Source organism: Lactuca saligna, chromosome 4 (genome assembly GCF_052625555.1).
Source record: "Lactuca saligna cultivar CGN05327 chromosome 4, ASM5262555v1, whole genome shotgun sequence".
Lineage (NCBI taxonomy): Eukaryota > Viridiplantae > Streptophyta > Magnoliopsida > Asterales > Asteraceae > Lactuca > Lactuca saligna.
Window position 1 is genome coordinate 287,713,672 of NC_136420.1, and position 72,089 is coordinate 287,785,760.

Genomic DNA, 72,089 nt, shown 5'->3' on the forward strand with positions numbered 1-72,089 from the left:
GTAACATTCTTACTTGATTAATTATGTTGATTCCGATTTCTATATGATAGATTTAGGGTTTACAAGCTTTGGATGATTATTGCATGTACAATTAAAAAAATCTAGATCCAAAGCATTATGGTTTGCATGTACACCACATGATTGTTGCTTTGCTCATAACCCAACAGCATGATCTAAAAAGTGTGTTCCGTTAGGATGTCGTAGATAAATTTCCTTAATTAATCATCTTATATCGAGTCAACTGCGTTCCTCATCGAATGAACAAATGCAAATTTCACGTTTGAAGATGATCGTTATTCATAGAGAATAGATTCTAGAAAGTCCAAACCGATGGGTTCCCGAATCTGTAAAACTTCATAAGGGGCTTGGGGGTATGTCTATGGTAAAAAAACAAAGTTTTGTAGCTAAATAACTACAGAGGAACGAATTCGATGATGCAACATCGACTAGATCCTGAGATGATATCATGAAACCCTGGTAGGATAGTGTAGGCAATATCCTAAACCGCGCTAGGAGTAAGATTTCGAGGATGAAATCTCTTTAAGAGGGGAAGAGTTGGAGCACCCTATTTTAGTATAAATGACCAGTTACATAAATTGACATCTCTGATAAACTACTATTTAGGATAAATAGTCTTTTCAAGAGTCCTAGTAATCACAAAAAAGCGAGCATGCGTACAGACAATGTCGAAACAAAAATTGTAGATCTCATCAATATCTATGTGTGGTTATAAAGAATTTCAAAAATGCAAGTCGTATGAATATCATATGAAATTTTAAAGAAATAGAACATCCTCGTGTGAATTTGGACGAGTCGAAAAGGTATACGGCGTGCACTGACACTCCACCTATTGTCCGCCGCGTCTCAAGCAGCTGCTAGAGCCACATCACCCGCCCCAACCGAATGTGTGGCACACCCCGATCAAGCGTGCAAAGCGCAAGCCAAGAATGTGATATAAATTTGATTCAAGCCGCATTCAATTTCGCACACCTTCTAGCTTTCTATCTCTATTTTCTCTCCATTTTGGTCAAAAAGCTTCTTTGGAATTAAGTTTTGGTGATTGGAGGTCCCTAGGAGCCCAACACCTATAAGTCTTGGGTCGGATTTCTACTAGTGCAATCTTCAGGTTTAATTAGAAAGTCTCTGTAAGTTAGGTTATACTTACTATGCTTTAAGTGTAGCTTATATTTATTCTCATAGTATTTTTTTTTATGAATGTATAAATAGGATTTATCAGTAATTCTAGTTATGAATGATCTACTTTTGGGAGAGGATTCTAGAATGATCACTTTCACTTGGTTGTTGGATTTAGAAAGGCTACATGCCGAAATGATCATTCCTCCCAATTGTATGGCTTGGCTGATCCTTGTTTGATATAACTCTAGATAATGGTTGTGATTAGTTATGGATCTAACTTTCATTATCATATTGTCTTAGGAACTGATAAGCTATAGTGTTCTAGATTAATATTTGTTAGATGTGTTACTCGTTACATTGGAGGGATTTTTGTCGATCGTCAAAGTAATTGTCTAGGTTAGATGGAGGTGGTTCAAGTATGCTATAAGGCAATCAGATTAGTTTAGTTAGTTACATCTTTGTGGATTGTTTATCTGTATTCTATACATATGTTGATATGTTATGTTAAGAATTGAGGTAGCGGACCGAATTTATGATGAAGGCAAAGGGGTGAGTGGATGGAAATAGCAACTTAAGCAATTGTGAGCCTGGAAAAGGGAAATAACAAATTAAGCGATTGTAAGCCTAGATACTCAAAAGGCAAGGCGTTGGCAATATCAACTTAAGCGATTGTAAGCCTAGAAAATGTCAATAGCAAGTTAAGCGAGTGTGAGCCTAGATACTCGATATATAGATGTATATATATTGTGATATATGGTATTTTGGAGAACTAAGCCTCTTGCTTACCCAGTTGTTACAAATGTTTTTCAGGCACTTCATTAGTTTGAGGGAAGGGCAAGGTTCGACTGTACATATGCGTTGCAATAATGTTTCCGCATTATTTAAATAATACTTTTTATGTAACTGAATATTGGAGAAGTAAAACTGAAAAATATCTTGGTTGAAAATTAAGACGTTACAATATAAATAACACTATTAAAAAAATCTCACACATGTGTAGCACATGCATGTAACAAAAGGGCTACTTTGGCATCTTACTTCTCATGAATATCATACATAGTTTTGAAGGAGTAACATCAATAATTCTTAAGTTTTACCAAATTTCATCCGACACATTGCAGCCCGTTATTTAATTGGAGAACTTTCATAAAGTCTTTATATTTTAGCCTCACAATCGATTAAGTTTTTTCTTTCTAGCAATTATACCCAATACATTAACAATTGCTCGCAATTAAATCCCAAAAACTAGCAACATGTTTTTTTTTACCCCAATAAACGGTAATTTTTGGATTTTTATCCCTTAACTTGTAACCAATACTTTAAGGGTTTGGAGTACCTATTATCTAATATTTTTTATTGGAGTAAGTGAATGTATGGTGTATTTTAATAACTTCAATTTTGATTAAATTTGTGAAAAAGCATTAGTATTCGGTTGATAACCGGTTACCGGGATAAAAACCTATCGGTTTAAAGAGAAAAACCTAAATTGTAAATAATTGTCAGTTTTGCGACTTAATTCTAATAGATGCTTTTTGGGACTTAATGGTAGACATCGTGTCATTTGGTCTTAATTGTAAAAAACTAAATATAAAAACTTTATTGATTATAAGGTCAACATGTATGAATTTTTTTTTTTTGAAATGTATCTTTATTTAATTTGTTTAGGAAAAAATGCATAAAAATATCACCATTTATCTACTAATATTCATAAAACCCTTACATTTTCGATTACATTTCAAATTAACCTAAATATCATTTATGACATGACATTTATCTCTTTCGTTTTTAGGTTAATATGAAAACATAGATAAATATCATTTCCTGTTGCCTAAGGGAGAAGTAAAAAAATCAGTTTCTCAATGATCATTCATTCAATAAAAAATAAATTAGTTTTCTTATATTTTCCATGACATCTAAAAACGAACAAGATAAATACCATGTAAAAAATCGACATCTTTTAAAAGAAAACGAATATTTTGTGTAACGCCTGTGTTTCCAGGCTTGCCATTTTTAGCAATGTAATGGTCTAGGTTAACCTTTGTAACCCGTTTTGAAATAATAAGATTGTATTATTTGAGTATTACGTGTTTTGTGCGTAATTGCTTAATTATGTGGTTTGATTAATTAAGAATAAAAATAAGCGTCAAAATTTAAGTGTAAAATAAACTTGATATCTTTAGATAATGTTGTAGTAGTTGAAACAAGGTTTCCGAAGATATAAAGAATGCCGAAATCCGAGTTATAACGAGGAAGTTACGACCTGTCGAAGTTTCGCGACAGAACCGGCAACGCTGAATAACGTAAAAAGTGAAATTTATGTTAAAGCGATATTTAGCCTTAGTGATCTAAACGAGAATCGAAGATCTCGTTGTTAGTATCAAAGCGATAAAAAGTTAGGCTAGAATGGACGTCAAACGAAGAAGTTATGAATTTATAACGAAATTTTCTGTCCCGGCCTATTAAAAATAAATTCAAAATTAGCCGACGGAGTCTAAACGAAAGTTGTAGACCGTAGTCTCACCCTTCCGTGGATATAAAGAACGTCGAAAACGGAGTTCGTATGAAGAAGATATGAATTTCCGAAGTTTGATAAATAATTTGTATTTATTTTTAAATCAAAAATCCGGCATTATCCGAAGGGGGAGTCACAGATCTGATCCGAGGTACACGCCGCGTACTCGAGTACGCCCCGCGTACAGCCAAAGTGTCGACAATTCGGATGACGCATGCGATGACGCATTTCGGAAGCAGTACGCACTGCGTACTGCTGTACGCCCCGCATAACTCGGGCTTCCAGCCTCCTATAAATAGGATGTGAGGGGTCCGGGTTTAATTGCTAATTTCCTCTCGTTTTTGTGCCGAAGCTCTGCTTTTTACCCCCGAAGCCATCCCGAAGCCCCGGTAATATTCCCGAGTCCCGAAGCGAGTCCCGAGATCCCGAAGATCCCGAGAAGTGCGATTTCCGAGCCGAAGCTCTGCCCGCGAGAAGTTCGATTTTCATAGAGATCTTCCAGATCTGCTGAGGATTACTACTTTTGCAAGCCGTAGTGCTGTCCGATCATCTTCTGATCAAGTGAGTGTATACTATCTTTCATAAACGCAATAATAATACAAGTATGGTTTGAGTGTATTAAGTTTATCGTCGTTTATACGTGCGAAGGCGTTGTTACTTTCTCCTAACGTATAACTATAAAGTATTTTATACGAGATACGTGTTATGTGTATATTTTGTTATTATGTGTGTGAATGTATATTCACCTTCTTCTATCTTACAAATATGATTATTTCTATATGAAATACGTGTTATGTGTGTGTGCCTCATCTGTTATATGGAAAATGTATTGATCAAGCATGCTATACAGGTTTTGAAAATATGTATAAAAATGTATGTTTTTATCTACTAATATGTTGGGTAGAACATGGGTAGATAGTTGGTGTGTAATAAACAGATGAGAGGCCTCGTTGTTGTTTGATCCAGTCATCTAGCGAAATTTAGATGACGCCCACGGACTTTTCTAGACAGTTCAGTGGAACGCTAGCAGGCTCATAACCTGTAGGTGTTAATGAACTTGGGTGTTCATTCGCTGTATTCCATCCCCCTCATGGTTGCCTTATTTGACTTATATTGCTGAGGAACCCCCGCAGCATGTGTTGTCACCCCGATGAAAATATTCTTAGATTAGGTCCCTTGTGTTAGTTATTTTAGGGACGTAAAGTGAGAATAACGGGAATGGGTAACTGGGTTATTGTTGGTTGATAATAATTAATTTAATTATTTATTGTGGGTTGAAAACCCTATATGCTCACCAGGCTCCCAAGCCTGACCCACTCAGTTTTATTTGTATTACAGGAAGTGGCGCAAGGGCGTAAGATGGATGAACCATCAAGTTGTTTTGTTTACAAGTCTGTATATGTAAATATTTGTTGAATGACTTGTAATGTTATCGTTTATGCTTATTGCTCTATATCAGAACATGACACCCCGAGTTTTGATTATATAATGAAAAATATATTTCTTTTATGAAATGCTTTGGTAAACATTGTTTTATCATGTTTTGTTTTTGGGAACAAATTCCGCAACTCTTTCAAATCAAAAGGATTTACTCTGAAAATATTTAAAAGCATAAATGAAAATCGGTCTTTTCTGGCCGAGATTTTGGGGATGTCACAGTTGGTATCAGAGCATTAGTTTAAGCGAACTAGGAATTTTTAGGATTTCTAGACTTAAACTTAGAATGCTAAGTGGAATTTGGAGATGTGTGTCTGTTATGTTTTAGACACGAGCACTAGTTTATTTTAGGAAAGTTGCCTAAAATGCTTTATGTGCTAAATGTTATATGTTGCCATATATGATATTATTGTTTCGGATCTATGGTCTGTTGCCGACCGGATCTAGAAAATTTATGTGTGTAGGATTCTAAGCGTATGTCTACGATATTAGAACTAGCATGTAAGCGTTTCGGAGTGATAAGGATGATTTGAGTATCTATCGTGAATAAGGATCTAATTTCACCTTATTCGGTGTTTAGATCAAAAATGGTAAGAACAAGAAGTGGAGTTGGAAATGCTGATGAAAACAGGAATCAACCACCAGTGATTGAACAAAGACCTGTCATAGCAGTAGCACCTGAGCCGATAACAATGGCCGGTGTACAATTGATGATTCAGACGATGTTGGATCGTCAAATGGATGAAACTAGACGGTTGCTTCAACAGAATCGTGAAGAACTGTCAATTCGTGTGGAAGAGCCTGAATTAAATGAAGGGCACTCGGAAGGTGGAAACTTTAGTGGGTCTGTTGGTGCAGCCAACCCACCGATTGTTAGGAAAGACAACCGTGATGGAAGGAATGATGGAATGGGATGCAAGTACAAGGACTTTTTGACTTGCAAACCATCGACCTTTAATGGAAAGGAGGATCCGATTGGGGTTATGGATTGGATCTCCGAAATGGAGCTAGCCTTCATGACGTGTGGCTGCAGAGGTAAGTTGCAAACTATCTATGCCGTGTGTCAATTCCGAGGTGGAGCCATTCATTGGTGGAACACTCTAGGGAAGACTTTGAGCCCTAATGAGCCACTGCAATTGTCATGGGCAGAGTTCTTGGTGCAGTTTAAGCGCAAGTTCTGCTCGGCTCAAAATCTGTTGGAGTTGGAGAACAAGTTCCTGACATTAACTAAGGGCAGTATGTCAGTTGATGAATACACCAATAACTTCACTGATAAAATGGAATTTGCCTTGTGTATCGTTCCAGACGAGCTGACTAAGGTGGATCGGTTGCGAAGGGACTCCCATGGGAGTATGAGGTGCCAGTACGTCAGACACTTACTCTAGAGGCAGCTATCTGGGCTGCCAAGTCTGTTGAAAACATGATAAAGGGGAGAACCACCAACAAGGTTGAGGTTGGTGAGAAGAGGAAGTTTAAGGGAACATATGGTTCCGGTAGAAAAACAAATTTTCAAAATCTGATTCGAAAAGGTTTGGTGGGGGAAAAGGAGGGGAAGCGAAGTGGTGTGAAAAGTGTAAGAAAAAGCACTTCGGGAAATGTAGCGAGGATGTAACTTGCTACAAGTGTGGAAAGGTTGGACATTTTGCCAATGAATGTTCGAACAACAAAAGGATGTGTTTTGGTTGTAATGAAGAGGGGCACATTTTGAAAGACTGTCCGAAGAAGAAAGAGGCAGCTAAGCCCAACATTCCACCAAAGCCGAAGGCGAGAGCATTCCAGATGACACTGGAAGCTGCTAAGGATGAAGCTGATGTCGCTTCAGGTACCTTTCTCGTTAACAATTTGCCTGCCCAAATTTTATTTGATTATGGAGCCAACTACTCCTTTATATCGCATGAATTTGGTAGAAAACTAGCTTTGTTTGTTGATAGACTATATAATGCTTTATTAGTCGAAGTTGCTAGTGGCAAGTTTGTACCTGTTAGCCATCGCATGAAAAACATCTTAATCGACTTGAATGGGAATAAGTTCCGCGAGGAATTATTGCCTATTGAACTTAATGGTTTTGACATCGTGTTGGGAATGGATTGGCTTAGTGCCAATGATGCCGAAATTTTATGCAAGAAAAAGATTGTTAAAGTAAACCCGCCTGGAAAAGGTTCGTTTATGGTGTATGGGGACAAACGCAGAGTGAATTCTGGAATCATTTCCCTAATGAAAGCCAGAAAGTGTTTGACCAAGGGATGTACATCATATTTAGAATTCGTGATTGATGCTAAGAAGGAAAAGAATGTGATACAGAGTATTCCTGTGGTGTGTGATTATCCGGAAGTATTTCCCGAAGATCTTCCTGGATTACCACCTGATAGACAAGTAGAGTTCAGAATAGACTTGTTACCAGGAACCACGCCAATAGCGAAAGCACCTTATCGATTAGCACCGACGGAGATGAAGGAGCTAATGATGCAACTTCAGGAGTTGTTGGACAAAGGTTTCATTAGACCTAGTTCATCACCCTGGGGAGCTCCGGTGTTATTCGTGAAGAAGAAAGATGGAAGTATGAGAATGTGCATTGATTACAGAGAGCTGAACAAGGCAACAATAAAGAATAGATATTCGTTGCCAAGGATTGATGACCTATTTGATCAATTGCAAGGTTTGAGCTATTTCTCGAAGATCGATCTAAGGTCAGGATATCATCAGCTGAAAGTAAGAGAGCAGGATATAGAGAAGACTGCGTTTAGAACTAGATATGGACATTACAAGTTCTTGGTTATGTCGTTTGGACTAACCAATGCTCCGGCAACATTCATGGATTTAATGAACAGAGTTTGTAATCCGTTTCTTGATAAATCTGTGATAGTGTTCATAGACGGCATTCTAATTTACTCAAAAAGCCAGGAGGAGCATGGCAGACACTTGCGAGAAGTGTTAGAAGTTTTGAAGAAAGAGAAGCTTTATTCAAAGTGCTTCAAATGTGATTTTTGGATTCGTGAAGTCCAATTCTTGGGTCACGTGGTCAACCAAGAAGGGATACTGGTTGATCCAGCAAAGATTGAAGTTGTGATGAAGTGGGAACAACCGAAAAGTCCCTCGGAGATCCGAAGCTTTTTGGGATTAGCCAGATATTACCGAAGGTTTATCCAAGGCTTTTCTTCGATCGCTAATCCGTTGACAGCTTTGACCCACAAAGGAGCTGCTTATGCTTGGAGTGATAAGCATAAAGAAGCATTCGAGAAGTTAAAGAGAAGCTATGCGAGGCACCGATACTTTCTTTACCCAAAGAAAAAAGGTGATAGCATATGCGTCTCGACAACTGAAGGAGCATGAAAAGAATTACCCGACTCATGATTTGGAGTTGGCAGCGGTAGTTTTCGCTCTGAAAATATGGAGGCATTACCTCTATGGCACTAAGTGCAAACTTTTCACTGATCATAAGAGTCTTCAACATCTCTTTAATCAGAAGGAATTGAATATGAGGCAACGACGCTGGCTAGAATTACTTAAGGACTACGACTGTGAGATACTTTACCATCCCGGTAAAGCTAATGTTGTTGCTGATGCTCTCAGTCGAAAAGTCAATCTTGAAAGGAAAAGGCCAAGAGCGTTGAGAATTGAATGTCTCGACCACTGTGGAAAGTATAAAGAAAGCTCAAGAGGAAGCTTCTGAGAAAAATGACCGAAAGGAGGAACGTTTGGGTAAAACGTTGGTGATTGGTACAAACGGTCATGGACTGAAGGTATTCCAAGATCGTATTTGGGTACCTAAGTCAGGAGGAATTAGAGATCTTCTGATGGAAGAAGCTCACAAGACCATGTATTCGATTCATCCCGGTAGCACTAAAATGTATAGGGACCTGAAACCCTTCTACTGGTGGCCGACGATGAAGCTTGATGTTGCAAAGTATGTGGCCGAGTGTGTGACTTGTGCGAGAGTCAAGACACAACATCAGAAACCGTATGGGAGTTTAGAACCTTTACCTGTGTCTATGGGTAAGTGGGAAGACATTGCTATGGATTTTGTCACTAAACTGCCCAGAACAAAGAATGGTCACGACATGATTTGGGTGGTCGTTGATCGATTCACTAAGAGCGCGCATTTCATAGCAGCCAGGGAGAAATGGTCTATGGAAAAGCTTGCGAATTCTTATGTGAAGGAAATTGTGAGACTTCACGGTGTTCCGCTAACAATTGTGTCGGATCGTGATAGTCGTTTCACCTCAAGGTTTTGGAAATGTCTACAAGAAGAAATGGGTACCAAGTTGTGTTTAAGTACAGCTTACCATCCGCATACTGACGATCAGAGTGAAAGAACGATACAAACACTTGAAGATATGCTGAGAGCATGTAACTTGGAATTCCTAGGTAATTGGGATGAACATTTACCTTTGGTAGAATTTTCCTATAACAATAGTTTTCACTCGAGCATTAAGATGGCACCTTACCAAGCTTTGTATGGACAAAAGTGTCGTACGCTGTCTTGTTGGCTTGAGGCTGGGGAAAAGCAGTTTATGGGACCGGAGATGGTTCATCAAACTGCTGAAAAGTTGAAAATAATTAGGGAAAGAATGTTAGCAGCTCAAGATCGTCAAAAGAGTTATGCTGACAAAAAGCGAAGACCGATGACTTTTGAAGTTGGGGATTCGGTTTTGCTTAAAGTCTCGCCTTGGAAGGGACTTATAAGATTTGGAAAAAGGGGAAAGTTGAGTCCAAGGTTTATTGGACCGTTTAAAGTTCTTCAGAGGATTGGGAACCAAGCTTACAAGCTCGAATTACCCGAAGAACTGAATGGAATTCACAACACTTTTCATGTGTGTTATTTGAGAAAGTTCACGGGAGAAGTTCCCAATATAATTCCAATTTCTGAATTGAGAATCGATGAGAAAAAAAGGTTGATTGAAGAACCAGAGGCAATTGTTGACCGAAAGACTAAGAAGTTGCGACACAAGATGGTCGAGTTAGTTCTTATCCGATGGAAACACACGAATGGGCCGAATCTCACCTGGGAGACGGACAGTGACATGAGGGGTCGCTATCCGCATTTGTTTGTTGATGTGTGATTCCGGGGACGGAATCATTCTAAGGTGGAGAGAATTGTAACGCCTGTGTTTCCAAACTTGTCATTTTTAGCAATGTAATGGTCTAGGTTAACCTTTGTAACCCGTTTTGAAATAATAAGATTGTATTATTTGAGTATTACGTGTTTTGTGTTTAATTGCTTAATTATGTGGTTTGATTAATTAAGAATAAAAATAAGCGTCAAAATTTAAGTGTAAAATAAACTTGATATCTTTAGATAATGTTGTAGTAGTTGAAACAAGGTTTCCGAAGATATACAGAATGCCGAAATCGGAGTTATAACGAGGAAGTTATGACCTGTTGAAGTTTCGCGACAGAACTGACAACGCTGAATAGCGTAAAAAGTGAAATTTACATTAAAGCGATATTTAGCCTTAGTGATCTAAACGAGAATCGAATATCTCGTTGTTAGTATCAAAGCGATAAAAAGTTAGGCGAGAAGGACGTCAAACGAAGAAGTTATGAATTTATAACGAAATTTTCTGTCCCGGCTTATTAAAAATAAATAATAAAAATAAAGTCAAAATTAGCTGACGGAGTCTAAACGAAAGTTGTAGAGCGTAGTCTCACCTTTCCGTAGATATAAAGAATGTCGAAAACGGAGTTCGTATGAAGAAGATATGAATTTCCGAAGTTTGATAAATAATTTGTATTTATTTTTAAATCAAAAATCCGGCATTATCCGAAGGGGGAGTCACAGATCTGATCCGAGGTACGCGCCGCGTACTCGAGTACCCCCCGCGTACAGCCAAAGTGTCGACACTTTGGATGACGCATGCGATGACGCATTTCGGAAGCAGTATGCGCTGCGTACTGCTGTACGCCCCGCGTAACTCGGGTTTCCAGCCTCCTATAAATAGGATGCGAGGGGTCCGGGTTTAATTGCTAATTTCCTCTCGTTTTTGTGCCGAAGCTCTGCGTTTTTACCCCCGAAGCCATCCCGAAGCCCCGGTAATATTCCCGAGTCCCGAGATCCCGAAGATCCCGAGAAGTGCGGTTTCCGAGCCGAAGCTCTGCCCGCGAGAAGTTCGATTTTCGTAGAGATCTTCCAGATTTGCTGAGGATTACTACTTTTGCAAGTCGTAGTGCTGTCCGATCATCTTCTGATCAAGTGAGTGTATACTACCTTTCATAAACGCAATAATAATACAAGTATGGTTTGAGTGTATTAAGTTTATCGTCGTTTATACGTGCGAAGGCGTTGTTACTTTCTCCTAACGTATAACTATAAAGTATTTTATACGAGATACGTGTTATGTGTATATTTTGTTATTATGTGTGTGAATGTATATTCACCTTCTTCTATCTTACAGATATGATTATTTCTATATGAAATACGTGTTATGTGTGTGTGCCTCATCTGTTATATGGAAAATGTATTGATCAAGCATGCTATACAGGTTTTGAAAATATGTATAAAAATGTATGTTTTTATCTACTAATATGTTGGGTAGAACATGGGTAGATAGTTGGTGTGTAATAAACAGATGAGAGGCCTCGTTGTTGTTTGATCCAGTCATCTAGCGGAATTTAGATGACGCCCACAGACTTTTCTAGACAGTTCAGTGGAACGCTAGCAGGCTCATAACCTGTAGGTGTTAATGAACTTGGGTGTTCATTCGCTGTATTCCATCCCCCTCATGGTTGCCTTATTTGACTTATATTGCTGAGGAACCCCCGCAGCATATGTTGTCACCCCGATGAAAATATTCTTAGATTAGGTCCTTTGTGTTAGTTATTTTAGGGACGTAAAGTGAGAATAACGGGAATGGGTAACTGGGTTATTGTTGGTTGATAATAATTAATTTAATTATTTATTGTGGGTTGAAAACCCTATATGCTCACCAGGCTCCCAAGCCTGACCCACTCAGTTTTATTTGTATTACAGGAAGTGGCGCAAGGGCGTAAGATGGATGAACCATCAAGTTGTTTTGTTTACAAGTCTGTATATGTAAATATTTGTTGAATGACTTGTAATGTTATCGTTTATGCTTATTGCTCTATATCAGAACATGACACCCCGAGTTTTGATTATATAATGAAAAATACATTTCTTTTATGAAATGCTTTGGTAAACATTGTTTTATCATGTTTTGTTTTTGGGAACAAATTCCGCAACTCTTTCAAATCAAAATGATTTACTCTAAAAATATTTAAAAGCATAAATGAAAATCGGTCTTTTCTGGTCGAGATTTTGGGGATGTCACATTTTGCTAAATCTATAAAACAATTGAAAGTATAATGTTTTTTATATACAAATAAAATATAAAAATTTAATAAATAATTATACATAATCTGATATAACTTTTTGTATTTAACTATTTGCTTAATATACCTAATTTAGCGCTTATGATAAACATTGATAGTCAACTGTCCTCACGTTGTCACCTTAGAGATACATGAATAAACACATGCATAGCTACCGAACATGTGTTTGGTATCCCACTACTTTTTCTTTATTCATTATTTAAAAAATATTTTACCAATCCGAATGTCTGATATGATTGTCGGATTCTTTATTGTCGTATTATTCATTACTTATTAGAAGGAACTTCTTAAATAAACATAATCTAAAGATAAAATTACATAAACGGTCTATACCATTACTATCTTTATTACCGTATTATTTATTAGTTATTAGAAGGGTCTTCTTAAAAACCCATAGTTTACACAAAAAGTTACATAACTGGTATTTTCTTATCGTGAAATAGATACAAAAAGTTGAACTTTACGAAAATAAACAAAGTTTGTCTTTATGTTATTTTGATTTTACATAAAAAGTTCAGGATAATGACTTGAAATGGTAACGAACTTTTGATTTTGTTCACATTTAGTCACTAAATTTTTTTCGTTATCTATTTGCCACTAAACTATTGAAAGTGTTAACATTTTACCCTTATGACCGTTTGTTACCGATCATAAAGGTAAAATGTGAGTAGTTTTAATAGTTTAGTGGCAAATATATAACGAAAAAAAAGTATAGTGACTAAATATGACCAAAATCGAAAGTTCACTTCTCTCTAAAAAAAGTTTAATGATTAAATGTGAATAAATTTCCTATTATATTATGTTTTAGCAAATTATTTATTTCTATTAAATTCTAGCAACATTTATTGATGAATAAATCTATGAAATAAAAAAAAAACAAAACCCTATAAATATATTAAAAAAACAAAAAATCGAAACCTAAATAAAAAACCAACGTTTTGGTATTTTCCAAAATAAAAAATCAAAATATCCAATCTGATTTTGGTTTTACAAAAATTCCCAATTTCCATATGTAAATCTCTTCTCATTTTTATAATCGAAAAAATGATTATAAAACCAAAAAGTGAAGGAGAAAGCGCTCAATTAAGAATTTTTCTATCCAAAACTCCTTAACACATGACATAAACATTTTGCTTTAATTCGGAAAATCCAAAAAATCTTCAATTTTTAGATTCGTTTACGGAGCGCTTTGACGGAATTTTGAAATTGACACTTTCTACCTAAATTTTTGTCAAAGGCGGTCCGTGAACGTAGCTAAAAATTGAAGATTTTTTGGATTTTCCGTATTGAAGCAAAATGTTTATTCCACATGTTAATGGGGAGTGTTGGATAGAAAATTTTTGAATTGAGCGTTTTCTCATTCCCTTTTTGGTTTTATAATCGTTTTTCGATTATAAAAAGGGGGATAAATTATGAAAATTCAAAAATTGAATTTTTCATATTATGCGGACTTGAAAACAAAAGTGACATCGAGTATTTAAAGTTTATGAAATGATTCGATTGGAAAATTTTGGAAGTGATTTCGGTTCATGATGGGTTTGGACTTATTAAAGATTTTTGGAGTGCGCATAAATGCTCAAATTTTGGGTAATTTTTTGGCGAATGAGAAACTCCTAATTTCCTTTCGATGCTCTCACATTCTAGAACCAGATTGAAAAGTCATGGAAGAATTGAAGATTTAATGTTCATCTCTACATGTGTCATGTTTGAGGCTTGATTCGTAAAGTTGCTCGATTTTGGAAGATTTGAAGCAGGTCATCCATTCCTAACTTTGAGGGGGAGAAAGTTGGGCACAAAGTTATCCATGTATAACTTTGTAAATGGTTTGATTTGTGTAGACTTACTTGCATGTGTTAAAGCAGCCTTGTGACATGATATATATATATATATATATATATATATATATATATATATATATATATATATATATATAGTGAGAGAGAGAGAGAGAGATGTAAACACCTCTATATAAGGTGGGTTCATACCACATGTAGATGTGTGCTTGAGAGATGTAACATTAAGAGTGTTAGTGTGTGGTAATTATGTAGATTTAGATCTGGATCATTTTTTGTAAACACCTTTCATTATCGAATGCATCTCTTAAACACCCAAATCATCGTGTTCTTTGTGTGTTTTTTAATTGCACATGCCAAACCAATTGTCAAAATTCACATCAGTGAGAATGGTTCATTTTTTTGTAAAACCAAAATCAGATTGGAAATTTTGATTTTTTATTTTGGAAAATACCAAATCATTGGTTTTTTATTTCGGTTTCGGTTTTTTGTTTTTTTTAATATATTTTTCGAGGTTTTGTGTTTGTTTTTGTTTTTCATCGATTTCTTCATCAACAAATGTGTCACACCCCAAAACCGGAATGACAGAAACGTCCAGGGGTAGAGGATGTTATGTTTAGTATCACAAGACATGCATCATAGTAAGCAAAGTAATGAACAACCATTTCATTAGAAAGAAAGTGTTTACAATGTGTGTGTTCACAAAACATAGAGTACATAAGCAAATAACAAAACAAGACTTGGAGATATACTGCTCCATCTTCTGAATTCCCAGCATGAGTACCAGTCTACTAGTTTCCTGAAAATACAAGTTATTTGAAAGAGTTTATCAACAATTAAGCTGGTGAGTTTATAAGATTTTAATGATGTAAGTAAGTTGTAGAAAGTTGTTGTAAAATGTAGTTGAAAATGTAGTAAGTCGTAAGTTATGTAAAGTGTAAGTTATCTTTAGAAAAGTTCGCATGTTCCTCCAGAAAATCCCCTATTTCCTACTTTGATGAAAGATAAGTAAAAATGACTCTGCAATCCTTTCTATGAGTACTAAATGGATACAAGTTATATACAACTCAGAGTAAACAAGAAATCAATTGTGTGTATCTTCCCTAAGCCCACAACCAAACAAGGAAAAGGGAATGAGGCGGATGACACACATCTCATTGGTTGTTAGATCCTTGTTGTATATAACCCTGGTGTATTCCCTTGGTACTCACAGAGTTGACTGTCATAGTTCCTTTATAATTTATGAAAAGATCCTTTAAGAAAACCCTTATTTCTTATAATAATATGGTAACCACAGTGGTTCCCTCTATAATCACTTAGTTTATACTAGATATATATAATCTAATATCGAATAGATAGTTAATTGTGTGAATCTGCCCTAAGCCCACAACAAAACAAGGAACAGGGAATGAGGCGGAAGGCACACATCCAACTACCTATTGGATATTAATTATATATAACCTTCGATGTATAAACTAAGGTATTATAGAGTTAACTACTTAAGGTCCTTTAAAATGATGGTTTAATAAAATGGATTAAACCCTTTACTGGTAAGTTTCTAGTTTTGTATAAATAAAGTTATGATTCGAAAAGTATGTTTTGTACTAGAAAATTGTGCATTGAATTAGTGTCCTATGACCTGACCCATACCTGGTACCCCTTGTGATGACTTAATGTATATGGAACATATATATAACTAATATTAAATGGATAATAGGCTGGATGAATCCGCTTTAAGCCCACAACCAAATAAGGAATAGGAAATGAAGCAGAAAGCACCCATCCTATTCCCTATCAGGTATTATTAATATATATCTCTTGATGTATACATTAAGGAATCATAAGGTTAGCATTATGGTCCCTTTCTACTAAATGTACTAGACCCGACTGTTCTTGTTTGCCACTTGTAAAAATGTATGTTTTCCCTAGTTTATAACTATCTTGACTCGAAAGTAGTTGGCATTAACTTTCAAGTGGAACTGTCACTTTATGAAAGTAATGGGGAAATATAAGTACTCAATAGTCTTATAAAATGACACACTGAACGTACTAATTACCTTAAAACATATTTGTTTTATTATGGTCATAATGTGATAAGTAATTCCCATACTATACGTTCTCCATTCAAGAGATTCTGGGAATCAAGAGTGGCTTCTGCAATGAATTGCTAGGCCGTAATATCCACATTAAAGTTATTTGATCATGTATACCCAATATAGCTATCACCTTTTGTTTAGAGCAATGCAGTAGTGATTCATTGGTATAATTAGATCATGTAGTTATCCCATGCTATAACACCTTACTATGTTTTTTCTGTATAGTTTGTTCTTTTTGTTATTGTGTATTGTATCTTCCTCCCTATTTCTCTTTATTGGGTGTTCTCTTATGTTATCTTGTATTGTATCTAGTATGAACTGACTCTCTAAAATATAACCATTATAGTTTACTAGTGTTTAACTTGAACTGTTGTTGAAAAGACTCGTTTTACTACTAAGTTATGCTTGTACTTTAAAATGGAGTTTTGTTAAACTAAAAAGTAACATAACTTTAAAAGAGCTCTTGAAATGTTTTGATTACTTATAAAAGATAGAAGTAATCCTTTAAAAGATGTTTAACAAACAATTACACAATTGTAAATTGTGTTCAACTTGTATTCCTTCGTTTAAAAGCATTTAAAACAATTTAAAAGATTCATTGCGGGGTATGAACTCATCTAATGTGGGTGAATCATGTGTAAGGATGAGAAGCTCCACGAATGATGTCCCGAGACTTAACAAGTCCTGAATGACATATATTGACATAAATATAGTGTTTAAAAGTAACCATAGGCAAGGAAACACCTCACGGGACTAGGAAACACTTGGAATGAAGTGTTTAATCACATGTGATTGACCTAAAGGGTGTGGAATGACTCTAACATGAGTTTGCTACAATGGGTTTACGGCCAAAGGGAGATTACGACCGTAAACTCATGGTCAAACATGCCTAGGTATTGGTTTGAAGGCTAGGGAAGCTTGAGGGACTTTGTTCTACACAAGGATGAGAAAGACCCACTCATTGGAGAGTGTTGAGGAGTTTAATGCCCAAGGGAGTTTACTCTTGGCCGTAAACTCTCTAATTGGTCACTTTTAGGGTCTTAAAGGTAAGGTGTCTCAAGGGTCCAACTGTTCTAAGGTTAAACAAGAGCATGGGTGTGTTTAAGGTCCACATTTTGACCATTCATGGAGTTTACGGCCAAGGGTGTTTAATCTTGGGCCGTAAACTCTCTACATGATGAGTTTGGTGATGTTTTCAAGTCAATAAGCATGAGTCCTAACTAGATATCAAGTGTAGGGTACTTACGATATAGAGGCTTGAAATGGTCGATCTTGGCTAAGAACACTAGTGTGTGTTCTTGGTGAAACATGAAGATCTAAGAAAACATGATTTTCATGGATGAAATCATGAAATGATGCTAGTTAAGAAGGATTAACAACAAACTAGAGAAATAACACTTACGATTTTTGAAGATCAAGGATGAAGATTTGGATTATAATTGAGAGGATTTGGAAGTGTTCTTGAGTTGGCAATGAAATAATGAAAGAATGTTGAAGAATATGAGGTTCTATAGGGGAGTTCATGGACAGGGTTGAGTTTACGGCATTAAACTCTATATTTACGGCCATAAAGTCCACATGTTGGAGTTTAGGGCTTTAATCTTGTACTTTGGCTTCAGCAGATAGATCCTAACAATTTTTTTAAGCGTACTAGGCTTAGAACACTCAAAAAGACTTTAAATCGTGCTAAATTGTTCTAAATGATAGCAGGAGTGAGTTTGTCCCTGAGTTAAGTTAACTGACTGAGCTTTCAAAGACAAAATTTTCAGGTTGTCACAAAATGTTGCTAGAATTTAACAAAAATAAATAATTTTCTAAAACATAATACAAGAGGAAGTTTGTTCACATTTAGTCATTGAACTTTTTTAGAAGGAAACGAACTTTCAATTTTATTCACATTTAGTCACTAAACTTTTTTATTATCTATTTGCCACTAAACTATTGAAACTGTTCACATTTTAACCTTATGACCGGTAAAACCCGGTCATAAGGGTAAAATGTTAAAAATTTTAATAGTTTAGTGGAAAATAGATAACGAAAAAAAATTTAGTGACTAAATGTAAACAAAGTCTAAAGTTCGTTACCCTTTCAAGTCATTATCCATAAAAAGTTCCCTTGTCAGACGTCGTCAATCAACGGTTGTTTAATTTCCTTCACGTGCATAGCATGTGTGCATAAATCACTAGGTTGTTTAATTTCCGTCAGATAAATAACATGCAAGCATAAATTTCTATTTTACATAGTTCGTTCAATTTTCGTCATTTATTTAAGCTAATTATAGCTTGTCATATCAGCAGTCATCCTTAATGTCTGTGTTTACCAAGAAAGCTATTTAATCCTTCTTCTTCACATTCCCCATACAAGGAGCATGATGCAAATCAGATTTTTTTGCTGTAATGGCAACTTCAAGCTTGAATATTTTGATAAGCGTCAATGTTTTGAATTGAAAAGCACCACAATTCCTTAGTCTTTCACTAGCAAGGAATTCCGGGAGAACGTTATGATGATTAAGTTAGGCATCAAGTAGAAATTAATTCTCAATATTTCGTAAGATTGTATTTGATATTACGTACATTTACCCTTGACTTTAATCAGTTTTTATACTCATTTTATCAGATATTTTTGTCTTATCGAAGCCGAGCATGTTTCAGTTAGTTGTCATTAGTACTTTGATTATCGAACGTACAAAAGGTTGTACTTAGGTAGAGTCATTTTTCACTTACGATAGAACATATGCAATGTTACAATCTTTAATGCATTTAGAGCTTATTTATTGTTGATATCTAGACTTCACTGTCTTAATCTTGTCGGTTTCGGTGTGAATTTCACACAAGGATTGGTCCAACTGTTTAGCAGACGTTCTCATGGTTCGGTCTTAACGAACCAAGTAGAGGTTAAATGGCGGATCTAACAAATTGCTTATTTATAATGATTCGAATTAATGTCATTTTTCATGTCCTTCCTAAAAATGATAAGTCTGAACTCGATATAATTGTTGACATGACCATTTTGTAAACCAATCTCTCATTTCCACCCTACACCTCATAAGTGTAAATTTGAAATTCATATTTTTTGTTCTATTAAAAAACAGTTTATGAAATAAAATACTCACTCGTTTTAGTCTGTAATTTTCTCTCTTGATGAATTTATTCTCTCCTCTAGTTTCCTCATCGTGTCTTTGTAATGGCGAAAGAGAATCAGAGTGTTTATACAATATTATCATCCCTTACCGCCAAAAATTTAGATGATATCGGTCAGCTTTACAAAATCGATCATCAATTCAAGCAACAACTTGCATCTTCATTATAGTCAATTGCCATCCTTCCTCTAGGTTTCATCGGAGTTTATCAACAGTTCTATAGGTATTGAAGGTAGTATTGGCATATACTACCTAAAGGACATGAATCACACTTAGATCAGGGAAAGTCACAAGGTTACTAAGGTAGTCGTAAATGAATTAGCTTTTTACATGTCCGTCGCTACCATCGCTTTGACAATGAGTAAGAAAATGATTGTCTATCTGTGCCTTGTGGTCATCCCAAACTATTTATGACTATAGTCAAAAGATCAAAGGAAAGGATAACATAGGCGATTGATAGAAGTATCGTTAGCATGGATAAGGATAAGAAACCATTAGCTAGAAATGCTACCTACAATTATGTTGTACCACATTAGAACATGAAGGAAGGTATCTTTTGTGCTAGAACCCAACTCAAATGGACCTAAGTCTAGCCATTTAATGATATGATGGAACATCCTTAGAGCATGACCCATCTTTCAGTTATGGTAGTCAAAGTAAAGACGTTATCTTAGGTTAAGTATATTCTAACAGGAGGAGGAATCTTTGATAAAAATCAAATTTAGAATATAAAAGCAGGTGCATGATTGAGCACTGCCAGCAATCAACATGTCTAATAGTTAGAAACCCATTTAAAAATACATAAGACTTATTGTAATTACCAAGTATGGAAAGCTAACATGCATAGTCATTATACAAGCCTAGTTTTGTTGATGACTATGGGATGTAATCATCCTGAGGGTTGAAAATTGAATGTATGCAACTTCGGCTAGACAACTAAGGTTGAATAAGTAGTAAAAATAACTTTTTGATAGAAGGTTATTATAAGTAATGTTAACCAAATTTCTAGTATATGTGGCAAGGATTTCGTATACATAAAGAACTATGAAATCTGACTTCGTGGGAGGAAGTTATGATTTTTCAATGTTTTAGCACAATAGAATGTGACACAGGAAATTAAATTAAGACCAATCAATTGTTAGCGAAAACAATCTAACCAAGAGTTTAAGATCTTATTAATACCTATATGTTGATAGAAAGACATTTGAGAATAGATATCGTATGAGAGTTTTATGACTTTTATACAGAGTTTAACAGTCTAAGCCTGTTAAAAAATATCTTAAAAAATAAATTCAAAGTTAGCCGACAGAGGCTAAATGAAAGTTGTGGACCTTGTCGATACACATGGATATAATGTACATCAAAACCAGAGCTCATATGAAAAAGATATAAATTTTTAAAGAAAATAAAGTTTTCCATGCATAAACAAGAGGCATGGAGCGTTTCTAACCCACCATATGATTTTTATACGTGTCACCAGCCAGACGACGCCACATCAGTGCCACGACAGAGTGAGTGACACGCTTTTACTTTTCAGCCCTATATATACTACATTTTTCAACCTCATTTCACATCCCTTTCATCCCGATTCTCTATGGCATTCTTTCGTATCTTTATCCCTTTACTCTCTAGTTCCCGACCACTTCGGCGAAGTCCCATGGACCCTACCTCTGATATGATCCTACCTGATTGTTCCTTAATTGATAGATCCTGATGTAGACATTGGAATTAGTGAGGACTCTAGACTATCATTAGTCGCTAGGAACATAATGATGGGTTTTATATGTCACAAAAAATATATTTTGGTGGAAAAGCATAAGCCCTAACTTCACATCCACCCTAAAGAATCTATGTTTTCACTATGATTTGCAAATTACTATTGAATATCAAGAACACTAAAAGTACATTGCTATTTTCATAATTACTAAAGGTTTATTACAAAATACATACCTTAGCTTATTACAAAGAATAAACTAGTAATCCTTCCATGTTGGTCTTCAGAAAGCAAGCACTAGAAGTCTCGTGCCTCTAATGGCTCACACCCAAACCCCAGAAAATTGGTGACTAAATAGGAAAGAGGAAGAGGAAGGGTGAAATTCCATTTGGAATGAGGTGAATTTGGAAAATCATAACCCAAGGGGGTTTATATAGGTGATAGGAAGGCTAAGGATATGACAGTTTCCTTTTAGATAACCCTAATCATTTTGCTTTCCCCCTGAGGCATCCAACTTTCCATAGAGCCCAAGAAAAGCTCTACAAACCTTCAAGAAATGCTCTAGAACCATACCACCCCTATGAGAGGTTTTAGAATTGGTCATTTTCCAACTTTTGAACATTGTCCTTAATCCATTTAATCCTAAAAGAAATTCCAATTAATTCCTGACTAATTATGAATGAAACAATACTATTTGTAATTAATATATTATTCTTATAATATATTAATAAATAATTATTTTATTTCTAATTAATTTATTAACCATATAATAAATTAATAAATCAATCTCTCTCTCTCTCTCTCTCTCTCTCTCTCTCTCTTGCTAAAAAGCATTACAATCAATTACTAGGTTTGTGGGCACCCCAAAAAGAATTTGTAAATAATTCAAGATTATACTAATTTAGTTATTGGCTTAGACACCTATTCCAATAGTTTCCCACTTCGAGAACGAAATTACACATGTAACTTCTAAAGTAAACAGCAAAGAGTGCTTTCCAAAGCAACCACTGAACTCTGATTTGATCAGATATTTGTCTTGTACATAAGTGATCAAATAATCCTTCATTCTACAAGATTTCTTATGGATATGAGACATGGATTAGAATCAACCTCATTATCCAATATTTAGTTTCCCGATTTCCAGATTTGTGATGATGTCATAAAACTTCTAGTTAAATACATCAATTTATTCCTAGTGGGGCCCATCACTATAAGTCAACACCAAATCACCGAGGGACCTAAAGATATCACTTTTCCTATTAGGGAAATAGGAAAGAATAAACTTTGACTCATCTTCTTGTATCATTTACTCATCAAATCTCACTTGAAACTATGTTTTATAACATCATGTTGTTATGCATTTTCGAAACACTAATGTACAACCAACTTGTAAATTACAACTCATAAATCTCCATTATAGGAATATAAGATATTATTGTATCATAATTACTCATGATCTAATCGATGAAGTAATTCTTTGAGAGCGGATTTATCCAATATTCAATTCTCCATTTTCTAAATACTCATGAAAGTCGTAGCAACATTATTTCTATGTCTAAACACCTTAGACAATCAACAATCCGATTCCTGTCAATCTTCATTCACTACTTACTTCGTAAAGTATGAGCGATGGTGGAGTTTCAAATAATCAAATTATTTAGGAAGTAAAAAACATACAAAACGAAACAAAATAATAAACTGATTAACTACGGACTCAAAACTAATGGGTATAAATAATCTCTATTATTTAATCACCATAATAATTATGAATTTCTTCATTGTATAATGTTTTGAGTAATCAACTATCCACTTGAATCAAACATTAGTCATGTGTCACACCTTGCCCATCCATTGGCGGAAACACCTGGCAGTGTGACGTAGGGATAATTGGACCTCAGCAACAGGTACAATCTAACATAGATGTATATTTTAAAATTTTATTTATTATTAATTTTTGAAGGATTACATTGTTTTTGAGATAAACACAAACTCCTAAAAACAAACGATACTAAACTGCAATAGCTCCCTTGAAGACTTCATTTTTATTAGTGATACACTCCTTTAGACTCATCTTCCTGAGAATACATGCATTTTGAAAATTAACATAAGTTGGTGAATGCACAAGTTTGTATTTTTGAATCTTTTTAAGAATCATTTTCTTTGAGAAAACCTTCCTTAACTACTAACATTTCTGTATATTTTGGATATTTAACGATCCTAGCATTTTTGAATTAGGATATCTTTTAGTAATCCTAATTTATTATCTTTTTAGGATATCTAATGATCCTAACATATTTCAATTAGGATACTTTTTATTAATTCTAATTTACTTTGTTTTTAGGATATCTAATGACCCTAACGTATTTTAATTAGGATATCTTTTATTAATCTAAATTTACCACCTTTTAGGATATCTTTTATCAATCCTAATTTACCACCTTTTAGGATATCTAATAATCCTAACGTATTTTAGTTACCATTCCAGGCATCCCTAATGGTAATCTAAACTCTTGGGCAATTTTTAATGTATTATCGTGAGCATGTATAATCAACGCTAACCGTAAATGTATCCCAAATCACGATGCTTCATCGGACATCGAGTAGTAACTTATATGGATGGTATACTGCTAGGATTGTAGTTAGCAATCACAGGTGGGGTTGTGATTGCCCCATATAGATCTATACATAACTTCCTAGCTCTCACAAGAGTAATGACCATTGGTATTTGCGATATGTTGAATTTAATCAAGGCTTTTGGATAAATAACCAACTCCCTAGCACATTAACCCTAGGCTTTTATCTTTTATCTTTTAATCTTTTATCTTAGCATAATTACCCTTATGCATATATATATATATATATATATATATATATATATATATATATATATGATAATTATATTTATAATCTCATAATTATATATATAAATCGTCATATTTATACCATAATTATGGTTATTTTAAAAGGATATTTGGGTAGAGTAATAACTAAACACTATGCTTATCCTAACTCTAGTCTAGCATAACTCCTAGGTACTACAATACTACAGGTTCGTAGTGATTTGGGCATTATAACATCTAAGTGACACTTACTCCAATATTATTGAGCATTATAACCTTCAGAAATAACATTATAGCTTAAAACTAGGCATAACATCTACAATCATACTATCCTAAGGAATATAGCTTATTATAAAATTATTTGACAATTATAATATAAATATTTTTATAAAATCATTTCATCAACATGTATTCCCCATGAAAATATTTAAAATAGTAAAATAGGGGTTGTGAACTCACTCTACGGTTTAAAACCATTGATGGAATGTAGACATGAGCTCAAAACTCTGGGGACCGATCCACGAGGTACCACACAGATCAATGAGAAAGAGAGAAGTGAATGAAGTTGTGCTGAAACTGAATGGCATGGCCTTCTATTTACAATCGAGTTTTGGGGTTGCACATCATGCATTTCCTATGTGAGGCATGCACTCAAACACTGTGGCTCCACAAGCAGTTTCCACTTGTCACCTCCCTACTCAACCATGTCACTCGCAATCAGTTCGAGTCCGGTGTTAGGTGCACGACTCTTACAGTAGCGCACTTGACGCGCAAGTAATGATTTTTTAAATCCTAACTTCCTCATGTGTGCTCCAATCTAGATCATCGCCATATCTATATGACGATCTCAACGGGTACTACAACTTTCCTTTTGGTTGTTTTGGCTGGTATTCACTTTCATTTTTGAGCCCAACGGGAGTAGCAATTAACAATTTTATAAAAATCATAACTTACACATATGGATCCCATTTTCGATAAACTCTTTTCTAAATTTTATATCATGAGGACTACTACGAAACTCCCTTTTGCACTTTTAGTTAAAACTCAACCAATCTCTTAGTACCATTTTGACATAATTAATTTTAACTACGTGGTTGATTTCTATATTTATAAAATCCATAATACTCTTATTCGGAGTCAGATTTTTACAAATCTTATACCCTTGAGATCATGTTAACAAGTACTATCCAAATATGTTAACCGAATCGAAAAACATCACAAGTTTTTCATCACTGATATTTAGAGTCTAAAAGACAATTTTTAGCAAATAAATGTAGCAGCATATCAGATTCTTATTATCTTAAAAATTGAATATTACAATGCTTTCTATTACATTTATTGTCCTATAATTTCCTAATGGTGACTAGTGATAGAATTTCTCTTGGTTGTCACATTATGTCATGTTATGAACATGCATACTATGCCTCTCTATGGTCCTTCCTTTGTGAACAAATCACCTTGACATTATTCCAATGATGCTCATCTCAAAATTATGAATTCTTATCATTATCCAAGATATGATGGAATGCCAACTTAACATGCACTAATCTCCTTTGATATCAAGATTCCAAAATCTCAAAAACTGATCCTTTGATATTTCAAAATATCACATTGGAGCTTTGTTATTAGAAACAATTCCATGATAATTTCTAATTCAAGGTACACTCCTTAAACGCTTCTCTTAGCAATAAAGTTTCGAACTCACATGTAGATTTTTTTTATTATCTCTAATTATGGAAAATTTTCCATATTCTCATATGACGATCAATTCTGATTAAGAAGCATCTGAATCCAAAATCATGTCAATATGTGCCATCCAAATTAATATAACACTTCTAACTATCCACAAGTAACCAGTCTTTTGGTATAACCTTAGAATTTTCTTAACGATTATTTAATAACTTTAGTCATACAAAATTCTAGTCCTTTTCCTCACAATGCTATGAGCATTATAAAAATCAAAATAAGTGAATATTATAGCATTTGTAATCGATCATATATCCAAAGCATATGAGACTCGATTCATTAACTCTTATGTAAGGATCTGATACATGTTCAATCTCTTGCTATAATATTTCCATATATTGAATTTCCTATGTTGAACCATTTTAATATGATATGCATATATATCTATAACTAAATTTTATTAAACTATATAGCTAAACATTTAGATACGAAAAGAAGTACAAGTGCCCTATCCTTTAATTATACTATAGCGAAGTAATTCTCAAACTGTGCAACAAATTAAAAACTTTGTGCACTACAAATAGTATTGTCAACATACAATACTAGCATAACAATTATCCTCCCACAAGGTTTGACATGTACCCAAAAATCAACTACACTTGTAGACATCAATACTCTTGAATTTCTTACAGAAGTATATATTTTTATTACATGATGCTTAGATAAGCCTCCAACTAGACTTCTTAAGCTTATACACCTTAATTGGATAGCATATATATATATATATATATATATATATATATATATGTATATATATATATATGTGTGTGTGTGTGTGTGTATGTGTTTGAACCCTTTCAGAACTTATAGGTGTATGTCATGAAAGTTCAAACAATTACTTGCCATTCCTCATAATTCGAATTATGAAAAGGTATGCTGTAATCATATTATGAATCTCAGAATGCAATTAACACAACCAATATCCATATCGATGTTTATCAAATCTTATAATATATCAATGAAAGAGTTTCCTCACAATCATTCTCATGAATTATAAAGAAACCTTTTCCACCTAGATTTCATTATGCATACATTCCTATCCATTTGAATTTATCATTTCTACCTACAATTATAAGGCAAGGTTTAGGACAAAACCAAATTTGAATTTACCTTTCTTTCACTGACTGAACTTTGCTATTTTATATTTCTTTTCCTATGGTAGCACAAAGGCCTACCATCATTTCCATGTTGTTAGGAAGTCACCCATTTTGATCAATGCACTTTCACTGACAAAGTTGCTTGTGCTTTTGTTGTCTAATGAAGACATAATGCTCATAAGCATTGCTAACTCAACTAGATGTGAACATAAATGAGAATGTGTCAAACCAACGCAATAGATTATCAACCTCAAGTCACATGCTAGTGATAACTAAAAGGTTTATTATCGATTGGCTCTTGAAACTCTCAATATCAGTATGCCTCTGACTGACTTCTTAACATATGAATTTTCTCTCAAGGAACATTCCTTGACGAGCTAAAAAAAATTCTAAAATGTTTGTGTGGATTACTGACAAGAAAAACCTTCATAGATTAGGTGTCAACTTATGTTTTGTTTCTCGGTTGACGTAAACATCACAACTATGATTCTATATGTTATAGAGTAAGAAAACATTTTTAACTCCACATATTTCAAAGTTTCTCAACCTTCTTAGATTGAAATGAATTTCAAGATATTATTCATACTTACTAGAGAATGACTCTACAACTTGATTTGGAACGAAGTATGACTCATCTATGATCGAACTATTTCCAACAATATATGATTCCTCTTCTTAGTCAAGAAATTACACTTAGATTCTCTTCGAGGATTAGCTGTGATATAAATCCACACTCATTAAGATGATCATAAACATTATACTAAAGCATTCTCCTTTCATTACTAATCCAAACTAATGCCAATTTGAGTAAGACTCAAAGTCTGAGTACTGAAGCTGAGATAGCAGAGATGAGTCGAGTACCTTACGCTTCCGTAGTTGGCTCAATCATGTACGCTATGACTTGAACTCGCCCTGATGTGGCCTTCACTTTGAGCAAGATCAGTAGATATCAAGGGAAACCTGGCGAAGCACATTGGACTGCAGTCAAGAATATTCTTAAGTACCTTCGGAGGACCAAGGAATGGTTTTTAGTCCTTGGTGGGAGTGATGAATTAAAGGTGCGAGGGTATAGTTAAGCCAGTTTTCAGACCGACAGGGACAAAAACCGTTCGCAATTGGGTTGGGTCATTACCCTTAATGGAGAAGCAGTGACTTGGAAAACTTCCAAGCAAGAGACTGTAGCTGATTCAATGTGTGAATCAGAGTATATTATGGTGAGAGAAGCATCAAAAGAGGCAATATGGCTGAAGAATTTCATTGGAGACCTTGGAGTTGTGCCAGCCATACAGGAGCCCATGGAAATTTTCTGTGATAACGAAGGAGCGGTTGCCTTGACCAAGGAGCCGAGGGATCATCGTAGATCTCGACATATCGAAAGAAAATATCACTTTATTCGACATCGAGTAGAAGAAGGACTCCTCCTAGTAAAGAGGGTATAGTCAGAGGATAACCTAGAAGATCCGCTTACGGAGGGACTGAGAAGGGTTAAGCACTTACATCACCCTAGGAGCATTATGCTGAAGGACGATATTGGTTTAGACTTGATAGTTTGGAAACGTGTAATAGATAAATGCAATTTGACATTCGATGATTAAATAAATGAGTATTATTTATTAGAAAAGTTATTATCTTATATTAATTATTTACCTATTGTTTCATTTTTGCATGTTTTGACTTCCTGAATAATAGATTATTCGAACGGTCCACAGTCGTTCATATGTTGGAAGTAGGTATGAATGAAGATTGTTATGAATTGGTATGTAGATTGTCTGAAAGGTATTAGACATAGCAAAGGTTTGATGCAATGTTCATGAATGATTATGAACAAGTTTTGAGCATTGGAATAAATCCATGCTTGCTGGAATCACTTCGTGGAATTTATCACTAGTGATCGCAAGACGATAATATCATATGGTCTTAACACTTAGATATATGGTTTATTGTTTGCTGATTGGTTGTGCATTGATAATGTGAAAACGCATTAGTAACTTGATGTTATAAAATGCATTCTGGTGTATGATTTAATTAATGAATATTAAATGCATATAAGTCGAAGTTTATCTTTTCCTTTTATCCTAATAGGGTAAAAGCGATATCAGGGCCCATCGATGATTTGGTTTAATTATGCGTCGGGCTCGGTCAGGACTGAATTGATGTGTTCAATTAAGTTCTATGTCAAACGAACCTGAGATCGAGAAACAAACAGCTCGGCAATAAGTATGACTATGTTCCATGTAATTGTCCGCACGATATCTAGAACAGAGGATCATACGATCCCTTATCTTAAGGATAGGTTATTGATAATATCATAGTTTGATAGCATCTTTAAGAGCTTCGATTGCTAATCGGATTGTACTTGCTTTATAGTTACTAGACTTATCCAAGTGGGAGACTGTTGGATTAGTGTCTAAGACCGTAACCATATTTGGTAAGTACTTGACTTGGTTGTGAGTGTTCCTTTTGGGTTTCCTTCACCAAAGCAACTTGATTGGAAAAATGATAGAGAAAGAGGTTATTATGGTTTATTAATATATTCTAAGAATAATATATTAAAAGAGAAATCATATTTGTTTAGTTAACATTAGTCAAGAATTAATTAAGAATTAATTTTGTGATTAAAAGAAGTTAACTAAACTAGGTGGACTGAATTGTAATTATGTGATAGTTGCAAAGTAGGGCAATGAATGCCCTAAGGGATAGGGTGGACGAATTCAAGGGGATAAGGACCTAGAATTCATCGATAATAAGGCTTCTAGACTTATCTTATGGGAGCTTGGTGGGCAACCAATCAGATAAGGATAAGGATTGAAACCCTAATTCGTACACCTATATAAGGACCCCTTGGCTTAGGAAAATCAGCCACTTGATCCTAGAAGTTCCTAGAGCCGATTTTCTACCTCTATCCTCTCTCTCTCTCTCTCTCTCTCTCTATTGCCTCTCCATTTACTCTTGGTGTTTGTGAGCCATTAGAGGTACAACACTTGTGGTACTTGCTTTCAAAGACAAGAAGATTCAAGATTTAAGTTGTTATTACAACATCACAACAAGAGGTATGTAATCCTTTCTTGTTCATGAATTTTGAAATTACTAGAAGCATGCTAGGGTTCTTCATGTATTCATAATGTTGTGTATCCAATATTGAAAACATAGATCCGAATCTAGGTGTAACAAACCGTTATTTCAAACCTATGTAATAGTGTAGGTCAATTTGTACTTCTTTTTAAATTAATAAAGAGAAATTTTGGCATAATGTGTATATTTACATAATTGACCGTCAAAAATAAATTATTAAATAATCTCAATTAGGATGAACCAAGTGATAGAGATTGTAATAAGGTTTCCAAAAATATTAAGAACACTAAAATCCGAGTTATAACGAAGAAGTTATGACCAATCGAAAATCTGCGACAAAACCGGCAAAACACTGTTCAGTGCAAAACTGAATTTTTAATAAAAAGGCTTTTTAGCCTTAACAATCTAAATGAATGTTGTAGTTTATGTTAAACCGAGAACTTTCATAAAAATAAAGCCAAAATCTGACTTCGTATGAGAAAGTTATTATTTTTCTAAGTTTCAGTATAACAGTATACAACTAAAAACTCGAAATATAGATTGAGTGGTTTTTAGCCGACACAACCTAAACGATAATCGAATGTCTCATAATTAGTAGTACAACGGTAAAAAGACAGACAAAAACGGACGTCGGATGAAGAAATTATGAATTTTTAACGGATTTTCCTGTCCCGATCTGTTAAAAATAATAATATTAAAAATAAAGTCAAAATTAGCCGACGAAGACTAAATGAAAGTCGTAGAGCATAATTTACCTACGCGTGCATATAGAGAACGTCAAAAACGGAGTTTGTATGCAAAAAGATATGAATTTTACAAGTTTTTGGCACAAAAATAAAGAAAAATAGGAAAATTCAGGAATTTTCGCATGAACAGTAACACCACGTCGCCCTCGCATGCGAGCTCCCACGTGGCAGCTGCTGATTTGACCGAAGCTATACATGGAACCTCCTGGTTGGACCGCAGCTGAGGTCCACTTAGAAGCGAACAACCTCGCATCGCACGCCCTTAGCACGCCCCTCTCACGCTCCCCTTCGCACGTGCCCTCTTCCCATTGGACCGAACTCTGGTCCAATCTGAGCCAGCCAACAGTGAGCCTCCTGTCTGAAGAAGCTTCCGTCACTTCGCCACCTGTCCGACACGCCGCAGCCTTGCTTGGCCTCGGATCCGAGGCTTCGGCCTACATAAGGCATTCGAGGGTTCCGTCAATTTTTACACTTTTCACCTTAAATTTCACCCTCTTTCATATTTTCCACGTCCATAAGCTCATATACAATCCCTACAGCCCTGGTATCAAGTCTCAAACCCTAAGCAAGTCTCGAAGCCTCGAGATTCCCAAGAAGTAACCTCTCTCCTATCGAAACTCTGTTCAATTCACCATCTATCAAGTGAGTTTATACACCCGTATTTGCATAATTTCTATTGTTTTAAGGAGGGGGGGGGGGGATACAAGTATAACACAAGAACTTTGTGTTATAAATAAATGATTTCAAATCACGATAAAACTATTTTAAAGCATCAGAAATACTCCAAATATTGAACTCTTTTATAAACTTATATTTTTCCCATATATATATATATATATATATATATATATATATATATATATATATATATATATATATATAAGATTTAAAAGGCTTAGGAGTAATAACTCATTCTAAGTCATTTTCCTTGTTTGGAAGTGGATTTATAGTACTGGTTATTTGTCTGAAGGTCGTTTAAATTTTACTTATATATAAAATTGTATATGTATATAAATATAAAAGTTATTTCTTCAGTTTAATTACCCTTTGTAACATGTTGAGCAAAGGATTACATGCAAAAATAGTTAATTACCAATTCCTAAAGTACATATAAATTATAATAAGTAAAATTTATGACACATAGAACAATTATTCATGTTTCAAGTATACTAGAATACATTGTTTTACATGAAACAAGGGTTTTGATTCAAAACAAAACAAGGGTTTACACTTGTCAAATACATGTTCAGAATACTAATTCAAGAACATACTGTCAATCATTTATTTCGAAATGATTGGATTTTCATGTCTAATATACATGTAACGTTTATATGCTTTTTATGAGACATTCAATTCAAGTTGTTTAATTCATTTTAGACAACCAAGTTAAAATGCTGACATTATAACCAGAATCTCCAATCCAGGGATCGAAACTAGTTGTGTGGAGATCTATATCGGGATTAACAACCCCACACTCAGGCTGCTAGCTACAGTCAGGCATACACGCCCATGAGTCTCAATTTTTACCAACAGTTTAAGCGCTCTCAAGGCGTTTTTTTTCAGGTGTTCATGTCTTAGTATGGTTATAATAACTCATTAAAAAGATATTAACAACACTTTAGTGTATAAACAACTAAACGTAAGTACATCTTCGAAGTACCAGTTTACAAAATAAAAAGTACAATGTTATACTGCAGTTTTCAATAACAGCTGGTGAAGCCAGGCACACTCTTAGTTACAACTTTTACAAATACAAAACATTGGTTTAGAAAATAGAACAGTTTTATGGGAATAAAACTACTTTTCATATACGACATAAAATATGGGATTTTCTGGAACAATTTTCATAATAAAAATACAAAGACATCCTTTCAAACATAAAGACGTATGTACTCACTCAACTTATTGTTGATACTCTCTTTTCAAATTACTTGTATTCTCCGGGAAATAATAACAGGTCCTCCCCGAGCTTTTTGAGAAGATGGAGCCATTATGAGTCATATCTTCTTCATTTGTATAACTATTTTGGTTTCAATATACAATGTTTGAACACATGTAAATACTTATACTTTTAAATACAATGGTTGTTTGTACTTTGATTACTATGATGCATGTGTTGTGATACTACAAATGAAGTCCTCCACCCCCGGACGTTTCCGCCGTCTGGTTTGGGGGTGTGATAGATTGGTATTAGAGCATTATTTATAGTGAACGCAGTATATCAATCCATAAAAGATATACAAATTATAAATAGATTGTGGCTAAGAGCTCTGACTACAAGTGTACTTTTTAAGAATTCTAAGTATTTTTACATGAAGTATACTAACACTCATACCTACAGGTACATAGTCATAAGTAATTAAAAGTATTTGGATGTTGAACACTAGAGTCAAACACGGGCAGTTATGTAATCATATCTAGAATTAATATAGCTTGATCAACTATGTTGATTTCAGATATGACCAACATGTGTTTGGGAGTGATAGTAGTGTTGTGACATGTCTAAAACTTACCAACTATAGAAGAAACTCTAGAACAGAACATAAAATACTATAAGAATATTTTAAACATCTATATGCTTTAGTTTTTCAGGAATTTCTCATAACCTTATTCTCGAACAGACACAATGGCAGGACATCATCTACCAGGGGACCCTTATTTTCCAAATCATGGCAATGAAGGATCGGTAGCGGAGGATCCGAAGGAGGATCTAGAGGAAGACTCAGATGAAGAACCATTTGAGGACAGCGAATCAAGTGGTACGGATAGTATGTGACAAGTCTGCAACCCGAGGTTACATCCTCGGAGGCAAGAGGAAGCAGTATCCATACCCGAGTGGGGCCAATACATAAATCATTAGAGTTGACAAGACGGCCAATTCCCTCCCTACGAAATGGCACGGGGTTTCTATAATGTCTCAAAAGGAGGAACAGCTGACAAAGCTCTTCCAGTTATAGTGAACCGAATAGCCTGACAATTCGATTAATCAAGAATGTCAATCAATCGAATCCTAGAAGTGAATGCGGCTACGCAGGCTAACACTGCAAACATCCTTCATCTTGAAGAAATATAAGATAATACGTAGCACCATATTAAAGCCCTTCAAAGGCAACTTAATGCTGCTGAATGAGAGATCAGAGAACTGAGGGAGCATCAAGCTGCCCAAGAAAGGCGCTGGAAATCGCAAGACGAAGCGGAACCCAGTAACCGTCGTAGCAACCGTCGCAAGTAGTGTTTGCACTACTTTCTAGTTTAATATACTGAATGTATAGACTACTTTTAGGATATGTACGAAATCAAGTATCAATAAAATAATAAGCACTTTACTTCAACAAGAATTATTACAATTTTCACAAACATTCCATTCCAAAGTTTTGGGATTATGGGTATGTTCCAGTGTTATTTTTCATACTTTTCAATACGACCGCAAATTTTTTTATTTTCGGTAGGTCGTTTTGATGTTGATACTTTTGCAATATTGTGGTATATTATAGACCTACTTTAAGGTCAAGTATATAGATTACATATACCAATACAATTGGCATGTATTTTCATACTCTTTGAAAAATAACTGCTCCATTTTATATTATCTTGTTGCAAGTTGTACTTGCAATGGACATCCATTTCCAATTCTTTACAAGCTTCTTGTGAATTAAGTGTTTAAGTTCAGAGATATCAAGTTCATATTCATTCCTGATATCTCACTATCTTTTTATTGACTTTTATAGAAAAATATGACTCCTCGTAGGAATCCAAGACGTAGCAATGAAATTGAAGCACCGACGCCACCTCCACCACCACCTCCTCAATTCGATGCTGGTATGTTCCAAGCGGCAGTGACGGAAGCTGTAGCAGCTTCCTTATCTTATATCAATACTCCTGTTGCTAATGGGTCAGGAATTGGTACACATCCATTTAAGCATGTCGAGGGTCATGAGCACTCGAGAGATTGCAATTTTAAAGACATCTCGAATGCCAAACCCAGGACCTTTAATGGAATTGGATGAGTGATGGTTTTAAGGCAATGGATAGAGAAGACAGAAGAATCATTGAAATTTGGTCCTGTTTAGAGGGTAGCAAGGTTAAACTTGCTGGCTGTACTTTTTCAGATAGGGCCCTAACATGGTGGAATGGCCATGTTAAGTCACTGACTTTGATAGTGGCTAATACTATAAGCTGGGAGAACCTAAAAACCATGCTGATGCGGGAATACTACCCGCGAGGGGAAATTCAGAAACTAGAGCAAGAACTCTGGGGTCTTACTATGGCCTGTGCTGACATAACAACTTACACGAATCGATTCTATGACTTGGCGATTCTGTGTCCGGAAATGGTTGCTCTAGGGAGAAAAACTATTGAAAGATATATTTGGGGACTGTCGCCCCAGATACAAGCAAGTGTCATTGCATCTAGAACTGTTACCTGTTACAGTGCCAAGGAACTGGCATAGTCACTTATTGACCACGAAAATCGTCAAAACGTTGTGGTTACTGCCCCAGAACAACCTAGGGGGAACAACAACAACAACAAAAAGAAGGTTTGGAACAAAAGGAAGGAAGGGAAAATCTCCTCTGGAACCTTCAAAGAATCAACAAATAGTGGCAGTCCATGCTACTACTATACCTGCTACCATACCTACTATTGTGCCTGTTGTTGCTCCTAACAACCCAACACCAACTAAACCCTATGCTGGTAACCTCCCTAAATGCAACAAGTGCAATTTTCACCACACTGGAAATTGCCCAGAGATGCAGTGCCTTAACTGTAACAGGAGAGGGCATACTGCCCCAATTCTGTAGAACACCACCTCAACCCCTTAACCAAGTACCTGCCACTGGAGTAGGTTGAACATGCTACCAATGCGGTGATGTGGGGCATTTCAAGAGAGATTGTCCAAAAATAGGTAATGCCGGTGGAGTTGGGAGAATGCTAGCACCGGGTCACGAAGAAGCGGTGGTAGACCGTGCAGTGGTCATGGGTACGTTCCTTCTCAACAATACTTATGCATGCATTCTTTTTTATTGTGGTGCTAAGAGGAGCTTCGTGAGCCATAACTTTAAACATCTACTAAATCAAAACTCCCAACCACTAAAGGAAACTTTCACAGTAGAAATGGCTAACATGAAATATGAATCCACCAATGATATATACATAGGATGTACCCTTACCTTAAATGACTTGTCTTTCTCAATAGACCTTATGCTGGTCTCTATCAAAAGTTTTTGACATCATAATAGGCATCGATTTGTTGTGCCCCAACCATGCCGACATCCTATGCTATGAAAGAGGTATTCGTTTGAACTTGCCAACAAACGAAACTCTTGTTATTTACGGCGACAAATATGGAACGGACCTTCAGATCATTTCTTGCATCAAGGCACAAAAATACCATCGTAAAGAGTACTATGAATTCTTAGCTCATGTGGTAGATAAAAAGCAAGAAGTGAAGGACATCGCGAGCATTCCCGAGGTTTGCAACTTTTCCGATGTATTTCCTGATGATCTGCCAGGGGTGCCTCCCAAACGACAAGTCGAATTTCGAATCGACTTAATCCCTGGAGCTACCCCTATAGCCAAATCCCCCTACCATCTTGCACCTTCTGAAATGCAGGAATTATCCAGCTAGCTTAATGAACTCCTAAGCAAACGTTTCATAAGACCAAGCTTCTCACCTTGCGGAGCACCGGTTTTGTTCGTAAAGAAGAAAGATGGATAATTCCGCATGTGTATAGACTACCGCGAGCTGAATAAACTTACAACTAAGAATCGATACCCTCTACCTCGCATTGACGATCTGTTCAACCAACTTCAAGGGGCGAACTACTTCTCGAAGATAGACTTGATATTCGAGTATCACAAGTTACGAATTTTGGAGGAAGACGTTCCCAAAACCGCGTTCATAACTCGTTATGGTCATTACGTGTTTTTAGTGATGCCATTCGGATTGACGGATGCACCTGTAGTGTTCATGGACCTGATGAACAGAGTATGTCGTCCGTTCTTGGACAAATTTGTTATAGTCTTCATTGACAATATCCTTATCTACTCAAAAAGCAAAGAGGAATATATCCAACATCTTCATCAAATGTTACAAACTCTTAGATCGAAGAAGCTCAATGAGAACTTTTCAAAGTTTGAATTTTTGATCAGGAAGGTAGATTTCCTAGGTCACGTGGTCAGTTCAGAAGGAATACACGTAGACCCTTCCAAAATAAAGGCAATTGAAAAATGGTCAGCACCCAAAACACCTACAGAAATCCATCAATTCTTAGGTCTTGCTAGCTATTATTGCAGATTCATTCAAAATTTCTCTTGAATAGCTAATCCTCTCACTACTCTGACCCAAAAGGGTGTAACCTTTAGTTGGGGAGAAAAGAAAGAAACAACGTTCCAAACACTAAAGCGAGCCTTGTGTAGTGCGCCGATCCTGTCTCTCCCTGAAGGGACAGAGGATTTCGTAGTGTACTGTGATGCTTCTAATCAAGGACTTGAATGTCTTCTTATGTAAAGAGGAAAGGTTATATCCTGTGCCTCAAGATAGCTAAAGACACATGAAGTCAATTATACAACACATGACCTTGAACTAGGAGCAATAGTGTTTGCTCTGAAGATCTAGAGACATTACTTATATGGCACGAAATGCAGAATATTCACGGACCATAAAAGTCTCAAACACATCTTCGCTCAGAAAGAGCTGAATATGAGACAATGATGATGGGGAGAGCTACTGAATGATTACGAGTGTGAAATTCTTTATCACCCTAGTAAAGCAAACGTAGTAGCTGATACCCTTAGTAGAAAAGAATACTCGGGACGCCAGGTAAAATTGTTGACCATGACAATCCATTCGCATCTGTCCATGCAGATCAAGGAAGATCAACTTGAAGCCTTGAAACCCGAAAACGTGGTAGGTGAAACCCTGAGAGGAATGGATAAGAACTTCGAAGTCATGGATGATTGAGTCTATTATTTCATGAACCAAATCTGGACATCAAAGTTCGGTGGTTATAGTGATGTGGTTATGAATGAAGCACACAAAACCCGATACTCCATCCACCCAGGTTCAGACAAGATGTATCTGGACCTTAAGAAACTATATTGGTGGCCTAACATGAAGGCCGAAGTCGCTACCTTTATGGGAAAGTGCCTTACTTACGCCAAAGTTAAGGTAGAGTACTAGAAACCTTCAGGTTTATTACAACAACCTAAAATCCCTAAATGGAAATGGTAGCGGATTACAATGGATTTCATAGCCAAGTTACACAAGACATCAAGCCGTTATGATACTATTTGTGTAATTGTCGATAGATTAACCAAATCCGCACACTTCTTACCAATCAAGGAGACTGACAAGATGGAGAAGCTAACAAGAACATACCTCAAGGAGATTATTAGACTGCATGGTGTGCCATTATCTATTACTTCGGACCGAGATAGTAGATTCACCTCTCGTTTTTGGCAGTCTTTACAAAACTCTATGGGAACTAGGCTAGACATGAGTACAGTCTACCATCCGCAAACCGATGGACAAAGTGAGAGGACGATTAAAACATTAGAAGATATGTTATGAGCTTGCGTGATAGACTTTGGAAAGGCATGGGATATTCATTTACCCCTTGTTGAGTTCTCCTATAACAACAATTATCACACTAGCATAAAAGCTGCTCCCTTCAAAGCCCTCTACGGCCACAAGTGCAGATCCTCTCTGTGCTGGGCTGAAGTGGGTGACACGCAGCTAGCTAGAGGTCAAACTCCTGACAGTACCCTCACTGGTCCAAAAATTATTCGGGAAACTACCAAGAAGATCGTACAAATTCGGGAGCGACTTGAAGCTTCCAGAGATAGACAGAAAAGCTACGCAGACAAAAGGAGAAAACCCTTGGAATTCCAGGTCGGTGACTGTGTTTTGTTAAAGTTCTCACCTTGAAAGGGCATGATACGCTTTGGAAAGCGTGACAAACTGAATCCAAGGTACATAGGACCATTCTAGATTCTTGTCAGAATCAGCCCTATAGCTTACAAACTTCAATTACCCCAAGAACTAAGTAACATTCATCCTACCTTCCACGTTTCAAACTTGAAAAAGTGTCTATCCGACGAGACTCTTGTGATACCACTTGAGGAAATCGAATTAAATGAGAGCCTCAATTTTGTGGAAGAACCCGTAGAGATACTAGACAGGGAAGTTAAGAAAACCAAACAAAGCCACATCCCGATAGTGAAGGTTCGCTAGAATGCAAAGAGGGGACCTGAATTCACTTGGGAGCGGGAGGATCAAATGCAACAGAAATACCCACATCTTTTTCCCTAGTCTATCTATAATGTAAATTTCGGGATGAAATTCTCTCTAATGGGGGGATAATGTAACAAACCGTTATTTCAAACCTATGTAATAGTGAAGGTCAATTTGTACTTCTTTTTAAATTAATAAAGAGAAAATTTGGCATACTGTGTATGTTTACATAATTGACCCTAAAAAATAAATTATTAAATAATCTCAATTGGGGATGAACCAAGTGATAGAGATTGTAATAAGGTTTCCAAAAATATAAAGAACACTAAAATCCGAGTTATAATGAAGAAGTTATGACCAATCGAAAATCCACGACAAAACTGGCAAAACACTGTTCAGTGCAAAACTGAATTTTTAATAAAAAGGCTCTTTAGCCTTAACAATCTAAATGAATGTTGTAGTTTATGTTAAACCGAGAACTTTCATAAAAATAAAGCGAAAATCTGACTTCGTATGAGAAAGTTATTATTTTTCTAAGTTTCAGTATAGCAGTATACAACTAAAAACTCGAAATATAGATCGTGTGGTTTTTAGTCGAGACAACCTAAACGCTAATCGAGGGTCTCGTCATTAGTAGTACAACGGTAAAAAGACAGACAAAAACGGATGTCGGATGAAGAAGTTATGAATTTTTAACGGATTTTCCTATCCCGGTCTGTTAAAAATAATAATATTAAAAATAAAATAAAAATTAGCCGAAAAATTCTAAACAAAAGTTGTAGAGTATAATTTTACCTATGCGTGCATATAAAGAATGTCAAAAACGGAGTTCGTATGCAAAAGTTATGAAATTTACAAGTTTTTGGCACAAAAATAAAGAAAAATAGGAAAATTCGTTAATTTTCGCATGAACAGTAACGCCACGTCACCCTCGCATGCGAGCTCCCACTTGGCGGCTGCTGATTTGACCGAAGCTATACCTGGAACCTCCTGGTTGGACCACAACCGAGGTCCACTTAGAAACGAATAACCTCGCATCGCACGCCCCAAGCACGCCCCTCGCACGCTCCCCTTTGCACGTGCCTTCTTCCCATTAGACCGAACTCTGGTCCAATCTGAGCCAGCCAGCAGCGAGCCTTCTGTCCGAAGAAGCTTCCCTCCCTTCGCCACCTGTCCGACACGCGGTAGCCTCGCATGGCCTCAGATCCGACGCTTCGGCCTATATAAGGCATGCGAGGGTTCCAACATTTTTTACACTTTTCACCCTAAATTTCACCTTCTTTCATATTTTCCACATCCATAAGCTCATATACAATCCCTAAAGCCCCGGTATCATGTCTCAAACCCTAAGTAAGCCTCGAAGCCTCGAGATTCCCGAGAAGTAACCTCTCTCCTATCGAAACTCTGTCCAATTCACCATCTATCAAGTGAGTTCATACCCCCGTATTTTCATAATTTCTATTGTTTTAAGGAGAGGGGGGGGGGGGGGGGAATACAAGTATAACACAAGAACTTTGTGTTATAAATAAATGATTTCAAATCACGATAAAACTATTTTAAAGCATCAAAAATACTCCAAATATTGAACTCTTTTATAAACTTATATTTTTCCCACACACACACACACACACATATATATATATATATATATATATATATATATATATATATATATATAAGATTTAAAAGGCTTAGGACTAATAACTCATTCTAGGTCCTTTTCCTTGTTTGGATGTGGACTTATAGTACCGGTTATTTGTCCGAAGGTCGTTTAAATTTTACTTATATATAAAATTGTATATGTATATAAATATAAAAGTTATTTTGTCAGTTTAATTACCTTTTGTAACATGTTGAGCAAAGGATTACATGCAAAAATAGTTAATTACGAATTCATAAAGTACATATAAATTATAATAGGTATAATTTATGACACATAGAACAATTATTCATGATTCAAGTATACTAGAATACACTGTTTTACATGAAACAAAGGTTTTGATTCAAAACAAAACAAGGGTTTACACTTGTCAAATACATGTTCAGAATACTAATTCAAGAACATACTGTCAATCATTTATTTCAGAATGATTGGGTTTTCATATCTAATATACATGTAACGTTTATATGCTTTTTATGAGACATTCAATTCAGGTTGTTTAATTCATTTTATACAACCAAGGTAAAGTCCTGACATTATAACCAGAATCTCCAGTCTGGGGATCGAAACAAGTTGTGTGTAGATCTATATCGTGATTGACAACCCCGCACTCAGGCTGGCTAGCTACAGTTAGGCATACACGCCCATGAGTCTTAATTTTTACCAACAGTTTAAGCGCTCTCAAGGCGTTTGTTTCAGGCGTTCATGTCTTAGTATGGTTATAATAACTCATTAAAAAGATATTAACAACACTTTAATGTATAAACAACTAAACGTAAGTACATCTTCGAAGTACCAGTTTACAAAATAAAAAGTACAACGGTATACTACAATTTTCAATAACATCTGGTGAAGCTAGACACACTCTTAGTTACAACTTTTACAAATACAAAACATTGGTTTACCAAATAGAACAGTTTAATGGGAATAAAACTACTTTTCATATACGACAGAAAATATGGGATTTTTTGGAACAATTTTCATAATCAAAATACAAAGACATCCTTTCAAATATAAAGACGTATGTACTCACTCAACTTATTGTTGATACTCTCTTTTCAAATTACTTGTATTTTCAGGGAAATAATAACAGGTACTCCCCGAGCTTTTTGAGAAGATGGAGCCATTATGAGTCATATCTTCTTCTTTTGTATAACTATTTTGGTTTCAATATACAATGTTTGAACACATGTAAATACTTATACTTTTAAATACAATGGTTGTTTGTACTTTGATTACTATGATGCATGTGTTGTGATACTACAAATGAAGTCCTCCACCCCCGGACGTTTCCGCCATCTGGTTTGGGGGTGTAACACTAGGGTTGCATGGACACATAGGATTGTTTGCATAAAACCCATCAATATTGACATATGAATAGAAATTAAGCACATAACCATTCTACACACAGTCAAACCGATCTATAATTACTAAGCATAACAACACCCTATCTACCAGGATACCGATCTAACAGATCATAACCACATAGAAACATCCTATCTACCAGGATACTAATCTAACAGATCAAAATAGTAATAAAGAAGAATAGAAAACCAAAGGGCCGACCTTGGTGCCTTCGCCCCTTGATTATAGTGAGGAATACTCACCTCACAAGTAGTGCTGAACTATCAAGATCAAATCCCAACTCGTAGTCAAAACTCAACTGCCTACGACCACCTTATGACTAACTTTAGTTAAATGCCAAAATACCCCAAATACACTTCATGTCAAACTTGGTTAACCATGGTCAAAGTCAAATTCACCAGTCAAGGTCAACAGTCCATTTTGACCCAACTTGTCGAGTACATCTACTAACACGTCGATTTACTTCAGAACTCAGAGAATCGTGAAAAAATTGACTCAACTCATCGAGTTCATACAATGTCTAGAAGATCGGAGAAACCCATAGTTAACTCGTCGATTTTTACCTGTCTTGACTCATTCAGCCACTTCTAAGAGAGTCTAAATTCCCAGGCTATAGATCTGGTCCCCTAGGGTTAAGATACCATGTAAAGTTGCTAACTTTGCATCTATGTAAGGCATCAAGGCGTGAAAACACTCAAGTAAAGCTTATTATGGGACTTGGGGCATAAAAGAGGGCCAAGACTTGATAAAGTTTGCAACTTTTAGTCAATGAAGGCCATGAGATGTACAGATCTGAAACCATAGCCTCATGACATGCTCAACTCCAAGAATGGTCCCAAAATAAGCTAATAATGGCCATCACTTCAAAAAGAAGAGATCTAACAAAAGGATGATCAAGATATCATATTTATACCTCTAAATGGCTACGACAATGAAAATCTCAGATCTAAAGCTCCCCCCTTTAGCTATGCCCTGAAAATATGATTATAAAAGCTTAATTTCATACCTGAAGATTGCAATGTTATAAGAATGGTAAAGTGAATGACATGATTGTTTACAAGGAAACCCCTTGATCCTGGCTATGATATCCACAACAAAACCTTAGGAGGTGATAAAGATCACATGCCTTGATGATTTTATTAATATAAAATGATGATTACAGAGAGTATTTCAATAAGAACAAGTGAAAAGGTTCATAAAGTAAGATAAGACTAGGTAGAGTGTGTTGTGTGCGAGATACATGTCTCAATTTATAGTCTTAACTAGCTAACAAGATGTTTGATATTCATAGGATCCTCTATGACCAGCTTTGTTGACGTTGTTTGAATTGGTATTCCAGGTCATTAGCATAGTTGAGACGATTCTTTGTTCAAAATAAATCTTCTCTGGACTATTTCTACACATGTGTTAACTAATAATGATATATAATTGTTATAAATGTTAGTGAATAATAATAACGGTAATAGTAGGGATCTTGAGATAGTTGAGGATCCAGGATATCTGATGAGGTTTGAGGATCCTGAATGCTTTGAGGATCCTAGCCCTAACAACTGTGGCTTGGTCATCATCGCCTAGGGTGTTCCTCTCCTCATTAGATTTTGGTTGTGTCCCTTCAAGATCTTCATTGGTGTTGGCAGGATCATCCTACAACTTGGCTAAGGCTTCTCGCCACCCAGCTAGATTCTAGGATCCTGTGTTAGACATATCTTCGACTAGTTTGATCATGTCCTCTAAGATAGCTAGAGAAAAGTTGGCCTTTACCTTAGCGATCACCTCCACCATCTACGCCTCGTGCTCATCCTCTTTCTCGACCTTCTCTTTACTCAATAGTTCCACCCTTTTTAGGAAGTCCTCATTGGCTGCTTTCCACATATTCTCTTGCTCTTTGAGGACTTGCTCGGCCCTGTTATCCTGAAACTTTAGATTAGCAGAGATATGGTTAGAGACATGAAACAGAAAAGAAATCAAAAGACATAAAGAGAAAATTTTGAAAATTAAAATGGCGTTGGTACTCATAGCCTGCGTAAAGGAAACCAGCTTCTAGAGTGTCTCCTCTACCGCGAGAATCTCTAAGCTTAAGTCCACAATCCCAACAGTTTTTTTTATCTCAGATTCTTCACTATTATATTTATAGGGCTTCTTCTTTCATGGAAAGAGGATGAAGCTTTCTCCTTATTTACCACCAATTGGCCACTAGACATGGTTGTATCAAGATGAACGAGAGTGAAGTGAGCACTAAATTGTGTAACTTTGGATCCTAAGCAAAACAACAAGAAACATAAGAAATCAGGATCCTCAACAAAAAAGAAGAAGAAATAGAGAAAGGATCCTTACCTCTCGAATTGGAGATGGTTGCAGATGAAATTTCTTGCTGATGGAAATGACCAAACGTAAATAACCGCTCTGACTCAAACAAAGTTTGGAAACTCTTGATTCTATCATCAATATCTTCAATAGAAGGAACTAGCTCCTCAATCTTGAAGGCCTTAAAACGTCAATCATAATAAGAAGTGTGAATGTTAGGATTCTTAATATAGAAAAAGGAAACCCTGCCCTTTTTAATCCACGATTATGATAAAATATTTCCATCAGGAATTGAGTTGTGTTTCACGAAGAAATATCTCCTTTCCAAGCACCATCATTATGCTTGGACTGCAACACAAGGGGTGGTTTATCGGTTTTAGCCTTGAACAACAAGCGAGATTTCCCAAAAGTTGTAAGATCATAGATGTAGGCTAGCTCTATTAAATCAATACTAAGATCCCCGGAGTGGTTCAAATGATCTAACCAGTAAAGGATCCTCCAAACCTTTGGCATGACAAGAATATACAAGATTTTAGTGATCTAAAAAATTATAGAAATCATTCTAGAGAATGGGGTAAGAAAGTCCTAGGGTAAGAGGATATTTGGGAACAAACCCAAGACGGATAGACAAAGTCAGATTGGATCCTAGCATCAAATTCCCTAAAGATGGTACCGTTAGTAGTGTTCCAGCTAACTTCAGGGCCTCTAGTCATCGTCTCTAAAGTTATAAGTTTCCTCATAAGATAAGCTTTTTTAGTCCTTCAAGCATTCATCAAGAATAAAAATGATGGTGGGAGGAGAAGGATTAAATATTTTAACCATGACTTATGATAACAAGGAGAAAATAGAAAAAAAATACTACCTTTGATGATGTTCGATGAACTTCCATAAGAAAATATAAGAGTAAGATGAGATTGAAAAGCTCAGTATCCTATTTATACATGAATCACTGAGAGGTAGAAGGGTGATTTGACCCATTCCAATGGATAAAATCTACCCATTGGAATTAAAATTGTCAATCCGTTAGAGATATTTACTTCAAAATTATACCTCTAAATAATTAACCACTAAAGTGATATTTCTCAGGTATAACTTGGGGCAATTGTTAGGCTATGATCCTAGAATTGTATTCAGAATCCTCAAATACTTCTGAAGCCTCATGATCCTTAAAAATATCCCGGAATCCTAACTATTACCAGTAATATTTCTAACATTTGTAACGACTATATTCTCTTTATTTTTCTCACATGTGCAGAATTAGTCAACACAAGACCCATTCTTAATGGAGAATCACCTAATCCAGGAAAAAGACCCGGAATACCAAGTCAAATAATGTTCATATGATGATTCCGAAGAATCACAAAATTATCGTACCTTTGTTATTAACATTAGACTATAAATAAAACATGTAACTAGCACACTAACGACACTTTTAGCTCATCTACGACACTTGTACGTACATGTACACATTAATCTCTTTAAATCGACATTTTTATCAATAAAAACATCACGGAAAGTGATTATTCTCACCTCCCAAGGTTTTATGCCCGAAGATCCTGTCAAGGATCAAGAGCTTTGCTTGTAACTGACTTGTGTCACTTTGATCATCATTTCATACTTGATTTACCACGAACATCACAACCTCTCATTCAATTTGATTGAATTCTACTTAGTTGATTTTTGACCAATACAATAATATATTGGATAATGAAAGGTAACGAAAGGTAAAAATGATAACATGTCATAGTACGATGAAAACGGAAAATGATGATATGAATTTAGTAGTACTACCGTACTAACCACATACAGACTAGTACTATTGTACTAACAATGTAGTAGCTAGTACTATAGTACTAATGAAGTATGTACTATTACTATTGTACTAATAATGTATTAACTAGTACTATTATACTAAAGATGTAAGAACTAATACTATTGTACAAATGATGTAGGAACTAGAAATATAGTACAAATGATGAAGCCATCAAATAGAATATAGATGGAAACCACGATAATTACAACGATGGTCCTTGAGATAGGAGATACGATAAATGAATATTGAGGTTCAGTGTTTGATATGAAGTAAATAAATTAAACAAAAATTAACTATATTATTATTGGTTGAAAACCCTATGTACTCACTAGATTTCCCAACCTGACCCACTCAGTTTCCTTCAATCACAGATAGTGGTCCAAAGGTATGTGAATGATGAAAGGAGATGTAGACTGATAGTATAAGATATTCTAAGGCATGTTTATGCTTATCTTATGTATCAATTACGACATCCCAAACTTTTATAAATCAATAAAAACATTTCGTCAAAAATACTTTTATGGGACCAAATCCCATATTTAAAATAAACACTATTATAATTAAGCATAAATAAAAATCTTTAAAATCGTTGTAAATTTGGGGATGTTCTGTGACAACCCGAAATTTGTATTTGTACAAACCCTTTAGTTAATCAAAGTTAGACTTACTTCTATTAACTTTTAACACTGTTTAGAGTCCATATGGACATTCTGAGCTTAACGCAACAAAGGAATGAGTGAAAGGGGATGCCAATTGAGCTTCTAATCCATCAAGCTAGGCATTAAACCCTAAAAAGAGGAGTTCAGGTCCAAGACACTTGGGTTTATGGCCGTAAACTCCAGGTGGTCGTGAACCCCTAATATATATATATATATATATATGATACTTAGTCATTTTTCATTCATTCTTCACACTTCTAACTAGAGAAATCGGATTCTCTCCCAAGGATCTTCAAGTTTTCTTCCAATCTTCACCAATGTAAGCAAACTCTTCCATCTATGTGTTGATTACATCATTTCTTCTTGATTCATCTTTGAATCCATCCATAAATTCCATCTTTTGTTCTAGATCTTCAAGATCCTCAAGAACACCAAAAAAACAAATGTGTTTTGCCGAAAACTCCCATCTTTAGCCTTCAAATTGTAAGTCCTTGCATCCTTTAGATGTTTATTACTTAGGATATCGAATTAGGGACTTGAAAACACCAAGAATACATCAACTAAGGGAGTTTATGGCCAAGGAAATCTCCCTTGGCAGTAAATCCTAATAAGGGGTGTAATGTTCCCCTAAAACTCCTTCCTAAGGCTTAGAACTTGGTCTAGGACACCTCCCACTTGAGCTAAGGACCTTAAACATTGAATTGGTACAAGTCAGCATGGGTTTACGGCCATAAACCAATAAGGGCCGCAAACCCTAGGCCGTAAACTCATGGAGAGTTGGCTCTTGGGCTGTTAACTCCAAAGCAAAGCCATACAACCCTTAGATGCAACCCTTTAGTTGCTTAATTAGTGTTAAAATCACTAATTAGATACATACATGTTTCTTTATATGTTAAATAGGAACAGTGTGTGTGTGTGTTCAAGTTTTCACTTGACGCCTAACACGTTAGCCAACACTTTCATCCAATCTACTTACTACAGGTGAGTTAATACCTCTTAATCAACCTTTTAAATGATTTTAAATGCTTTTATGGGGGGGGGGGGGGGGGGATACAAGTTGAATATCATAAGTTATTATATCAATCACATGTGATTAATAACTATCAAACATATGGATTTACTATGCTTTTAACTGCTTTATCAAACAAACTTCTTCAAACTGCTTATCAAACTCTTTTACATGTTAAACTCTTTATCAAATTAACTCTTATGTATCAAAGCTTTCTATTACAGCTTTCAAACTTATATATTGTTAAAACCATGTCTAATATATATATATATATATATATATATATATATATATATATATATATATATATAGTTATATAAGTAAGGTTTGAAGGACTTAGGACTGACAACTCACTTTATTTCCTATTCCTTGTTTGGTTGTGGACTTAGAGTACCATGTTGTTTGTCTGAGTGTCGTTGGACCCTTAGTTATATATTATGTATATAAGTATAGATATAAAGGCTTTTATCTCAGTTAATACATTTAGTCATACAAAAAACTCTACTAGTAAACTATAATAGATATAGTTTAGGGATATACTACTCATTTCTTCTAGTTCAATGAAGCATACAATGAGTCAGTTCATTTATGAGTCAATACTTACTATTATGAGAAACTATACAACTATACTATGATGAGAAACTAAGACAACTTACTATTATGAGAAACTATACAACTATACTATGATGAGAAACTAAGAGAACTTACTATTATGAGATACTATACAACTATACTATGATGAGAAACTAAGAGAACTTACTATTATGAGAACCTATACAACTATACTATGATGAGAAACAGATAGAGAATACTATAATAAGAAACAATACATTCACTACACTAGTACATACAATACATATACAAGTATACTATAACATAAATGTGAACCACTGTTTTGGGGCATGTCATCACTGCCATGGCCCGATTTGTAGTCAGAGTCTCCTGGAGGGAGAGCATGAGTTTCCTTATAGATCTATACTAGATTGACTATCCTACACCTTTGCTACTAGCTACAATGGGAACTGTAGGTCTATGGGTGCCAAATGTCATTACTCCCGACATCTTTCATCGTCGTGTTTATAGTCGATAGTATGGTACAATCAAATCCCATAATACCTTGATAAGAATCTGGTTTAAGGTAGTTAGTACAACAGTAGTTACTATAATAGAACACTACAGTACTACATTATTTTCCCTTTGCATTCACTTTGTGATCATTTCACATAAACGATAATGTATAAACTATATTTTGTTAAATGATAGTTACACTTGGGAAAATTACACAATTTTACAAGAAACGAACATACAAAACAGTCTGGCCTTGGTAAAAGGCTACTTTTAGTAGAAAATATAGGATTTTCTAGGAGTTACAAACATTCACATACTTTTACTACAACATTTACAAACTCATACTTCAAACACTGTTACAAACATTTTGATACAAACAGTGACACTAAAATGCTCATGAACTCACCAGATTTAAAGATGATAAACTCTTTCAAAATAACTTGTATTCTCAAGTCATTAGTAGACATGTACCGATGCTAGCTTTTGAGAAGATGGAGCTCATTCAAGACTCATCTTTTATTTTTATATACATTTTTGGTGTCATATAAACTATATAGAAAACACTTGTATTAAAATACATTATTAATGCAATGGATGATGTTGTTACTTATTTACTATTATTTTGTGTTGTGATATTGTACATGACGTCCTCCACCCCCGAACGTTTCCACCGGTTCGGTTTTGGGGTGTGACATGTTCCGTATGGGTGCATCAATATTTTGGCATTTTTTGTGAGGTATATCTTGTCTTCTTGGTATGTGTACCCTCAATTTTTGGTTGTCAATTTTTTTTTCCTTTTAGACTCATGTTTGGATGTTGTCCTTTACTTTCAGGAAGTTAGGACGACGGAGGGATGTTCTTAAGTTTTAGGAAAGACCATAGATCTATGCGTAATCCAATTTTGGTAGGTCGTGAAAGTAGGGTTGGTAATAAAATAGATCCGATCAGGGTTCTGACAACATTTTAGTTTATGTTGGAGCTTTCCTACAAGTGGAAAGTTTTATTAGGTAAGTGGTACATTGGTAGTATTTGTTTAGTTTGTTTAAGGTTAAGTAATAGGTTTGTGCTGGAAATCCTGGGGTCTTGTCATTATTGGTTTCAATCATATGTTGGAGCTCTTGAGTGTTGTTTAGTAACTCATAAATGGATGTTAAGAGCCAGATAGTGAATTTATTGGCTTAACTTGATAGTGAAGTTATCCTCAAGTGGTTATGAAGTGTTCATAGTTTAGCTAAATCCAAGTAAGGGAGAAATGCTTGTGTTAGATGGAAATATTTCTAATTATAGGCCATCCAGAAGTTTCATATTCAAGGACTAGAGGATTGTTGGTTCTGGTTTTAGTCCGAATTGAAGCTTATGCAAGGAACATGGTTCATAAGTCAGTTTTGATTAAGGAAGTGGATGCTGAAGACTCAAGGTTATCTCTCTTGAAGACAAGAGGCATCAGAGGTGGTGGTAGGTTAAGTTAGTAACTAGGATCATGTTTAGGGTTATGTGAGGGCCTCTTTGTCTGTTCTTTTCCGATTAAGGATTTGGGGTTCAAAACACGACCCAAATGCCTGGTTAGGTCTACCAGTCTAAGGGTCCGAATCATGTTAGTTTTGCTTGATATTGTTGAAGATTATTGGAAAGATTATTAAGGGAAGCTCATGGCAATCGCAGGAGAGTTGTATGACTATGATATGGATCATAATATTCACTTAAATAAGATAATCTGCTTCAGGGGTGTTTCCAAGGCTATGGGAGTGCTACAACATTTATATGGTTGAGATAGACGGTTGGCTGAATTGAGACGCGTGTGATGTAAGACTACAATTTGGCTCGTAGCATTCACCTAGGTTGAATCTTATCTATCGTTGTTTGTTTATTGGTTTGTTAGCTTTTCCTTTCTTTAACTTAAGGGTTATTAGTGCCATGTTGATGTATAGGCTAGGAAACTCTTTGTATGCTAGAGTTTTGGTTGGACTTTTGTTGTACGATTGTGTGTTTGGTTGTCATATTCATTAGTTGGCCGAGAATTCTTTAGTTTTAGTTGTTGGAGCTTATTTTTGTTTTCTTCTTGGTATTTAATTTGTGAGGTTAATGGCATTGATTGTTGGACAGGGAGTCTATTTTTCTAGTTTACAGTAAGGCGGTGAGAGGATGATGATCTCCTGGTTGGACCAAATCTGTGAGCTTTTAGTCAGCATGGGTAACATATATGGTGGCTCTTTCTACCTGGAAGTCAGGCATGACTTTGGAATCCTTAAGGAATTGACATGGAAGTTAGTTTTTCTTGTTGTTGGATAGTCGGGGGCGAGGGGGGGGGGTGTTAGTGTTTGTCCTTCATCAGGTTACATGTTTCTCGTTAAGGATTGAATCAGATGTTGGCTTTGATGGAAGTGTTTGAGTAGAGTATTATTTTAGGTTTGTAACGAATGAGATTCCAACCGTTAGGCACTCTGCTTGGTTATTTTTTATGATTATTGTTTGGAAACAGTTTGGTTGGTAATAGATTATTATTGAATTCAAAGTGGCATCAGCTAGTATTGATGATGTTTGTGACATCCCCAAAATCACGGCCAGAAAAGACCGATTTCATTTATGTTTTTTAAAATAATTTTAGAGTAAATCCTTTTGATTTAAAAGTGTTGCGGAATTTGTTCCCAAAACAAAACATGATAAAATAATATTTATCAAAGCATTTCATCAAGAGATGCATTTTCATTATATAATCAAAACTCGGGATGTCATGTTCCAATACAGACCATAAAGCATAAACGATAACATTACAAGTCATTCAACAAATATATACATATACAGACTTGTAAACAAAACAACTCGATGATTCATCCATCTTACGCCCTTGCGCCACTTCCTGTAATACAAATAAAACTGAGTGGGTCAGACTTGGGAGCCTGGTGAGCATATAGGGTTTTCAACCCACAATAAATAATATATATTTAATTTCACCAACCAATCACTATCCCAACATATTAGTAGATAAATATAATTTCACCAACCAATCACTATGAGATAGAAGAGAATGAATATACATTCACACATATAACAACAAAATTATACACATAACACATATTTCATATAAAATACTTCATAATTATGTATTAGAAGAAAGTAACTACACACTCACATGATCAGAAGATGATCGGACAGTACTACGGCTTGTAGAAGTAGTATTCTTCTGTAGATCTGGAAGATCTTCACAAAAATCGAACTTCTCGCGGACAGAGCTTTGGCTCGGGAATCGCACTTCTCGGGATCTTAGGGACCTTGGGACTTGCTTCGGGGCTCGGGAATATTTTCGGGGCTTTGGGGTACTTCTGGCACGCAAAACGATGCAAAACGGGAGAAAGAAGATAGAAAAAGAGCAAAAGAACTTGGCAGCCTCGCATCCTATTTATAGGAGGCTGGAGCCTCGTCGTACGCTGGGCGTATAGCAGTACGTGGGGCGTACGCGTCCGAAACGTCATGGCGTTCGTCATCTGAAGAACTCGAGTGCGAGGGCCGTCATGCTTAGCTGTACGCTAGGCGTATCTCGGATAAGCTCGGTGACTCCCTTTCGGATAAGGCCGAATTTTATAATTAAATTTTAATATTAACTATTTAATAAAATTTGAAAATTCATATCTTCTTCATACGAACTCTGTATTTGACGTTCTTTATATCCACACGTAGGTGAGACTATGCTCTACAACTTTCGTTTAGACTCCGTAGGCTAATTTTGTCTTTATTTTTATTAATTGTTTTTAATAGGCTGGGATAGAAAATTTCCGTTATAAATTCATAACTTCTTAATCCGACGTCCGTTCTCGCCTAACTTTTCATCGCTTTGATACTAACAACGAGATCTTCGATTCTCGTTTAGATTGCTTCAGCTAAAAACTGCTCGATCTCAAATCGAGTATTTCAGGCTGCATACCGCTAAGTCGAAACTTCAATAAATCATAACTTCCTCATACGAAGTCAGATTTTGGCGTTCTTTTTATGCACACTCTCAATTTAACGAACTCTATGACTTCCATTTAGATCACTAAGGCTAAATATCGCTCTAACGTAAATTTCACTTTTTACGTCATTCAGCGTTGTCGGTTCTATCGCGAAACTTCGACAGGTCATAACTTCTTCGTTATAACTCGGATTTCGGCATTCTTTATATCTTCAGAAACCTCGTTTCAACTACTACAACATTATCTAGAGATATCAAGTTTATTTCACACTTAAATTTTGATGCTTATTTTTATTCTTAATTAATCAAACCACATAATTAAGCAATTAAGCACAAAACACATAATACTCAAATAATACACTTCTATTATTTCAAAATGGGTTACAAAGGTTAACCTAGACTATTATATCAACATTAATGATAGGCCCAGAAATACAGGCGTTACAATGTTGGTCTTCGAAAACCCACAAGAGGTCCGGAGGGTGTTATGTGAATAATTTGTAAGGACAGATCTCGAGAATGAAATCTAATTTAAGTGGGGAAGAGTTGTGTCACCCTATTCCTGGTGTGTAATTTAACCTTTTAAAATATGAGATCTATACTTAGAGATGACGTGGTGAGAAGGTTATCACGACGTGGATACCTTGCATGAAACGTGTATCCAATCATGATCTGTAACAACCTAAAATCAGTGATAATGTATTTTTTTTAAAAAAACCATTACTTTCGTATATCATATGTCTCCAGGTCAATCATAAAATACAATATGAAAAAAAATCAGAGCACAAATATCAAATAGTGAGAAAATCATGAGGGAGGATCTTGTGTCATCACGTCGGGCCCTTCCATTTTGGACCAGAAGTACCTAAAACCAAAAACATACTCTATAAGCATGAAGCTTAGTGAGTTCTCCAACATACCACATACCAAACATATAACTGGACCTATCCCTAGGATGTATTCCAACCTAATATATAATCATGGTCCTAGCCCTGAGGTATCTTTTAAGCCATCATATACTTACGGGCCCAGTTGTGGGGTTTATTTCAGCCTAATCATCTAGTAATGGGCCCATCCTTGGAATTTATTTCAACCCAACATGCAAACGTCTAAGATTCACAAAAGGAGCTAGCAACATGTATACACAATTTAGTAGTCTGACATTGGTGCCTTCGACCCACAAGCAAGTGAGAAGACTCACCTCTAACTGAAGATAAATGAATCACACACTCGAGGTGCTACTATCAGGACTCCTTATACATACGAACAGAGTACACAAGGGAATCCACAAGTTTATTTAATTAGCTACGCATGACATACCTATAAGGTATGCCTCGCGTCAGTACTGAATATGCAATAATTTCACACTTAAAGTCAAAACTGAAAAGTACCTGGAAGACGGTTGATACAAAATCCCACTACGTAACAAGATGCTTGTCACGATGTGGGGGTCATCAAATTAAACAAAACCCTAATTTTTGTGCATAGGCCTTGTAATATCTTTTCTTGAGTAGTTTCTTATTTTTGGATTGTGGCCAATAAATGGATCAAGTAAAGACCTTGGTCTTTAAGGTAATAGGGTTTAATCCTATTTGGATTTGGGTAATGTAAATTATGTGATCCAAGAGATTGGTTTGTGCTTTAGAGCCAAGGGTATAATGGAAAAAGTAGTGTTTCAAATTTCTTTTATGAATTAAGGATTTTAGTTTGATGTGTTTTAATTCGAAAGTAATTAGACAACGTTGTAGAGCTCCTCGATACCTTTCTGTGGATATAAAGATCATCGAAGACGAATTTGGATCAAAGAAATTATCGTTGTTTGAAGTTAGAAAGGTTTTGAGGCTTAGTCTAGTACACTTGGCATACCTAGAGTAGGTTGGCGTACTAGGAATACATGGAGTACGGTGGCCATACTAGGCATTAATGGAGTATGATGAGCATACCTAGAGTATGTTGGGCTTACACGATTTGTGTCAAACCCCATGTTCATGGTTTGAGCCCTATTTAATCCCTTTAACTTCCCCAAATCCATTCCATTCTCAGTCTCCACCTCTCTAACTCCCACCCTTGAAACCCTAACCCTATTTTGAGCCTTGTTAGAAAAAATAAGGTTTTTTTAAGTGCTTTGGGGTGTTCTTGGTACATCTTGTATACAAAGGATCTCATTGGAGATGTGTTGGTTACATTAGAGCTTGTAGATGTAGACTTTTTTCACCTTGATCTTTCTTTTAGATGTATAAAGTTTAAATATTGATGATCCATTTGATTGATCTTGCAACTCTTAGGTTTTATGATCTTTTGGTCACTTTAGTGCATAAAGTTTAGATCTTGAAAGTTTGCGACCTTGTTTTGGATAAAGTTGGAAACTTTATCCATATAAACATTATTTTGATTCAGCTCTGAATGGTGTAGAATTAGACTTAACGGATTAAGTTGAAAATATGCACATTTGGTCTCTTTGATACTTAAAGACTATATCATGGTTGTTCGGACCATTCTAGTGGATAAAGTTGGAATGTTTGTCCATTATGGAGTTATTATGAACCATAAAAATGTTATCTTGGTCCTTCTATTCCTTTCCTACACAAGTTGATGGACTTCTCTTTAATTTATAGATTTAGGGCTTTGGTTTCGGGACCATTAAGCCATGCAAATTCGTAAAGTCAGGAAATTTAAGACTTGGGACATCCCATAAGAATCAGATCTAGAAGTTATATATGTTTTCTTAAAGCATTAAGAGTTTGGAGATTATTTTGGTCATCAACGTCGTACGATGGGCATACCAAGTTAGTACATTGGGCGTACGCACCTGAAATGCTTTTGGGCCATTTTTGGTCCTGAGTCATATTTGGATTTGGGCGCTGATTTATTGGGCCAAGTATAGGAAGGGTAAAATAGTCTTTTACCCATTTTTATGAGGATATATGAATTGGACCTTGAGTTATGAGAAATTGTCTAAACTATTAATTAAGGATAATTTAGATGTGTTTAGTGTGAGGAACCTGGTAGCAGCAATGCATGTATGTTTTAGTTATCTCAGATTGTGGCGAGTCTCCTCACTATACTTGTGGGTTGAAGGCACTAATGCCGACACACATAATTATATTGTAGGATAGTAGTGGTCTTTGTGACACTTACTAATATGCTTGTATGTTCATTTTGTCTTTGTGACTCTTGCTGATATGATTGAATGTTTTATGTATGTAGGGTTGATATGTACCTGACATAGTTATGTGACATTACATATAGTCATTATGGACTTGGGATTGATATGGATCCAGGGGTTGATATGGACCCAACAAAGCTACATGCTGTCATATGGGTTAATACGGACCCGAGAGTTGATTCGGACCCAACATAGCTATATGGACCTGACACAGCCACATGTTGTTATATGTATATTTGTATTTTATGTGGCATTTTGGGGAAAGTCACTAAGCTTTGTGCTTACGATTTATGTTTATGGAGTTTTATTCCCCAATAAAGGTTACAAATTACTCTAATGTTTTGAGAATACTTTAACTCTAATTGTCTTTGAAATAATGAATGAATTGTTTTAACTTATTTCTTCTAAAAAAATTAATTTGGTATTTTTTGGACGTTACAGACCTTATTTAAAGGATGTGATGGCTAGGGTTTCCTTCACCCTCAACCTTCATCATCTCCGAAATGCACCATTGAGCAACCATAGCCTCCTTGAAGTTTTGGAGCTCATTTTGCAACCTTTGATGATCTTGAAGAAGAAAGAAGTTGGTTCAAAGATCTAGCAAGCAATCCATCCACATCCCTTGTGTGTATCATTTTCACTCCTTTTAAGTCTACAATCTTTCATTTATCTAATTCTCTCTTTATAGATCTAGGTTTAATGTCATGTTTGTCTTCATACGTGAAGGTTTAATGGTTTTGGAGAAATAAAGTTTGCAACGTTATGGCTCTTTATAGTCCTTTGAAAAATATACCTTATGGACCTAGACTTTAAGGGATCGTTGGGGGTTTTTCAAGAAGTTAGATCATCCTTTACCTCTTTTTGATGTAGAAAATTGGACAACATACATGGGTCATGCGTGTCTATAAGTATTGGATATTTATCGACCATTACGGTCCCTAGTGTTGGGTTTTAGTATACTAAAATATCCTATGGTGCACATACAACCGTAAATGCTTTAGATCTATGTTTTCTCTAATTATACATGCAATATTATTTCCAAAGCATTAAGCCTACAACTAGCATGCAAATGACATAATCAACTTAAAATTGAGTTATGGAGTTACCTGTTTGTTGTGGCTTGTAGAACTTCTTGAGTTTGGGATTTAAGAACTTAGTGCCCCAAGTGTTGCACATCAAGTGGTTCACAACACACCTAGGACATAGGATCACTTTTGAGAGAATATCCTAGCACCAAAATTGGCTCAATGATCTCCAAGAACACTAGTGTGCAATTTTGGATGCTAAGGGGCTTCTTATATAGGGTGGTTAGGATTAAGGTTACACAATGTAAACCCTAATGTGAATGACCTTCCATATTCCTTAGGCTCCATGGTTTTAAACCCCTATGGATCATCCATGGGTTCTAACTTTGGTTTAGCCCAACCTAAAGAATCATGGATCATTGGCCTATACCATAAAAATGAATGATTTACCAATGAATCCCCATATACTTAATTAGTCTCTTTTGATCACTAAATTAATTCCAAATCAACTATTGATGAATACAAATTAAATAATATGATTTCATGCTAACATACTAGAACTTATAATATATTAACAAATCATAAATAACCTATTCTCAAAAGTCCATCCTATCAAATTGTCCTAGTGATATGCAATCTAAATGGACCATGCTACTCTCGGGTTAAGTACATAACAATTCTATTTATGGGCTTAGAAACCTAATCTAATAGTGTCCCATTTTGATAAGTCTAATAAATATTATTGCAAGTACGACTCCACAACCCGACTAGCAATCGTAGTTCTTAAAAGTCGTTATCGAACTCTAACCTAGTAAATGACGCGTCCATTAGATAAGGGATCATATATTCCTTTATTCTTGATATCATATAGATCGAGACATGGATTATAATCATTATCTTTGGTCAAGCACTTAGGGGTGTCATCACTAAATCATCGAAGGGCCCACAAATATCGCTTTTATCCACATGGAGTAAAAGGAATGGATAAACTTCGACCCAAATGCTTGCTTGTACTTACTTTTCAAATTACACATAATAATATGTTTTATAGCACCAAGTTACTAGTGCGTTAACATATGCTATTGTGCAACTGACTTGCAACTATAACTCACACGTCTTGGTTTCAAGAATATAAGATATTTGCATCTCACAATCACTCGTGATAAATCCACGAAGTGATTTAGATGAGCGTGGGTTGAATCTAATACTCAAATCTTATTCCAGGAGTACGCATGAACACTACAACTATGTCTAAAACACCTAGGCAAACTATAGACCCATTCATGATAACCAGGCTTAAATGCCTACTTCCAAAGTATGATCGACTGTGGATGGTTTTAAGTAACCTAATTATTCAGGAAGTCAAAACATGCAAAGTGAAACACAAAAATAAAGGAATCCAATATGGTCTTAGAACTTATGAATATAAATAAAACACATTTTATTTAATCACCATATTGATTACACATTATTCATTGTATAATGTTTCGATTTATCAACTCAACACTTGAATTAAAAGAATAGTTGTCCCATTCTCCAAGCATGCACACTATGTTTTCTATGGTCTTTACTTTGTGAAATAAATCAATTGAAAACATTTCAATGATGCTCATTTCACAATTCCACATCCTTATTGCAAGTGTAAGAATTCCAAATTCTTGTCACCAATAGAAAGTGTTAGATTCTAAACTATCATGCAATGATTCTTTTGTAATGTACAAGTACCAATAGTCAAAAAGACTTGACCAACAATATTATAAAATATTCCTTTGGAGATTGTTGCAAGACAATTCCATGGAAATGAAGTCTAAAATTCAAAGTACATTCCTTTGAACATCCTTCTTGCATAAAAAGTTTCTAAATTTCTCATCTATTCTTGAACTGCCAATATAGAAGTATTCCATATTTCCAATACGACAACTCATTATTAATAGACTCCTGTCTATTCATAATAATCTCAATATGGTCCATCCAATACTATAGTTCCAACTGTCCTTAAAAGACCAATCCTTGACGAAACATAGATTGTCCTTAATAAGAGCTTAACCACTTTAGTCATATTCGGTTCTATTCCTTTTTGAAATGAAGTATGAATTCCTATCCCTTAATTATACAAAACAGCTTTTCAAACAATGCATCTTTGCAGATTGATTTTTTTTCTATAATTAACATTGCTAACAATATTTATAATAATTATGCTCCCACTAGCATAATAATTACATTCTCATTAGCATACTTATGCTTCCACTAGCTTTGACATGTACCTAGAAATCAGCTGGACTTATAGAAATCAATACTTGTTGACTTTGTTACCAAAGTTCAGATTTCTGATACAAGATGCTTTGATAAGACTTTATCTAGGCTTCTGAAAATCATACACCTTTCCTTAGATAGCTCACATGTGTGTCCAAACAATTTTAGAACTTACAGCAATAAGTCTCAAATGTTTAGACGTTTTCCATTTCTCACAATTCGAACTATGAAGAAGGATGTCATAGTCATAATCAAATTTTGAGAATGAAAATATCACAATTGCTAACTATTAAAATGTACTTAGTGAAACCATTTCCTCACAATTATTTTTCATTAATTGGAGAGAAACCTTATGACACTTAGATTTTATCGTGTAAGTGTTCCTATCCAAGTAAATTTGTCAAAACCTTAATCACAAGCCAATGTTAGTGAAAAATCCAAACTCATATGGATTAAACTTGTTCAATTTTAATTTCTTGCCACTTTGTAGCACAAGGGCCTACCATGTCTTCCAAGTTGTTAAGCAACTCACCCATACTGATCAATGAAACTTTCATTGATCCAGATGCTTTGCCTTATACAAACAATTGAGAACTCATAGAGCTCACATGCATAGTCAACTTTTTACTGGAATAAGCATAGAAATAAGAATGTGTCAACAAGATAAACTACAAACCGCAAGTCTTGTGCTGATGATTAATAATAGGTTTACTCTTGATTAGTTCTTGAACCTTTTTAAGATCTTTAAGACTCCCACTTACCTCTTGACATATAATATTCTCTTTTCATGAACCATTCATTGACAAACAAATATTTAATAGTGAGTGGGGATTCTTATCAATACAAACACTTCACACAATAGGTCTTAGTTGGTCTTTGTCTTAACTAAGACATCACAACTTACCAATTTCTAATGTACAAGAGTAAGAAACATTTTACTCTACATTTGACGAGTGTTTTAAACCGTCCTTAAGATTATGTCACTCAAGGTTACAATCTTGAAGTATGACTCTAAGACTTGTTTTGCAACGAAGTATTACTCATCTTCTAGATTTAACCATTTCAACAATTCATGATTTCTCTTCTTAGCGACACAAATGCACTAAGATGTCCTTAGAGGGTCAATTGTGATATGGTTTTCATAGTCAATAAGATAATCATAAAACACGATACTCAAGTACTCTCCCATCTTTTCAGATAAGAGAAACTTTTATCTTTATGCCTAATTTGATTATTCTTATCCCTTCTACCATACAATGAAACCTATCCAATGTTTAGAATTATACTTAAACTTGTAAGCATAACCATATTTACCAAACTTTAGTAAATCATGACGAATAGTCTTATCCTTCTTTGAGGTGGACCTGATCAACACACACCGAGTCTACCCGATCCCCTAGTCCTTCACTTGACTCAAATATACATGTGACCAAGGAGTTAGTATTAATTTACCAAAGATGAAGGTTCTTATTCCTCACACAATACAAGTTTCATGATCCCAAGTTCCTATCCAATTGAAACTTGGGTGATGAGAATCTATCCTTAGTTGGTAAATCCTCGACACCGCGACAAACGAAGGAATCAAATTCATATTGCTAACATAGAAACATAGAAACATCAATTTTCACAAATGCCATTGCAAGGAGATATAATAAAATAAAACAAAATTTTATTTATTTATGAAATATGGAAAAACTTTTCCTGACAATGCAATTACAAATGAAAACTTTGTTATTACAAATTTCTAAGCAAACTATCATAACTATTAAGCAGCAGCCCAAAAATCAAATCATCGACCCATGCGACTAAAATTCATCTTCGTGACCAGATTCAACATACTCTTCCTCTAGGCTTCCTTCCTTTTGCATGATCCTACAAAACATCAAAATGAAACCTTGCCACATCATGTATTAAGAATGAAAAATTAGGAACTTAATAGAGTGAGATAGTGGGCTTACCTAAAGCAAAACCATATAACCGACTAAAGTTCTAGGTTACTCAGGACAGCTTCAGTTCCAATGTCCCTTTCCTTGGCAATAGAAACAAACAAGCTCATTGGGAATAACATATGGAATAGTCTCAGATTTGTCCTTTCCCTTATGATCTAAAAGTTTTGGTCATGGCCAATTCCTTTCCTATAGGAGAAGGAATCATTTCTAGGATATCCACATCATTGCGCACGTCAGCTTGGGAGGTAGATCTTCCAGTCAAATTTGCTTGACCATTACACCAAATCATTGTTGATTTAGCAGCAATCAACAAATAATTAAGATCAATAAGGGTCATGTCGTGATCTGTCACATAGTAGTGTTTAACAAACTCATTATATGACCCGGGAAGTGACTGAAGAACCCAGTCAATAGCCAACTTCCTTAGGAACACGACACCCAACATTCTCAATCTGTAAATGTGTGACTTCATATCTAAGACTTGTGCACACACTGAATTTCCATGATTGTGTTTACTATCCAATAGGGCTTGAGTGATCTTGAACTTTTCAATTCTTCGAACTTGTGGGTTATGGAGAATAATTGGAGGAAGTGGAGGGAGTGAAGTATGATTCCCATTTCCACTAATGCGCGACAAATGGATTAATCTTTCACTTTGATTGCCATGTAGGATATTATCTTCAACAGGAAAGCTTGTTCCAAAAGATTTGGGAAGACCATAGTTGTCTGAACCAAACATCTACATTGGGAGAAATTGAAGTTAGTTGTTTTAAGTCCTTAATATAACACCCAAATGAAATATTAAGGCTAGGACCCAACATAATATTTTACAATTTGGAAGAGAGATGTCGTATTCTGAATGCACAATATTTGAAGGTAGGTAAATGACGATTTACCAATTTCCACCATGAAAAACGAAATTCATCATTAGGTTTTAAATGGATTGAAATTCCTAGATCCTTTGAGATTCGTTGATCTTTTAAATGGCATTTTTAAATCTCGATTGTGCCCTTAAAGTTTGTGATTGGGATGTCGAGGACCATAAACAAAGTGTGAATAACCATGCAAATTAGCTTGGTACAACGAAATTTACAACCACCTAATCAATTTGCCGGTTAACCACACATACTCCATTGATCTATGATTTGTTGGATTAGTGTCTAAGTCCATAACTATTATGGTATGTACTTGACTCGATTATGAGCATGTTCCTTTTGGGTTGCCTTCACCGTAGCAATTTGTAGGATGAATTAAGGAGAGAAAGGTTTAATTATGATTTATTAATATATTATAGGAATAATATATTAAAGGAGAAATCATAATGTTTAATTAATATTAGTCAAGAATTAATTTGTGACTAAAAGATATTGATTAAACTTAGGGGATTGGATTTGTAATTATAAGATAATTGCAATTAGGCTATGGATCACCTAATAATATATAGGTTGGACAAATTCTATGGGAAGCCCATAAGGAATTCCTCTAAGGGATATGTTAAAGGAGTCCATGGACTGCTTAGGGTCTCAACAGTCAAATTAGGGTTTGTTAGTTGAAAACCCTAATAGCCTACATGTATATAAAGGGCCCCTATGTCCCAAAAACGTGGCTAAGTGTTCCTTTAGGGTTTCCAACTATTTTTGCTGCCTCCTCTCTCCTCCTTCTTCATCTTGTTGCTTACTGGTGTTTATGACTCCATTAGAGGTGCAACACTTGAGACACTAAGCTTTCTGAAGCCAAGGATTAGATTGTTATTGCTATATAACAATCAAAGGTTAGATCTAAACCCTATCTTATGTTCATATGATTAATTGTATGCCAGATCTAGGGTTTAAAGCTTTGGATATTCAATTGCATGTTCATTAGACAAACTAGATCCAAAAGCTATTAGGGTTTGCATGTACACCATAGGAATGATGTATTGCTCGAAACCCATCAGTGGTATTAGAGACTAGGGCTGTTTGTTAATGAATTTGATGCTATATTGATCGAAAATTGGCTGAAAAATGAAAAAAAATGGATTTTTTAGGCTCCACTCCCGAGTCAACTAGGTGACTAGCCGAGTCCACAGTGAACTCGACGAGTTCATCACTGACTCGACGAGTTAGCTGGCCAGAAAGAGGAAATTTCAGATTTCTTGCTTATTTTGCTGTGGGATAATTACCAAAAACATTTTTTTGTCAGTAAAATCTGAATTTTATCAGTATTGGGTGATTATCTTTGCCAAAATAGAAGATACGTGTCAAAATTTAGATAATCTTTTGTTTTATTTGATAAATATTGATTATTTGTAATTTAGATTTGAATTATCTTGTGAAAAAATTTCAATTTCCCCCTTTAGGTTTTATAGTTTAAATTTGAACTTAAAAGTTTTGGTTTTGAAATTTAAATAGTTAAACCTTAATGTTTTGAAAAGTTTCAAAACTTGCCCTTATGTTTTGGATTTTAAAATTAATTAAATGTCTTAATTTGAAATTTTAAATTCTAAAACCCAAGTAGTTTGAAAAAGTTCAATTTACACCCTTATGGTTTTATTAATTAAATAAAGTGTATAATTAAAAGAGATTTAATAAACCCATAAAGTTTTGGTTTACATTTAATTAAATTAAAAGTATAATTTACTAAATTAGACCACCTAATATTTTAAAAGTGTAAAATACACCCTATACTATATATAACATTAAAAGTCTAATATTATATATATATATATATATATATATATATATATATATATATATATATATATATATATATATATATATATATATAATGTATGAGTAAACAATCAGTCTTACCGTTAGTAGGCCTCATTTACGAAGCTGGTCTATAAGGGGTTTTTATGGAAATTGCCTATAAAATAGTGATTGAATGGGCATCCACTCTTACCCACCGCACTCTTGACTAGTGGAGGGTCGTTAGCCAAATGGGTAGGATAGGACGAAACCTTCCATTATAAGTATAATAAAGTATAAAGTAACTACATGATTTTACAAATGTGAAATTGTATGCTAATCCATGGAATTTCACTTTGTACCGTTATCAAACGTTAGTGGAGCGTGTGTGGTTAACCGACACACTAATTTGGGATTGACATTGGTGGCGAAGGGTGGCTCAATGTTTATCAAAGATCAATGGAGTGTGTGTGGCTAACCGACACATTGATTAGTTGATAGTAGCATTGAGTGCACCATGTAGATTCGTATGGTTATTCACACATTGTTTGTGATCCTCGGCATCCCAGTCGCAAACTTAAAAGGCATAATTGAGATTAAATATGCCATTGAAAATTTCAATGAATCTCAAAATATCTAGGAGTTTCAATTCATTTAAAACTTAAACTTCATTTTCGTTTTTCATGGTGGGAATTGGTGAATCGTCATTTACCTACCTTCAAATATTCTGCAACTAGATTACATAATACCTCTTCTAGGTTATAGAGTATTGTGTTGGATCCTAGCATTGATGTTTCATTTTGGGTGTTACATCAAGGATTCTTATCAACTAACTTGAATTTTCTCCCGTTTTGTAGATGTTGGAATCTTACAATGATCTTCCCAAATCCTTTGGAACAAGCTTTACAAATGAAGATGACATTCCAAGATACGATCAAGGAAATGAGAGTCATGCTTCACTTCCTCCACCTCCTCCAATTGTTCTCCCTGGCCCACAAGTTCAAGGGTTTGAAAAGTTCAAGATCACTCAATCTCTATTGGCAAATAAGCACGAAGATGGGAAACCTGTGTGTGCACACATCTTAGAGATGAAGTCACGCATTGATAGATTAAGGATGTTGTGTGTCGATATCTCAGAGTTGTTGGCTGTTGACTGGGATCTTCAATCACTTCCTGATTCGTATAGTGAGTTTGTAAGAGAGTACTATACAATGGTTCACAATGTGACCCTCATTGATTTGACCTATTTGCTTATTGCTACTGAATCAGCGATGATTTGGCGAACTAGTCAAGCAAACTTGATTGGTCGATCAACTTCCCATACTGGCTACATTGGAAGTCCAGAAAAGGCTGATATTGTCCCTTGCTATGTCCCAAAGGAATCCATTTGCTTTTACTACCAAGAGAAGGGGCATTGGAGGCAAAGCCCCCCTAGCTACCTGAGAGATCTAAGTGATGGGAAAGTCAAGACCTATGGCTCTACTTCAGCTAAAATCCATTGACTAACTCTATAAGTTTCTATGTTTTGGTTCTTAATACATGATGTGATAAAATTACATTTTGATGTTTTGCAGGATCGAAGAAAAAAAGGAAACTTAAGGAAGAAGTGTGCTGAATCTGATCACGAAGAAATGGATTTCGATCACAGGGATTCAAAGATCGGATTTTTGAGCTGCTACTTTAGAGTTGGGGTAGATTGCTAAGAAATACGTAATAACATAGTTTTTTAGTTGAATTGCATTATAAGGACAACTTTTTCCGCAATAAAATAACTTTTGATTTTGTCTTATTTATTTATCCTTGCGATGGCATGTATGAAAAAAATTGATGTTTGAATGTTTCCATTATTAGCAATGATGGATTTGATTCTTAATTAGGTTATTTGTGGAAGTGTCGAGAATTTACCAAATAGGGAGAGTTTCGCATCACCCAAGTTTCAAGTGGATAGAAACTTGGAATCATGCAACATGTATTGTATGGTGAATGAAAACTTTCATATTTCGGAAATTTAGACTAATTCTTTAACAAAGTCTCAATTGAAGAACTAGGAGATCGAGAACACTAGGTCGTACGTTGATCAAGTCTACCACAAGTGTGACAAAGATATTTGTAATGATTTACTAAAGTTTAGTAAATATGGTTATACTTATAAGATTGAGTATAATTCTAAGTTGAGTGAAAGAGTTTCAATCAATAGCAGAACGAATAAGAAGAATCTAGTAGGCAGAAAGATAAACGTTTCTCTATTCTAAGAAGAAGGGAGAGTAACTTTTATTGTGTTGTATGATAGGTCTTAATGATTAAGAACCATGTCTCAATTGATCCTGTAAGTAAGTCTTAGTGCAACTGCATGTCTAAGAAGAGGAATCGAGAATTATAGAAACGGTAAAATCAAGAAGTCAATCATACTTCGTTCCAATATCATTTCTTAGAGTGAAGATTGTGACTTGAGTGATAAGTCTTAAGTGGGTTTGTAACACTTATCAAATGTAGAATAAGAAAGTTTCTTATTCTTGTACATTTGAAAATGGTAAGTTGTGATGTCTTGGATAAGACAAAGACCAACTAGGACCAACTGAGTGAAGTGTTAAACTTGATAAGAAGCTACACTAACTCTTGAATATTTGTTTTGTCAAAGAATGTTTCATGACAAGAGAATATTATATGTCAAGGAGTCAGTGGGAGTCTTAATGGTCTTGAAAAGGTTCAGGAACAAATCAAGATTAAAACTAGTTGATCATCACTAGCACATGACTTGAGGTTTATACCATGTTATACTGTTATTTTTGTGCCATTTCAGTTGAGTTAATTATGCATGTGAGTTATAAGAGTTCTCATTTGAAGGCATGAAGACAATGCACCTTGATCAATGGAAAGTACATTGATATATAGGGGTGAGTTGCTTGGAAGACATGGTGGGCATTCATGCTACCATGAGGCAAGGAATCAATATTGAACAAGTTCAATCCATATGAGCTTGAATTTGTCGCAAACCTAGTTTTTAGCAAAATTCATATGGTTAGGAACACATACACTATAAAATCTAAGTGACATAAGCTTTTCCTCCTTCATGAAAATGACTGTGAGGAAATGCTTTCACTAAGAGGGATTTTAAGGAGATAGCAGTTGTGTAAATTGTATTCTCCAATTCGATTATGTTTATGACATCCCTCTTCATAGTTCGAATTTTGAGATGTGGCAATTAGTCTAAACATTTGGGACTTAGTAACATAAATTCTGAATTTGTATAAGACAAACATGTAAGCTTTCTAAGGCAAATGTGTATGAAGTAAAGAAGCTCAGATAAAGGCTTATCAAAGCATCATGTATTAGAAATATGAGCTTAAGGAATTCAATAAGCATTATCTTCTGGAAGTTCCAATTTTTTTTCTTTTGAATATATGTCAAAGCTATTGAAAGCATAAGTGTTATGCCAATAAGGAAATAATCATCATGTTAGTGGGAGCATGATTATTATGGTAAGTATTACAAGTTAGCAATATTAATTATAGAAAACAAGAGTTATATTTTGCAAAGTCGCAAAGGTTGAAAAGTTGTTTTGCTATAATTAAGGGAAAAAAATTATATTTCATTTCAAATCTAAAGGCTTAGATTATGGAATTTTAATCAAAGTTAGTCAAATATATATGAATGTTGTGTTGGAATGGTTCAACATGAGGAAATTCTATTTATGGAAAGGATAATTGCATTCTAAAAATTTGGTTATGATTACGGAATCCCTTTTTCATAATCAAAATTGTGAGAACATGGCCATTAGAAATATTATAGCAAAAGAATGGTAAAGTATCACGTCTTTAAGTAAGACATTATGAATCGTGTCCCATACGCTTCGAGTATATGATCGATTGCATATGCTATAATGTTTGATCGTTCTAAAATTTTCAAAATTCTTAGTGCATTAAGAGGTAAAAGGGACTATAACGCTTTTTGACTAAAATAATTAAACAACTATCAAAGGACGATCCAAGGTTCTCCAAAGATTTGTTGCTTGTGATTAGTTGGCAGTATAGTGTTTGATGGACCATATCGACATTATTATCAATAGATAATATTCTATTAAGAATGAGTTTTCATATGAAAAATATGGAAATGTTTCCGTATTGGGAGTTGGAAATTAAGATTTTATGTCTAGATTAGAAAATTTATGCAAAAATGATGTTCAAAGGAATACACTTTGAGTGAGAGACATCACGTCTATAGAGTTGTTTTGTAACAATTTCTGATAGAGAAACTTGTAATTTCATTGGCCAAGTTTTGGTGACTTTTATGCTATGACTTTACAAAAGGATCATTGCATAAAATGTTAGAATCTAACATATTCTAATAGTGGTAAGAAATTGGTATTCTTACACTAATGATAAGGATAAGGAATTGTAAAATGAGCATCATTGAAAAAGTTTTCAGTTTGTCTATTTCACAAAGTATGGACCATAGGTAAACATAGTGTGCATGCTTGGAGCATGGGATAGCTATTGTTGTAATTCAAGTAATAAGTTGATTAGGTGAAACTTTAAAGAATTAATAATGAGTAATCAATATGGTGTTTAAATAAAAGTGTTTTATTTACACTCAAAAGTTTTGGGGCCATATAGGATTAAGTATTATTGTGTTTCAGTTTTGCATGTTTTGATTTCCAGAATAACTGGGTTATTCGAACCTCCACAGTCGGTCATACATCGGAAGTAGGTGTGAAGGAAGACTATCATGAATATGTATGTAGATTATCTAAAGTTTTTAGACATAGCACAAGTTTGTTGCAGAGTTCATGAGTGCTTTAATAAGATTAGAGTATTGGATTACACCCACGCTCACGTGAATCACATAATAGATTTTATCACGAGTGATTGTGAGACGATAATATTGTATATTCTAGAAACCGAAACGTGTGAGTTGTTATTTGCTGGTTAGTTGCACATTGATGATAAGTAAATGCACCAGTAACTTGGTGTTATAAAACTTATTCTTGTGTGTGATTTGATGAGTAAGTACAACCGAGCATTTGAGTTGAGGTTTATGCATTCCTTTTACCCAAAGTGGGATAAAAGCGATATTTGTGGGCCCCTCAACGATTTAGTGACGAAACCTTAGCTCTTGGCCAAGTCGGGATTAAGTTGATGTGTTCAATTGTAGTCTGTTATCAGTCATCATAAATCGGATGTCGGGAAACAATATAGAGAAAATGATTAAAATCCATGTCTCATGTCTATACGATATCTTAAGAATGGAGGAATATATGATCCCTTATCTAAAGGACACGCGTATCTGATGAGCATGTTCCTTTTGGGTTGCCTTCACCATAGCAATTTGTAGGATGAATTAAGGAGAGAAAGGTTTAATTATGATTTATTAATATATTATAAGAATAATATATTAAAGGTGAAATCATAATGTTTAATTAATATTAGTAAAGAATTAATTAAGAATTAATTTGTAACTAAAAGAGATTAATTAAACTTAGGGGACTGGATTTCTAATTATAAGATAATTGCTATTGAGCTATGGATCACCTAATAATATATAGGTTGGACAAATTCTATGGGAAGCCCATAAGGAATTCGTCCAAGGGATATGTTAAACGAGTCCATGGACTGCTTAGGGACTAAGCAGTCAGATTAGGGTTTCCTAGTTGAAAACCCTAATAAGCTACATGTATATAAATGGCCCTTATTCCCCCAAAACGTGGCTAAGTGTTCCTTTAGGGTTTCTAGCCATTTTTGGTGCCTCCTCTCTCCTCCTTCTTCATCTTGTTGCTTAGTGGTGTTTGTGACTCAAGTAGAGGTGCAAAACTTGAGGAACTAAGCTTTCTGAAGCCAAGGATTAGATTGTTATTGCTATATAACAATCAAAGGTTAGATCTAAACCGAATCTTATGTTAATATGATTAATTGTATGCTAGATCTAGGGTTTAAAGTTTTGGATATTCAATTGAAAGTTCATTAGACAAACTAGATCCAAAATCTATTAGGGTTTGCATGTACACCATAGGAGTGATGTATTGCTCGAAACCCATCATGATTAACATCAAGATACCATTTTCCACACACTGCCAGTCCCATATTAGTGTGCCGGTTAACCACACATGCTTCACTAACGACTTAACGAGGTGCAAAGTGCAATTTCATGGGTTAGCACCAATTTCACATTAGCCTAAGTAACTAATATTAGAAATTTAAAGGTGTTTAGTTACTTAGTATTTCATTATACTTTTAATGAGAATCTGAATGGCCTGTCAAACCTGTTCGACTAACGACCTTCCACCAGTCAAGGAAGCGGTGGGTGAGAGTGGACACCCATTAAACTACCATTTTATAGGCAATAACCTTATACCCCCCCCCCCCCCCCTTTATAGATCGGCTTCGTGAATGAGGCTACTAACGATAAGACTGACTTTACTCTTTATATATATATATATATATATATATATATATATATATATATATATATATATATATATATATATATTGCAAGTGTTTAATTTTAAACTTTTAAAATTCTAGGGTTTGGAACTAAATGTTTCAAAGAGAGACTTTGCATTTACAAATTCCAAAACTTGAAGGCAAGTTTTGAACTATTCAAAAACTTTTGGTTTCCATAACTTATGAGTTTAATATAGGTTTTATAGAAAGACTCTTGACATTCCATAACTCATAAAAATATTTATATAAAAGACTTCAAGTTCCATAACTTGAGGACAAGTTATGGAAAACTTAAAACCATTTAAGATGACATTTAAAAATGAGACTTTTCACTTTCCATATAGATTTCATCAAAACCAACTAGATCAAAATTCATACTAACAAAAACAAACAATTTGTCTACGATGTAATTAAACACGTAAGTTAAGATAATTTATATCAAACAAGTTTCAAGAAATTAGTATAATCATATAAACTAATACAAATAATGAAACTTTGACAATTATCTTTTTTTTGGATGAGAATCATCATTATCATATCAAAAACATCAGATTTATGAACTAAAATATTTTGTGATAATGATTCTAATCCAAAGCAGGAAAAATAACCCGAAAAACTGCCCACCGGAGCACCAACTCGGTGAGTACATGAACTGGACTCGTCGAGTTGGCCATTTTATGAGGGGACTCGGCGAGTCACCCAGTGGACTCGGCGAGTTCATTGGGCAGAAGGTAGAAAATTTTATTTTTTCACTTTGAAAACCAAAAAAACATCAAGTATAATGGAAAACAATCCTAGGCTCTGATACCACTGTTGGGTTTTAGTATACTACAACATCCTATGGTGCACATACAACCTTAAATGCCTTGGATCTATGTTTTCTCTAATTATACATGTAATATTATTTCCAAAGCATTAAGCCTACAACTAGCATGAAAATGACATAATCAACATAAAATTTAGTTATGGAGTTACTTCTTTGTTGTAGGTTGTATAACTTCTTGAGTATGGCCTTTAAGAACTTAGTGCCTCAAGTGTTGAACCTCAAATGGTTCACAACACACCAATGACATAGGATGATTTTTTAGAGAATATCCTAACACCAAAATTGGCTCAATGATCTCCAAGAACACTAGTGTGCAATTTTGGATGCTAAGGGGCTTCTTATATAGCGTGGCTAGGATTAGGGTTACACCATGTAACGCTAATGTGAATGACCTTCCATATTCCTTAGGCTTCATGGGTTTAAACCCTCATGGATCACCCATGGGTTGTAACATTGGTTTAGCCCAACCTAAAGAATGATGGATCATTGGCCCATACCATTATAATGAAGGATTTACCAATCGATCCCCATATATTTAGTTAGTCTCTTTTGATCACTAAATTAATTGCAAATTAATTCTTGATCAATAATAATTAAATAATATAATTTCATGTTAAAATATTAGAACTTATAATATATTAACAAATCATAAATAAGCTCTTCTCAAAAGTCCATCTTATCAAATTGTCCTGGTGATATGCAACCCAAATGGACCACGCTACTCTCGGGTCAAGTACATACCAATTATAGTTATGGGTTTAGATACTTAATCCAACATCTAGAAGCCTTATGGAGAGTATAAGTTAAAGGCTTAGTGAATTAAGGGCTAAACCTATTAAGTTGTCCATGCACAAAACCCATGATATAGTGAGTTGGCCATCACGAAATGGGAAAAGAAGGAACCGTGACTATTTTTGCAAGACATTGCCACAACGTGGAGGTCAATTGTCGTTGAATTTTTGACCTGGTTGACTTTTGTTCAAATTTATAGTCTTAGAGTGTGGGTTAAGGTTTGACCTTGGGTTTTTCAA